Here is a 72089-nt window from a genome sequence, read left to right as displayed (position 1 = left end):
AGGTAGACCTTTTATGAATAATAAAGCCTATAAAATGTACAAATTTATCTTGTCTTGCATTGTGATAATCAATTGCTAATATGGGTATATTTCCAGTTTTTAATTGGAAACTGTCAGTTCTTGATGTTGAGGGTAAGAGGAATAAAAATAAAGAATATGTCATTTTTACTACCCTTTGCTTCCCATTTCTTACTCAGGTCTGTCCTGATCCTTGGTGAATTGGCCAAGTGGGTGAAGATGTCACCACAACGTGTGCTTGACATCATGACATATACTGGTGACGTCATCTTAACTTTACAGGGTGGTGTCAATGAAGTAATTGAATTTACCATAGTATACACCAATGATCTAACCACACCCCGTCAAATCAAATGTACTATCCCTGAATCTGGTAGAATGCAGATGCACCTATCAAATGGACAATGTCACCCTTATTAGTATACACTGATGATCTGACCACAGCACATCAAATTTAATGCACTGAATCTGGTAGAATGCACATGCACCCAATGCTTTTGAAGATGTCTTTCCCTTGTAAATTTATTTAATGAAATATGTATATGTAATTAGGTAATTTGTATAGTTGAAGAAACTAGTTTTAAACGGTACTTATAAAGATATTTTTCTAAGATGATAATTCTATTAAAAGTTATAAATAGAGAAATGGTGGAGAATTGAATGTTATTTTTAGTTCTATATTTCAGATTTATGTATGATGGTATTGTGCAATAGAATATTTACCATGGTGATTAGAACTGTAAATACTGTCAGTACAGTGATGAACCTAAGACTTGGAGAATACTGTATATGGAATCACAATCTTTATATACTATGTATATACTATATCTGGTGTCATTTCAGCCAAATATACCAGATTAACAAAATTTGATATTATTGATATACAGTACTAAATCACTGTACGTTTTGAACAAGCTCAGAATGTAGATTACTTTATTATGGTGAACTAAATTTGTTGAATCAAGCTCAACAATTCCATTACTATGGAACACATTTTTGTCCTACTTATTGTACCTTTAACAACCAAGAAATCTTGTATTTGTATAAAATTTAGAAGTCGCAATAAACTGTACAATGAATGAAACTTTATTTTTGTGCATACATATATTACTTTCCTTTATGTTTGGATGCCCAACGTGATTTTTGCTCATAAATGAAAAGAGCCATTATGTAGTTTCTTAAATATCCGATCTTCTTGGCACCGTGCTGAAACTTCATGGATACGAACTCAACAGTAGAGTTTACCAGATCATCGTGTTCCATTTTAATACAAGGGACCACACGTATAAAAACAATAAAAACAACAGTTTTTCCTGACACATCACAGGAGGCGTAATTTTTATCAAAAGTTGGATCGCACCATCCCAACCAAAGCAAAGGTCCTTGATCTCCGTCACAAGAACCAAGTACATACCATTACCAGTTTATTCAGAATGCTTCCCTGCAAAGAAGTCTTTTCACTTGTCTTCGTATTGACCACTGGTGTATTAGGTAAGCTGACTAGTGATATAAGTCAATAGCATTGTAATTATTCATTTTGTTAGCTTTGCTAATGCATAAAATTTGATTTTTCTATAATTTTTACAAATTGAGGTTCATACGAATTTAAAACTGTCAAAAACCAGCTGTTGATATAAAGATGGCTATATATAAAGGTGTAATGGAGTTTGAGTTTTCAACTTTGTACACGACTAAAATACTACCAACAGTAATGGCCATTGTAAAAATGTTCCCGATCTTTGCCCCTTTGTACACCCACTATCGTGAATAAGTTTGAACTGTTCATTCAGTGAACTGATGTACATATTGCATGACCTTTCTATCTTTGACGACATGGTTAAAGTAATCATGTTGCCAAGCAACAGCAGACAATACTAGTTTACTAGCCACACATTTGCTGTACTGAATGATTAATGCAGGGGACCATTTACCACCGTTCTCAATTCGATGAACGGGTTTGATCATGTATCGACTTTGTGATTAATTGCTAAGGTTGGTAAGAAAATAATTAGCACACTTATGCCTCGGACCAAAAACATGTAGTATTTAACCATCGAAATGTATGGTCGACCCATTATGGTGGGAAGGATTGTAAAGCAATATGTACGTATCAGGTTATTGGTATGATCAAAGGCGAAATTTGAGCCAGGTGAATAGCATTATAATTATTATTATCAGTTTGTTTTTTATCATTGAATGAATTGTAGTATAGTAAAATAGAAGTAGTCGGTGATTATGTCTCACAAGTTGTCAGAGAACATGAACACCAATAAAAATAAAGATAAGTACTATGGATATGAAGCAACATTTGTCCTGAATGTAAAACACACACCAAAAGTATGTCCATTTGAAGTTTTATTTTTTGAAATTTTCGTTTTAAGACCATTGTTCATCGTGTAAGCACGTCTATTATGATTTGTCGTAAAAGCAGTATTTATATTAGTAGTGGCCACGAGTAATTATAAATACAAATTTGCTGGTCTCCCATTTATTGACACAGGGGAAGCAAAAACCTTAAAAGCTGACAATGGATTGATGATCGATCTGCAACCAGACGGACAGTACTCCATCAGTATCAATGGTGAAACATGGTTGAATAGTGCACCGACGTTTTTCTTCATCGACGACGCAAAGTTCTCCAGTCCGGGCAGCCTGGTACTAACAAACATCAGTAGCGTAGGCCAAGGAGAGGACACGTTAGGCACATTCGAGTATAGAACGTTGGAATGGCAGGCTGAGACTAAGTCTGACACTAAACATGTAACAACAGTAATCAGAGTGTACAAAGACATCTCAGCAATTGTTTTCTCGCAGGTTAGTAATTAATAGAACTATTTAATTTCATGTCATAAACTTGTTTGGCGCTTCTGTAATTTGAACATAAAATTCTTACATCCATACACTTTTATGTATGATGTATTCAGTACAAAACAAGTGAGGATATATACAACGACCAAATAATATATAACAAAATGAAAAATACCAAAGAATTAAATCAATCCATTGACAATCACTTTTTTTCCATCTTAAATACAACAGTATTTCCCACAAACTCTACAAGGCACGAGTATGCAGTCCCATGATGGTGTTTGTACGTCATTTCCGGCATTCAAAGTTGAAGGCGAGAAGGGTGACAAAGGCTACCTATCATATGGCGGGGAATTCCTAGACGACACGACAGTTGGAAAGTAAGGGTGTAGTTTTATAGTAAATCTAAATCTAAAATCTGTATAAAGTAGGATTGAGAATGGGAGAGTACATGTACAAATTTTATATGAGTGACACGTTCTTCATTTAAATACTCATAAATAAGCTACAAAATCTTCAAGTTTGCGTCATGGGATGTGCAGATGAATGCAGTCTTGGATATTAAGAAATTAAAAATGCAATATTCTTTGTAATTTTTTTAACACATGAAATAATGGATAAGGATGACTTCGGTTTTTTTTTTACTTGGTAGGTGGAACAACAATGCAAGTGGTATTAATTCCGGTCTTTACAGTGGACCATTGGCAATATTCGACAAGAATCTCCACACTGTGGTAGTTTCAATATTCAGTGAATTCATGGCAGGTTCTGTGGAGTTAAAGGACGGGTCGCTCAGTTATGGTGTACTGGGTAGTATTACTGAAATACCTCAGGATTTCAATATGCAAACCATCATCTACTACGACCAAGGCATTAACAAGGTGAGATTAATACATACATTTCATGATATATATGTGTCAGATGAATGTAATATCACAGAAGGACATCGAAAGAATTTCATTTACTCATGCTTGCCTGCGAACAGATTGGCATTTAGAGTTACTGTCGTTGTCAAGTCGACTTTTCGGGACGAAATCCGTGTAATGGAGTCCATTCCTTTAAGATATTGTACCGACTAAATGTTACAATCAACATCAGAATTAAAAGTGATCTCACTGAAACTGCTGTGCCTGATACCTCACCATCCGAGTGATACTTCGCTAGCCCCGCCCTATACGTACAAGAGGTTCAAGCGAAACTCTCTAGGAACTAGCCAAACACATAATGTAACAGTAATAGCGTATTTGATTTCTGCAGTTTCGTTTTGCAGGCTGTTCATGGAATGGGAGAGACCCTGAGAAAATACTACGGCAAACATACCGACCTCAGAGACGCCGACTTCACTCTTAATTACTTAGGCTACTGGACTGATGGAGGTAATCTTGTAGTTTGAAAGCGTTAATTAGCGTTATATTATTTAATAGTAATACAATAAAAGACTCCATGTATAAAGAGCCTAAATAATTTAGCTATACTTTACAATCAGAGATATTAGAGCATTTGTGGTAAAACACTGTAAATCTAAGAAGGTTTCCTTCATTTGGGTAGTATTTACTTTATATCTGGATTAAACATTGGACAAAACAAGTGGTCACAGTTAAGTGATATTTAGGGTGAAAAGCAAACATAGTTTATGAATACTGAATTATTAAATCGCCATGATATATTGAAAAAAAAAAAATATTTGTAATTTAATCGCCGAGATATGTTGCTAGACATATTTGCATACATTTTTTGAATGTTCGTTCACTTGTCTATGAATCCCTGATGTTATCTTTGCTATATACATTTGACTGTTTCTATGAGCGTGGTCTTGTTGCAAGGTATATTTGCATACATTTTTCAATGTTTATTCCTTTGTCTATTAATCCCTGTTGTTATCTTTATAATATACGTGATCATTTGGCTGTTGCCATGGGCGTGGTCTTGTTGCTAGGCATATTTGCATATACTTTTATGAATGTTTGTTCACTTGTCTACGAATCCCTGTTGTTATCTTTGTGAAATACACCACCATTGGGCTGTTACTGTGGGCGTAATCATGGTTGCTAGGGGTATTTGCATACATGTTTTGAATGTTTACTCATAAATAACTGAAAATAGATTTAAATTACATAAACGTGGTAAGCCATTTTTCACGACAAAACGTGTCCATATTTTTACAACAACATGGTTTTCTTTGCTTAGGTGCATTTTATTACTACAACACAGAACCAGGCAAGAACTATGAAGACACCATGCTGGATGTTAAGAAGTATACAGATGATGTTAGCATTCCATACAGGTTAATTATTTTAATAATACATTGTACACCAATGGAAGATGTTTTCATTTATTTGTGTTCAAAGAGCAAACGGTACTAATTTGATTGAAATACAATATAATCAAATTAAATTCGACTACTGCAGTGGGTGTTTACATCCATTGATATGTTTTTTAATTAAATCATGACCACTGCATGGAAAATGTCTATGGATTTACTAGTATGTATGATTTATCAAATGTCAGACTTTTCATTTTGCCATGGTCTCACTAACGAATCATGGCTTGCTTTGTCAGAGAAACGCATTCTATATCTTGTACCTTTTCGTTCTAAAAGTTGCACTTAGTAATACTTATTTCTAATAGCAAGGGTACGAACGTTAAAAGATTGAAGGTTGAGATGGTGGTGACATTCTTTTGTTGTATATTTATCTGTTATTATTACAATTACAATTACTATAACAATAGAAACATTCGACAACACGTTTAACGGAAGTTACCTAGCATGGGCTATATATACGTCACTTCCGCGTAAGTTCTGATCGATGCCAGCGACATATCGCGTAAAGTGAAAGGGAATGAAATCAACGCATTTTATCTCTTTTAGCATCTCAGTTTTGAATCCTTTTCCTTAATTTCTCTTCTTTTATTGTTCAAGATATTTCCAATTAGATTCTTGGTGGTATTTTAAGGGTGACAATAAGGGGTGTAAAAATTGGACTGCAATGCCCGAAGTCTTCCCTCACGGACTGGAGTAAGTAAAACTTGATAGGATACACATAGATGAAAGACTGGCCGATTGTTGGTAGTCTGATCGTAATGCAATAATTGATACCGTAAACGTGAAGAGGAAGGGAAAGAACACGGATACCGAGTATTTTGTAATATTTCATTTCGGGTGAGATTAACATCGTCGGGCTCTGATATTCAATTGCATTAGTTACCATACAAGTATGCAAAATGAGAAGTTGCAACGTAAACGTTTTTCGCAACATTCATGAATAAATATGTCCGTTACACCGAAATAGACTGCTATTCATCCATTTTTCGCTTCCTAACAGGTACCTTTACAATAAGATTAATCTACCCATGAGCGCACACAACCGATGGTGGTGAGTTGTCTATTTTTTAAAGATAAAAAATAAAGTTTCATAGGCAGCCATCTTGTTATATTCTAGATGTAAACAGTACTAATCACCATGAACACACTTGATTCATGTACACTACAAACATTTAGAAATAAAATGTCTATTTTCCATGACTTAGCTGTGCAATCGACTGATATTGTACGGCCAGCATACTATTTATTTTTGTTGGTGATTTTATACACATCATGAGATGGTTACTCGTAATATAAACTAACGTCTAAAATATAGAAGCGAAACTGACATAAATTCCATTGCACGAAAATCCAAACTCTTTTGTTCTCATAGGAGTTATGAAACAGATTACGCCAAGGTGAATGGTGGAAAGTGGGATTTCATTGTTGAAAAAGACGATAAATTTGCCATACCACAAGACCAGGTAAGCAATTTGATTAGAGCATAACATTTCTAATTGTTCATGAAAAATAACGCTGTTGCAGACGAGACTGAATTTAACTCACTGCGATGTTACTTGAGAGGAAATAACCTGACTTTTACCAGACACTCCCAAGAGTATCCCTGACTTATTTCATGGAGACAACATCAATGACTTGCACATATCATGCATATTTAAATGTCTACTGTCTACTAGTACCTGTTCATTCTAACCTTTTGTTATTCACACTTCATATCAACACACCTTTCTCTGTATTCATTTATTGATTAGGAATTCTGGAACTATCTGATGAAGACATCTAGAGAATGGGGGCTCATTTTGTACGAACAGGTGACTATTAGTTTGTGGTTTAACTTCCATATGACATTGGGTCAACATTTATATGAATTCTTATATATTGTAAATGACATTTAAATCAAATTAAAATAATCCAATGACATATATTCTCAAGTATATGGACTACTGATATATGTAAATACACTTACTTCTAATGACACAGACATCTCTTGAACCTGGCTGGTTGATGATGCATGAATACCAACACATTGGCTATAATGCATCCTCTTGCGATTTGTTTGCATGAAGATACATTATTACAGATGTTTATAACCAATGGCATCTTTAATACAGGATTGGTTGGATAACGAAGTGGAATTTATGCATAGTACGGTAAAGAACATCTCTGTCGCCAGGAACTGGTTGATCCAAATGGGCAAAGGAGCTTCTCTGAATGACATAAATATTCTATACTGCATGCCGATGCCACGGCATATTCTGCAGAGTGTCGAGATACCAGCCGTCGTAACGGTGTGTTTTTAGATCACATGTAATTACTGCTATGTAGACGATAGGCGCATGAATTGAGCAAAACAAGTACTGATCGCTTGGGCGAAAATGATTGATTATTACGGCCTTTCATAACTCAAATTGTTCATAGTATCCGTCTGACTTTTTGTCATTTGTAAGACATCCAGATTATCAAAAGTGTGATTATAAATTGAAAACATCACCAAATTGTGCACACATTTCCTCTTTTTTTTCTTTAACTTTTCCTTTTTTTTAAACGACTGGGCGTACACTTTTTAATATGTTACAATGCGAGACAAAAGAATAGATAGGGTCAGTCCTCCACATACTTTCAAATCGGGTATACATGGATACAAATGATAAAAAAATAAATAAAAAAGATACATCGTCATTGATCATAAATATTCTCATGTTAACGATATCGGACAGAAACAACAGTTAATGTAAATGGCAACTTTATCAAATGATTCGTTGTTGTTTTTCCTGCAAAAAGAGGAAATGTGAGTACATATTCTTAAGGCTTTCAATTAATGATCGTATCTTTAATTTATATGGGTGAAATTAAAGTCAGATGGACGATGAACACTTTTAATTTTTACAGGTAATGATGCACGATGAGCTTAATTTTCACCCAGTTAGGTGTTTGTACGTAGTGATGTTACATTTTTCAGAACAAAAATTTGCCAGATTCCATATATGTAGGGTCGTTGTGTTGTGGGAAACGTATAAAGAGAGCGACTCAAGGTAAAACTAAATACAAGTCAATATATTGAATATTGATATCCTTAATTATCTTTTCAGTAATGTTTCCTTTCAGGTTCGTGCTAGTGGTGACTACAAGGCTGGTAACGATCAATGGAGAATCGGACTTAGTTCAATTCTTGACCATGCCGTCGGCTTGGCACCTTTCAAAGACACTTTCTGGACGATACCAGACCAGCCAGGAAATACTTACAGTGAGTTTCATGACCAAGCTGTTGATATAACGGTAAAAGAGTTCGGTGTAACAGAAAACGAGAAACGTAACTGAACATCACGAATATGATAACATGATTTGTGTCATGCCAAGCAAAGTCATATAACAAGAGGTGATATATTTTCAGAACAGTGTTACCCCTTCTGTTTCAGAATCAAGAGAACCATACACTGAACTGCAGAGTGTTGTGTCAACTCTAAGTACAGGACCAGTAGGCCCAAGTGACAAGATCAAGTATTCCAACGTTTCACTCATCATGAGGTAGATCTACATACAACTGTACCTTAAATTTCTTTTCGGCATCACATTTGGCAAAAGGTGGCAGGAAAAACTGCTGTTTTTTGAAATACTATACATTGATATGAGATTTCTTTTCATTCAGTTGTTTCTACTGCTTGTATTAAGTGCTGTTGTTTTATATCTATAGTATATATATTTTGGTCATTTATTGGAATAACGTAAACTATTGAAACACTAGATCATGCAATACGGACGGAATGCTGTTGAAAGCCTCCAAACCTGCGACCTCCATTGATCTTCAAATACTGCAGGTAAGATAATATTTTGAAGACTTCGTTCACCGATCTAATTCGTACTCTATGAATCAAAATACACATTCCAGGATATGCCGGTTTCATGAAAATTGAACTATTGACGACTAAGCCATTTACGAGGAATTTTTTGCTTTCAAGGACTGTACTGTTTTTTCTCCAGAAATCTCTTGGCAGTGGTGGACCTGATGGTGAAGTATGGTCTACATACAGTGACATTGCTGGTTATAAGTTTGGTACATTATTATGGGCCAATGTAAAAACTCCCTATCCTATTACACCACAACAAGCTGGGTTTGGTAAGGTGAGTTCATTTGATTCAGCCCAACCTTCTAGTCCACTAATGCTGGGTTTACACCACTACAAGCTGGCTTTAGCAATTTTATACTATATCTCAGAACACTGCAAATGTAATACGGCAAAGTAAGCTCATATATGTCTTGCCCTACAACACAATAAGCTTGGTACCCACAATACGTTGCGTTGCTGTGTCTTGCGAAAATGAAGCCAGGGCATAATTTTTCACTGACAAAGTATCGGATGGTGCCGTAAAGAGGGGTGTGATTTCACGACGATGAGTTACATTGACAAAAGTGAACAATTAATTCTAATGCAAAACTCCAGGTATATGTCATAAGATGGAAAATGGTGCGATTTTTATACAGCTTGGTGCCAGTTATGCATTCAGTGACAGAGATCCAGTGAAGACATTGGTGAAATTTGATGAACAGAATCCATTGAACCAACACAAATGTGGTAAAGGAGACTTTGGTCTTTGGCATACAGTACCAGAAATCAAATTCAGTGACAGGTAAGGTCGACTTCAAATCCTCACACGGACAAGAAACGATGGTGATATTTGCCCTAAAAGTACTATTGTAATTTCATTAGCAAGATCAATGAACTTAATAAGGAATACCTCAAGTGATGGTTATCATTATGTCAAGATTCAACATTTCTTGTTCAAGCCGTGCTCTTAAAAGACAGACAGACAGACAGACAGACAGACAGACGAACGAACAAACAGATAAACAGATAAACAAAGAGCTATTGCAAATTTTATTAATCCAGAAATGTTGATGTTACATTTTACCAGGTCTGTCCTGATCCTTGGTGAGTTGGCGAAGTGGGTGAAGATGTCACCACAACGTGTGCTTGACATCGTGACATATACTGGTGACGTCGTCTTAACTTTACAGGGTGGTGTCAATGAAGTAATTGAATTTACCATAGTATACACTGATGATCTAACCACACCCCATCAAATCAAATGTACTATTCCTGAATCTGGTAGAATGCAGATGCACGTATCAAATGGACAATGTCACCCTTATTAGTATACACCAATGATCTGACAATAACTTCCCCTATGAAATTAAATGCATCACCACTGAATCTTGTAGAATGCACATCCAACTTCCAAATGGACGTTGTCACCTCTATAGGGCCAGGTTACAATTTGACACAACGTTCGATGATCTAATTATCATTTCTGATATTACAGAAACACCTGACATGTACTTTAGGCTTATAAAATAAATGTTTAAATTTGTCTATATGCTTTATTTCTTTTGTTGTAAAGCAGAAAGAAAATAAATCTGTGTTTGTCAATTTGATACACTCACCTCTCTGTGCTCGGTGTAATGAATTAATATACCCTTAAGATTTTCTTTTTGTTTTTAGCACGACTGAATTAAGGTTCATCAGTGTGTGGAGAATGTGTATGTTTGTTTGGACCCTATTTGTTATATGCAGATTAGGTCAACAGTATGAATTTGGTCAAAAAGTCCATAACTATTGGGCAGATTGCGATATTCTGTGAGGAGGTTTGGTGTGCAACTGAAGAATTGTTCTTGGCACGATGACCCATTCTTTGTATGTAAATTTGGCTAAGAAATGTCTGAAACTTAAAAAAAAGTACTGGCTATAGATTGACTTTTGGTACTTGATGGGAAGATAAGGTGAAACATAATCAGATCCTTGACATTTAAATAGGCAAAGAATAATGTCATTACTGGTCCAAAACCTAGAACTCAAAAAGTACCTTGCAAATGATATTTTTTAATCGGTTTTTGTTTTTTGCTATCAAGCTCTGACTATGCCTACGGATCAAGTGAGAACGCATTGCCTTCAAACATAAACAGGTGGTTTACACGACGTCGTATGGCCGTTTCTAGACTAAAACATTATTTCAAACACCCGAACATTTTCGATAGTATATGAATCAAGCGAATGATGGCGAACTTTGCACTTTGGTCAGTTCCACGGTTGTCGACCCAGACCTCACCCTCGCCCTCATCGGAACCGGTACCTGTATCGGTGTATCTAGTGTCACTTCGATAAGTAGTGGTAACCAATGTTAGTTATGGTCAAGTTTATGGTGATAGCCTCTTTACTTCTTGTTACAGCAGGTCAGTCCACATGGTATGACGTCTTTTGATCTAAGTTATATATAATGTAAAAATTGTCAGATTGTGCGCACAGTGGTCTAAATGAAAAACAACGATGATAAAGCTTTGTCTTTTCGTTCGTGTCTCATCCTATTTTAGTATCATAGTTGTTTAAAAAGATGCAAAATATTTCTCGACACCTTTTGGCGCCTCATGGTTAAAAAGTTTGTCATCTGTTTCATGACGGTAACATTGTTGCACACACTCGATTTGTACAGGTAGGTTTGAACTCCTCGTACAATCAAAGTGTTGTTTGTGGCCTTAACTGACCCTATGATTACCATTTACACATGTATGCATTGACCCATTGACCCTACAAAGTTCCATTCCATGGTTTGTACTTGGTCAAGTTATATGATTTAAAATTATACACGCATTGCCCCATATAAGAGTCGTCAACAGGAATATGATCTGAACTGCAAGTAACCAATGTTTAGGATATCATACATTCAACACAGTTTTATAAGGAGTGTACAAATAAGGTGGTTCTTTAAAATTACTCAAAAGAGACAAATCGGTGTAAATTACTGAACTACAAAATATATCACAAACTCTTTTTGGTACCAAAATTATTTTATTTATTTTGTCGTCATGACTGTGTTACATGTTACAGAATTAGACTAAAGATTGACTATAGAATCACGTTGCAAGTAAGGGTCATCACTTGTGATAACACGTTGTCTGTATTCATTGGTAATAGTTTGTTCACATCTTCTGATAAGAAATCAGGGACCATGTTAAAATATAACAAATTAGGGTCCATAGAGACCAATACTCAAAACCTCTAATACTGTACTTTACAATTGTATGAGTCTTTTCATTTGCAGTCATTTTGATCTTTTACAAACTCTTTATATCAGTAACGCACCACATTCTACACAACTTACACACACATGCGCACGCACGCGCACGCACACACACACACATCCAATCTATCTACAAGATGTCAAAAATACATTATGTTTTCAAGCTAATATTTACACCATGAAAATAACAAAATGATACGCAATGTTCACGTGACTACTGTTACAGAACTGTACTTCATACATCTCATAGAATTCTCTTTATAAGTAGTTTTGCTTGTAGAAATTAACATTATCAAAGTAGTAAATGTAAGACATTTATCTATGTTTAGGTGCAGTCGACGTAAGCACCTTAAAAGCTGCCAATGGACTGACGATCGATCTGAAATCAGACGGACAGTACTCCATCAGTAACAATGGTGAAACATGGTTGAATAGTGCACCGACGTTTTTCTTCATCGACAACGCCAAGTTCTCAAGTCCAGGCAACCTGATACTAACAAACATCAGTAATCCCATCTACGGAAATGACGTGCTTGGAAGGTTTGAATATTGGATCTTGACTTGGCAAGCTAAGGCTAAGTCTGGTACTAAACAAGTACTGACAGAGATACGGGCGTATCAGAATGTGTCGGCTATCGTTTTCTCACAGGTGAGTATCAACGTAGTTATGATACACAGAAATAAAGGTCTTAAACCAGTCGTCTGTTGTGATTTGGTTCTGTAGAAGTTCAATTCATTCTCAATTCTGATCTATAAAGGCTTGAGGGATTTTATGACGAAGTTGATCAGGTATCATCTCCACGTAGATAAGTTTCTGTAAACAGCCTGGAAGCAATGTCAGACGCAATATCATTCAGATTGATAAAAGCAGATATTTGTGTAGATTTGTTGTTGATAGTTTTAGTCTATTAATGCATACCAAACAGCAACAGCCCCTCTGGTCCATGGAACCAATAACATCCTTACTTCTGAGGTTTGATTCATCAAACATTCATATAATAGTATACTATGGAACGCCATGACTGTCTTATGTTGCCCATTTTCATGACGTGTGACTCAATTAAAATCCTTTTTCGAAGTTAACAGGAGAGAGGTAACTCAGAGATATGTGCAGAACATATCACAGAAGCTCGACCCCTTAAAATATACTTGACAAAGTTTGCCCTGTAAGAAACCGCACATAATCATTTTATTTTTGTTAGTTTTCTCCTTCTTTTCAAACTTAAACCGACGCACATTATAAAAACACTATATTAAATTATTCTCAATTATTTCTCAGTATTACCCGCAAACCCTGGAAGGAACCAGCATTGACTTCACAGAAGGTGTATGTACAGCCTTCCCAGCATTCAAGGTGGAAGGCAAGAAAGGCGACAAAGGTTACATTTCATACGGCGGAACTTTTCTGGATGACACCACTGTTGGAACGTAAGGAAGGTCTAAGCCTACCTTTTCAGAATAAATTTAGACAAGGGCATATTTTATTTCTAAAACGTAGATTTTATGTTTCTTTTCTTTTCATTTACCATCATGAAATGCAAAGCTCCAATCTACAACGCTCAAGTTGTTTTTAGAATGTTAGTGCATAGTCCCTGGATTAGATCAGTCTATGGTCTATCACAGAAAAGAAGAAATTTCTTCCTTGTCTGTGCGTCTATGCTGCTATATATAGAGTCAATGTCTAGTGAATAGAACAATCGAAAATTTAAAATACATGACATGTAAATAATAGATAGACCAGTGTACGAAATGTTATGGTCATGTTGGAATAGTCAATCAACTATATTACAACATCCATAAATATCAATTTGTTGTCTATTTAGATGGAATGTCGGCACCAGTGCGATCAATTTTGGTCTTTATGGTGGACCTTTAGCTATTTTTGACAAATCTTTGAATACTGTAGTCATCTCACCATTCAGTGAGTTCATGGCGGGTTCACTGCAATTTATGACCGGTACGATCAACTATGGTTTGATGGGAAGTATCATGGAGATCCCAAAAGGATTTAACTTCCAAACTATTGTTTATTTTGACAAAGGAATCAACAAGGTACACATACGCATCTTATAGTATCGTGTTTGTCGATGAAAATTTATGTTTTGTCTTGTCACTTAAGTGCCATCGTATGTTTCTGCTTTGAATTTGTTGATGAATCGTATTGATAAGATCTTAGAGGCTTTTTGTTTGTTAACTTTGTTTATCTATGAATTTGATATTTTGTATGTCATGACCTTGTCTTGCATAAATTGTCATTGAGTTTTTCAAAAACTGGTCAATATATCATCGGCTTGGTGGTACTCCCCAGTAGCACAGAAAGGGTCGATAACACGTCAATGTACACTGTTACATGTAATACCGTTGGTGCATTACAATACAGGCAATTCATGGAATGGGTAGGACGTTGACAAGATATCATGGCAAACAAACCGACACCAGGGACACGGCGTTTCCTCTAAATTATCTAGGATACTGGACTGATGGAGGTAAGTATGACCAACCATTCCATTTCATAGCTTAACCGATTTTTTTCCTCAGCTCCCTCCCCTCCGTAAATTCTTCTCATTCCCTAAATAACAACATTAAATATTTGTGTTTCTAGGTGCATTTTATTACTACAACACAGAACCAGGAAAAAACTACGAAGACACCATGCTGGATGTTAAAAAGTATACGGACTCAGTTGGTCTTCCATACAGGTAAAGTCCCGATGACTTTAACACCAACTTAATTGTCTCCTACACACAAAAACATTACTTTGATCAAATAATCAACATACAACATTGGATTTTTTAACATTTGTATTTGGAACATTTGGGATCTCAGTAACAGATTGCCATTATTTCCGTAGTCTCAAATTTCTTGATTTTGTCATCTCTCTAGGTATTTTCAGTTGGACTCGTTCTTTTACTTCAAGGGTGAAAATGGTGGTTGTAAAAACTGGACGGCCATGCCAGATCTCTTCCCTCATGGCCTGCAGTAAGTATGTTGAATCTATGTTGTTAGCTATGTAGACATCATCTTGCTGTGATAAACTGTTGTTACCAGTATTTTCAGCAAAGTTTACTGTTTAGATAGATATATTAGCTTCGGCCTGTGAGATCCTAAACCCCAATATCCAGCATTGCTGTATGTTCTCGATGACCTTGTTACTCTCCTAAAGATGCGCAATGTGAGGATAACTACCCATACATATGCGATAATATAACAATTTTGATTGATATGACACTAAATAGAGCTAATAACATTTACTCTTATCAGATACCTGTACAACAATATTAATGTACCACTTGGAGCCCACAATAGATGGTGGTAAGTTGATATCGGCTACCAACGTTATTGTCTATTTATCTACATTATGCCTTGAATTATACTACTACCAAACTAGAGAGACTATAGACCAGAGTTTCTATTAAGGGCACTGTGTTTTTTACGTCTCACACAGTGTTCTTTGTTACGATTACATAAAACAAAATACCGCATATAAAATGATAGATTTGATCTCACCTTGAACACAAATCGATGTCACTGTCGGATGAAACAAGGCAGATTAAACACAAAACTGCAAAACTGTGTTTATTTGTGTTCACAGTGAGATAAAATGTAACATTTTTATGTGCATGAGCTCTACCACTGTCTGCATTTTGTTTGTGTAGTTTGTAAAAAAAATAGCGTGAGAAGTAATAAACATTGTGCCACCTAATTACTGAAACTGTATACTCCCTCTAGTTCGAAAGTAACACACAATAACATAGCAAACTAATTTCATATTTCGTGACTGGTTTGAGAGGATTTCATCCAGATTCCAAACACTAAATCTGTCGCTTGTATTTTCATTATTTTTACATATCTGGTTAAATACAGGACTGCTACAACTGACTATGCTAAAGTGAATGGCGGAGAATGGGATTTTATCGTTGAAAAGTATAAAGGATACGCTATACCTCAAGATGCAGTAAGTATATTTTGTTAGTAATCTTTTACATTGGAAACAGTACACTTTGAAAAGGTCACCGGTAAAAGTTGTGACTTTCGTTATATGTATTGAATCTCTTTTATTATATTAACTATTTGTTTAAAAGGTTTTCCCTTTCCTTTCAGGGATTTTGGGATTATTTGATGAAGACGTCCAGACTCTGGGGACTTGTGCTGTATGAACAGGTAACAGATATAGAATTAAAATGAAAGAGTTACATATACAGTTGAAGCGTAAGCTTGCTGCGCTGAATTAGTTAAATAATTATTAAAATACACATGAAGCTGTGCCGCATATCTTTGGGGAATATTTCATTGGTCTAACTTGAACATCTTCATAGGCCAAATACATACCTTTGCATGTTGTTCTTTTACTTATCAAGTAAGTTAAGTTATAAGTTTATTGTAAACATGCTAAGGCCTTAGCCCATCGCACAACAAAATATACAAAACAAGATACAGAGAGTGAAAGAGTTACAGAGTGGCTACGAATTCTTGACGTCATTTAAAAGACTTATGTATAAATAGTGCTAGTTTAAATTGAACAGTATTATTCGTACAAGACAGTAAGAAAAAACATTTCTCTCTAGTTGGAAAGTTGCTATATTTATCGGGAATGAGTGCATGTCTAAATATGTCATATAAAGGGCAAAATAAGAGAAAATGACACTCATCTTCAACAATATACACACCACGCCCTTCACAGTATGGGCAAAATCTACTTATCAAGTACTTCCCTAGTAAGTGCCAGTCCCATTTGTTCGGAGAGAAACTTTAAAGTATAAATATCAAGGCTTAATTTTATATATTTCCAACTAGAACAAAGAAAGAATATCAATAGACTATTAATAAGAAAGGCTCGGGGAACTTTTGATTCCAGAGGTATCACCAAAAGTAGAAACATTACTTTTGCTAACAAATCCAATTCACACGTGAATTTGAATCATTTATTACTATAATAGGTTTAGAGTGACATCTACAATAACACCACGCTATAAAAATCCATTGCATCTGCAATACAAATTCATAATCACCAACTATCGCCAGGTATTGAGTTTGTTACCATCGCTTTACTTTCTGTCTGAGTAGAGCACGGTGTGTGATAGTGATCTTTCTTTTTTATTCTCTTCTTTTATGTAGTATCTTTTATTGTTTCCATCTTCACATGTCTGTATCTGTAACCTTTAGCATAAAGTATGTCGTTTTTTTAAATTCCCTCAAGGATTGGTTAAATAACGAATTCGAATATATGAATGCAACCCTGTCGAATGTCACAGTGGGCAGAAATTGGTTGATTCAAATGGGTAACGGCGCATCCATGAATGACATCACCATTCTATATTGCATGCCAATGCCCAGACATATATTACAAAGTGTTGAAGTACCAGCTGTCGTAACGGTACGTTTATCTATTTATTCAGAATACCATATATCGACATATGCATGTCTCAATTTGGATCGAATGAGCTTGAAGGCGTGTGTGGGAGGTTATGATATGTTCTTGTCTGTCTGTCTGTCTGTCTGTCTGTCTGTCTGTCTGTCTGTCTGTCTGTCTGTGAACACGATATCTTAAAACTGTTTCATTAATTTTGTAATGAAACTTGCTACACATCTTACATGTGCTAATGGCATGAACTAAGAACTAATGTGGGTTTAGTAAACAACCATGAATAGTAATTAGTCCAGTCTTTCTTTAAAGGTCCGGGCTAGTGGTGACTACAAGGCTGGTAACGATCAATGGAGAATCGGACTTAGTTCAATTCTGAACCACGCTGTTGGCTTGGCACCGTTTAAAGACACTTTTTGGACGATAACAGACCAACCAGGGAACACTTACCGTGAGTTACATGCGCTGTATTGTATGAAACGGATTACTATTCTTTCAGTGATATTACTTTTCAAGACATATAAAATACATTTGCTCTGAGAGTTGACAAAAGGTAGAAACACAGACGTCCATTCAATTTGAATGAATTATGTTTCAGATAAACGGGAGCCGTATACTGAGCTGCAAGCATTGGTTTCAACTCTAAGTACAGGACCTGTTGGACCAAGTGATAAAATTCAATATTCCAACGTCTCACTCATCATGAGGTAAGTGTTACACTCAGTTTGCGTCACGTAAGTACATAAATAGTCACTATTAAAACTAGTGTAGTATATGTGAATTTGATCCCTTTCTATGATGACAATTCTAATGTGAAGGATATATGTTGAACAATCCATAAAGTAACTTCAGCCAACTTTAATTGTATTTGCAATTACAACCACAGGTCCTGCAACTCGGATGGATTGTTATTAAAACCTTCCCAGCCAGCTACGTCCATCGATCTACAAATACTACAGGTAAGAGACAGTTACAGAGAATGGACATGTCGATTATCTATGATGGATTGATAGCAGGAAGGCCACGTGATGATTAATTATGTTAGTATGGCGCTGGTTGACTGGTTAACATGACGAAGACGACGACAACAACAACAACCACACACCCCCCCACCACCACCACCACCACCACCACGAAGACGACGACGACGATGGTGGTGGTGGTGGTGGTGTGATGGCTCTGATTGTTAAAACAAATTCTAGCTGATATTAGTCTCTATCGTGGAGAAGACTAGTGACATTTACAAGTCTTGTAATTCTATTCTTAGATATCACTTGGCTCTGGTGGTCCTGATGGTGAAGTTTGGTCTACATTTAGTACAATCGCTGGCTATCAGTATGGCACCTTGTTCTGGGCAAACGTGAAGACGCCTTATCCGATAACACCAAAGCAAGCTGGATTTGATCAGGTAGGAATATCAAGATACATGATACACTAATTTCACATGTGTGTATCAGTGTTTTACTACACATTTTCGTAAAATAAAAAATTACTGAAAAAAACAAAACAATTCTATTAAAGCATGCACTTTTTTTATTGGTTCATTATATACATATTATGATAACAGAGTGACAATATATTTCTATCATACCTAGTTTGATTCCGGCTATGCATTCAGTGACAGAGATCCAGTGAAGACATTGGTGAAATTTGATGAACAGAATCCATTGAACCAACATAAATGTGGTAAAGCAGACTTTGGTCTTTGGCATACAGTACCAGAAATAGCTGTTCCAAAAAGGTATTTGCTCTTCTTGAGAACATCTTTTGTTTTTATACAAGGAAACAAAGAACAAACTGATAGCCTCTTTCCTTTTTATGTAGGGATACAAAAACAGCGCAATGATGTTAAGCCATCTGGCCAGATGACCCCTCGTGGAGTCAATTGACAGTAGATTATTGGACATAGGTAAAAAGTTGTAACCTCTGTCACGGTTGAGAGATGTATGACGATCTCGAATTTCGATGGATTTGCGTATTTTCTTGAGCCAGTATTTATCTTCTTCGCTGCAGAGAGGACGTTTGAGTTCTGTCATGTTAGTGTGTGTCCCGTTGGTTTTAGAAGTTCCCCTATTGCTGTAAGTGTAACGTTTTGTCTGAAGTGGCCTTTGAGAACATCAGATGGCTTCACATCATTACGCCGATGGTGTCTGAATGATTCGGACGATAGCAACGTAGTCCCTTCAAACTAGATTCCAAAAAAAACCTTTATCCCTACATATAATGGCTTCAGTATCAATTTCTATTCTATAACAATATAAGCGCTAGTCGGTCTTTTTTGATTGTGTCTTTTGTAAGTTCGAAAGTTTAATTTGTAGATCGTTAAAACAATGACAATTTTTCCATGCCTTTTATCTTGAAACAGCTCCCAACGTGTTCTGATCCTTGGTGAATTGGCCAAGTGGGTGAAGATGTCACCACAACGTGTGCTTGACATCATGACGTATACTGGTGACGTCATCTTAACTTTACAGGGTGGTGTCAATGAAGTAATTGAATTTACCATAGTATACACTGATGATCTAACCACACCCCATCAAATCAAATGTACTATCCCTGAATCTGGTAGAATGCAGATGCACCTATCAAATGGACAATGTCATCCTTACTAATAGACACTGATGATCTGACCACACCCCATCAAATTTAATGTACTGTTCCTAAATCTGTTAGAATGCACATACACCTTAAATGGACAAAGTCGCCATTATTAGTAGACAATAAAAAAGGAATTTTGAGATTCATCGTGCATGGCGATCTTTATTTTGCTGTAAAAAGATCAGTGAAATGCTTGCCAGTTAGAAAAAAATGCTTACTGTCGTCAGTCCATATCAAGAGGTCAAACATTAACTTTCTATAGAGTCCATACAGCTCCATAAATCATAAATTAGTGCTTACATGGGAACGATACTTTGTCAATTCATGTTGTTTCATAAAACATTTAATATTACATGAGATAAAATGTTACTTTCATTCAATGTCACTTATCAGAAAGAAGTTGGCATCATTCCGAATTTGCGGCGGAAGTGACGTATGAGACTTGATAGGCAATTTCCGCTAAATGTGAATTAACATTTCATAATGCATGATACAACAACCATGTACATGTACCATAGATAGCATTATTAGAAGATAGTTTATGTTGCTTCCAGTCAACGTTTATTAAAATTTATGTCGATCAATAATTATCATGATATTAGCCGGGGCGGGGGTCACTTTGGAAAACGTGGGCTTTACTGGACTGGGGATGGGGGTGGTGGTGGTTCACTTTGAGAAAATCCTGGTTCAACTTCAAAACAATGACCCCCCTCCTGTTAAAAGTGGGCCGGCCCCTTACTTAACCCGGCAATTAGCGCTATTTAGGATTTTTTCTACACTGTCGGGTATCTCAAACAGAATTACCAACCCACTCACGGTTCACTCGTGGAATTCAGTAGTTCACAGTATCCAGTAACAATTCAGTAAGTACTTTCATCGATACAATAAAAATATATATATTTCAATCTAAATTCATGTGAATTTACCAACAGTCTCTGATATAGTAACTAATACTAAACTATCAGTTCAGACAGATACACAGACCGAACAAAAACAAAGACATTTGAAAATATTATGTACATTTGTAATTCCCGCTAATTGACATAAGGTAGTCTAGAAAATCATGATAGCTTTTCACTTACAGTGGACAAAAGTTAGCGGATTGCAACACATAAAGGAGTAACAGTGTAATGGGTTAGTAAAATGTCCTCGACAGTTACTGTTGCAGTTTCTGTAATTGTTAGACGGGCAACCGAGAGTAAAATGTAATTGGATGTAGTCCACAGAACCTACATAAAAATAACGACATCTCTCATCTAAAATATCCCATTCTGATAACAGTAACTGTTCTCATTATATCCAAGATGTAAGCTAATTACTGTTTCAGACGACTCCCGTGGTTCTGTGCTGTAAGTTAACAAAAACATGTCCTTTTTAATAGTCTTACCTATGAATAGCAAACAACTATTAGTTCTTCCAGGAATATAGTTATACAACAAGGCTCCATTGCTTTTCATTTTGCTATTTTCAATGGCAAGTTATGGGGTACTATGCTATGTTTTGTGAGACAACAACAACATACACTGCAGACATGACACCATTGACTTCAATCAATAGCAAAACTCAAATTAGAAACGTAATTAGCTGAATGACTATTAGTGATGCCATTAGTGTCATAAAAGGCAGCTTGTACTTCAACTGGCGCCAAGCGCCATCACTTTCAGTATTTGGACATGTTTTCCTAAAATGACATTAATGGTTGATGGTGAAAGTGAAAGACGATGTGATACAGTTGACAACATTTCGTGTACAACTGACATAAAAAGAACATCCATCCAACCACATTGACCTTTTCAAATAGTCTACATGGTATTGTTAACGATCATTCAATGAATGAATGCATGCATCATTTGAGATTACCTTATTTCAGGGTAACCCTAACAGAATAAAAATATCCACATATAATCTGGAGGCAGTTTGTTTCTACTCAACGGAGCATAATAATCGCATGACACTTTATTTTTCCAATGAATAATGGTATGTATTTGTCCATTCTTACTTGTAAAATCTCACCAGGAACTAACATGACATATGACGGGTTAAAGCCAAAGTGTCGGAAGGTGTCTTTCATCTTTTTCCGAACAAACTACAAATCCGAGCTAGATGGATTGGACAGGATATAATGGCGGATATCAATATATTACTTTAATAAAGGATTGCAATCTTGTGATAGATTCCTGACACCATGCAATTGTTATGTGGATTTTCTACTCCATAAAGTGTGTGGTCTTAGAATTATTCCCCCATCTTTCATGGGTAAATTCAATAATAGTGTAGCCAATGATCAGCGTAGCATAACTGATTACATTAAACTACTAGTACAATGGTACAAGGAAGTCCAATTTTATGATGTGTGTCCTGAGCAATCACAACCACGGCCTTTACAAATGGATGCTTAATAAGTGTACATGCACCATACATATAATATATAAGATAGAATGAAAGCCTTCTGGTATTGTCCTACAGATAGTCAAACCATCCCTTTAAGCATAGTAACCAATGACTTCTTAATGACAGGACATCAAACTATCTAAAAAGCTGACAATTTCACAGGGTTTCATCTTATTTACGACAATTAGAAGAATTTGATTCAATTAACTGCATCTTTTGTTTCCATGGTGTACTTTTGACATAATAACTTAATAAAACTCTGGCTGTCTCATATATATGGAGACTATACTTTGAAGCCAATTTTCTAAAAACACAGTCCTATAATTGGCGACGAATGGTTCTTCTAGTTTACAATTATCATCCATACACCACACACACACACACACACACACACACACACACACACACACACACATATATATATATATATATATATATATATATATATATATAATATATATATATATAATATATATGGAATGTAAGTGTTTAAGAAATATGTGATGTGAGATGTGATGTGTGTATATATATATGGAAGAACAGTGCTCAATGCAATATTAGTAAAAGAGCGTTCTAGACTTAATCCAAGTTATAAAGATGTTATAAGTCGTTACTCAGAGCTCGAGTTTCACGCTTCCTCAGCGATCATCAAGCGATTGATACATTGAAAATGAAATTGTCAAGGTCGACATTTACGTGTAGATATCGACCTTGACCATCTCAATTTCAATGTATCAGTTGCCTGATGACGGTTGAGGAAGCGTGAAACTCTGAGTAACGACTTTATATATATATATATATATATATATATATATATATACATATATATATACAATTATATATATACAATTATATTGTCCGGCCAGTTTCTAACGTTTACCAATCCTTCATGTAAAATGTATTTCCCTTTCAAATACCAAATGTAATCTCTATTTGACCGTGACTACGGTTTCACTGTACTGATTTGCCTAGTTTTTTTTTACATTTTAAAGAAGACAACGGATTCGCATTAGGGTTTATCTCACATCACATATTTCTTAAACACTTACATTCTCTCTATACATACATAATATTACAGATTGACAGTATAAAACTAATTTCAATTCCATACCTTTTCAAATTTGTATATATTGCCTGTACTTTTCAAGTGTGCGTTTATGGCCAGTCTGACATTTTAGAGCGATTGACATGACTGTCTGTTCTGACTGTTGTCCATTACATGTAATGGGAATGTTCATACAAGGTGGTCAATTTGACATACCGTCATTCGTACACACACACACACACACACACACACACACACACACACACACACACACACACACACACACACACACACAATACACACACACAATACAGACAGACAGACAGACAGACAGACAGACAGACAGACAGACATTTCGCCATGTCTCTAGCACTGTTGTTAAATTGTGCTATATTCATACTTCCTACAAAAGAACGAATTAAAGTTAGTTTTTTTAAGGATTCACTTCCTTAATCCACATATTTATCATTGAAATGTCCAACATGCAAAACACATTAGGAAGATAGCTATCACTGAGAAGATGTCGACAAGCGTGTTGAGCAGCTTTGCATACAAATGAGTAACTGTTCTTCGTCGTATGTGGAACAAATCACAAATGGCCAAACATTATAACTCTATCGTGAGAAATCTCTATAAGCCCTAGACGTAAAGATAATGTCATGTATTGAATAGTAACGGTGTCATCCAGAGATTTATTCCATGAAACTATCCTTGTTACAACATCTGCACAACCAGTGCAAAGTATGTTACAAACACTCCGAAGATCTGAAAGATAAAATAGTAAATAACAAATTAGAGAGAGAAATGCCGAAGGGGTAAGAAAGTCATCTCAACTTACTAGCACGTCTGTTAGGTATGTGACTGGAATGATTTGCTTCATGATGATTGGATTTCAATTAAAAATAATCGGTACATAAAGTATTATCATAGCTTAATATATTGCTAAACAGATTTTTAATATCTTCTGGAAAATTAAGGACAAGTTTTTTTTTGTGTGAAAAAGGTCTACCTTTATTGTTTAGTAGTACTCTCGTAATGTCCTATATATTACTCTATGAGTGCCAGAGGAAGTGCAGTCTGACATTTCGCACATTCCTAGCTTTGAAGCAGCGACTAAAACTAATGGAATCGTCACTCATCAAAGAATGCTGTCTGAGTCTACATTGGATAGCCATACTAATTCATACACGTCTGCTTCGTATTATTCCCATACCACGGCTTTACATTACATTATAATCAAAGAAAACAGACATAAACAAATAAACAAAAAAAGACTACAGTTAGATATGACAAAACAGGAAGACTTAAATACCGTTACTAGGAACTCCTTGGAGATACAAGTCACGCCCCATAAAGAGAATCCTATGTTGCCGGTGTGTAGTTTGAACAGCAATCGGTTCACCTGAGGACATGTAATCGAAAGAAGAATTTATACTTAAATGAAACGTTGCTGTCATGATCCATCAATGCTAAAATCAAATTACAGACTTGTAAATTATTTGCGTAAACTTTGCCCAGTCTGATGGAAATTCCCATTCAATGAAAAGACAGTTTACTTGGCACATTGTAGTAACTAGAAATTTTTAGAATCTCCTTTGACACTTTTGATGTCTCGGCTACACAATTGTCTAATGTAAGTGTAACTATCTTGAATGTGTATATTTTATCATGCACGCAATATAGTTCTCATTTCTCCGCATACAAATATACGAACTAATGACAGCTGTCAGTATCTGAAAGTAGTTGATGAATGCATTTAATTTATATCATTGGTAAGATTAATAATGTCCTTGCTCACCAGTAATATCACATTGTTTGTCGGATTATCTTCAAGGGTCATGTTATGAAGGTGTTGCAAGGGAGAATGTGCCTGTAAAATAGAAAAGATTAAAGCCAACAACAGATTTGCGTGTAATTTAGTTGCAAGCCTCTTCTCTAATCAAATCTCAGTAGAGGGTTTTTTCAATGGAGTTAGATTCCACAGGGAGAAGAACACACAGGCATTGCATTATCAACATTCTATGTTTTGTAATGTGTTTCCAATTACTGCCACCGTATTTAGATGGCTTGAACCCTCTCACATAATAATTATCTTTTAATATGTCGAGAAGGAAATATATTGGATAGGTTAACAAAGTGTGTTTCATTTTAGAGGATTGATTTTGAAAATGTGAATTATTCGTTCTAAATTTCATTTTGGATTCAATAGTGTGTGGTAAATTAGAAACATCTACAAATGGGTATCACACGTCAGTATAGCCGGAAAGTCAGTGGCTGATAATGTATACGTATAAAGCAAAGCGTACTAAAGTGTTATGGTGTATTTGTACAAAACATGTAAATAGTTTTACATCGTCTAGACGCTTACATAGAATATATAGATAAAATACGCCATGTATATTGCTTGCAATGAACACCCAGCACGCCTTAAAGATTTCGTGTTTAATTACGCCGTCATTTGATCGCCAGTAACGACCACTGAATAGGACGCATGGACGGGGCATTTTAAGAAGTGTGTGTGTGTGTGTGCGTGTGCGTGTGTGTGTGTGTGTGTGTGTGTGTGTGTGTGTGTGTGTGTGTGTGTATGTGCGCGCGCGCGCGCGTGTGTGTGTGTATATGTGTGCGCGCGCGTGTGTCTGTCTGCGTGCTCGTGTTTTTGAGTGTGTGTTTGTGTGTGGAAGGTAGGGTGTAGCTGCATGTGGACAGTTTGAAAAATGTATTATCATAAATGCTGGTGAAGATTTGTTGTTTCTGCTGAATACATAGCCCTCTTTTGAAAATCATATTTGTTTTCTTGAGTCACGGGTTAAATATAGACCTAAGACTGGCTAAGACAGATGAAATATTTAGGATCATCTGTAAATTGAAAAAAAAATTATTTGATATTTGATTACATCCAAAGATTTATTAAAATACTTGATATTATAATGTCGAGTAGCAAACTAATGTGCTGTGCATGACTCGATCTTGTTTATCTTAAGTTCAAATATAAAATTGTTGTTTTTATCTCCAAAATTAGGAACGTTAGTGCAAGACATGTCGCTCTAGAAGAACAGACCATTAATCAATGAACAACAATATATTACGATGCAAATCACAGGCCAACGACTGTAAATTGCTTTAGCCAAAATGATTACTTAGTTCGTCGTGTTCATGATTGGAAGTGAAATACATACGAACCATAAATTACTAGGTAATATGAGAGGGAGAGTGAATATTGTTGCAACTAAATTGGATATAAGTCTTACTACAAAATGAGATATTAAAGCGAGTTTAGGTAAAATATACGAGAAACTGTGCTATATGTCAATGTATATAGAATGTGTTATTAATACCTAACTGTATACAGAAACTGTCGACAGAGTTTCTTTACAAGATAAATTGTGAAAGCGATCACGATTGGTGAAAATTTGTTGAGTTGATAACACTGGAAAAGGGAAGATGGCACTGAAAGATAGGGATGCTTTTACCTTGTCGTGAAGTACAGCGGCAAACCAGGAGATAATGGTTAAATTGATGAAGGTAGAAAGCAACCAAAACAACGCAATTAACAACGTAGTCGATGTTATCTCATTGTAAAGTTTCAGTAACTCGTAAAGTAGAAACATTTCTGTCACTAAATCTGTTGCTATGGCAACCATACAATACGGTGCGTAGACATCATCAGCGTAAGAGACCGCATTACACAACTCTTGATGCTCTTCAGCAAACGTTTGTAGTTGTCCCATGGGAATTTTGTTGCGTTGAACTTGTTGACCAAGTATTTGGCTAAGTTTCTCAAATTGTTTAGAAAGGATGCAGCATACGATGGCAAACTGTGTTGGAAGAAATGTCCATGCTGAACTACAGTAAATTATCAAGATGGTAACAGCAGGAACAAAACGGTCGCCAAACGGTTCAGTGAAATAAATAGATTCGTTTTTTAATTTCTCAGACGGCCCAACACACGAGTAGGTGATGAGGAAAGCGTTTGCGAAAGTGAAGACCAAGCAACTAATAACTCCCAAAATGGTTGTTTTGCGTAACCATTTTTCATCTAATGCCAGCCCTAGTTTCAGACTCCTGTCACCTTGACAATGTTCGTTGAAATAATCGAGGAACCTTGAGAGACCCTTTTCTCGATAACACGCCATGAAACAAACGGTTGAGTTGCAAGCACAGTGAAAATACCATACCAATGTAGCTACCTTGAGTATAAAGACGTCTTTATCTCTGTCGTAGTATGTCCACATAGCTGGAAAAAATCTCACAAAGCAGAACCATAAAACTAAACAGATTATCAGACAGTAAAATCGAGTGTTGAAAATGCCGTTGATAACCCTTCTCAATATTCCATTCCCTCCAACACAACTTCTTGTTGCTGACTGGTGATACAGTCCTAGTATCCCCATTGTGATGAACAGAGTCTTCACGTTTAAGTATAGTGGTGTGTCTGTTGAAGCTTCCGTTGTTTCATGGCCAGTCTTTTCAGAGTTTTCCACTTTAACGACGAGTGTTCGAGTTCTGTCATTTTTGCTGCCGAAAGGACTCAGCTGAGATTGACCCAGTGGTGTAATTCGAGAGATTCCGGGTCTGGGTAAAACGGTACGTTTCATCGTTTTCACTAGAAATCACACGGCCCGTTGAGTTCGGATAAAACTGAACCTCCAATGTACTAAGACGACGGAATTAATTCGATGACTTATAATACAGATTGCAAACATCACACAACATGTAGGCTAAATGCTTTGTCGGTCTTCTCTGGAAAAAAAAGCTGCTCTCTCTCGAGACTTCGGATTCGCTATAATCTTCAATCTAACTTGACTTGAGCAACGATTTATATTATGGTAATACGAATACGAGGTGATTACTTTCTCATCTCGGAAAGTCGACTTGAGTTGTTTTTATCGATTCGTTATCACTTTACATTCTGTCCAGTAGGTTCATATGTTACTCTTAGGATGAAGATAACCATGACGAAATTGTAAACTGTTTGATGACACCTTCCATGATTTTGATATCGTTAACGTTGTATCAGCTTCGCGTTTCTCTTTCATGATCTGAATTTGTGAAGTCTGTGCAGTGAATATACCGCAAATAGAATAATAAGTACTTTGAGCACATTAACATAACTCAATTTGTGCAAAAATGCATTGCAAAGACTTCGCGGCAATTCTAAACCCACCATCATACTAGTAATTGACACTTTAACGCATATTTCCCTGTGTAAGATAAAACTCAAACTACAGGAAGAGCAGTGCAAGCCGTTTGATTTACTCTCAATAAATAGCTGATGTCCCCCCCCCGTCACTGTGTATGGAGAGGACTGAGTGGTAAATATAACTAACTCGTTAGTTCCGATTTTTATGTTCAGATCTATTCATGATCATGCACTCATGTACATATTTTCGATGTTCACATGGACCTAGAATTCGTTAAAAGGGTAAGTCACCTTGCCAAATACAAGAACTAATTTGGGTTTGCAACATTGGACACAATATCGAAAGGATTGATAAATGATAGGTTTATGACAGAATATACCACTGTTATATGGATCAATGTCAGTATGTCATTTTACGGATTCAGCTTTCCTACTGTATTTTATGTATTTATACGATCAAATAAATGATACGATACTGTTTTTAATACTTAATGCAGTCCATCACCCATGACCGTAGACTCATAGAATACATAATTATCTCGTGCTAGATTCTTTCGAAATTCCTGTGGCGTACCTATTTCTTTTCAGCCGAAATATTACATTATTATATAATAAAATAAAAAGAAATGTTCAGTTCAATAATATATAGTAATATAAACAAACTACACATAGTAACCTAGGCTCTGATTGAATGCCTACGTCGTATAAGCTAATGTTGCCGCATTATGGATAATGGCAACTATGTACAAATACAATGTTATAATAATGTCACTTGTGTATAGTACTTGCTTGTCAATTACGGATTACATTATTGAAATGGACAATTTATAAATGGTGCAGCTCAAAATAAGACAGCATTGACTACGGATACATGCCACATTGTGACAGCTATATATGTATGTGTTTCGGTTTCAATATTGTACTTCCCAATTGTAATTGATATAGATGTAGTATTAGAGGTGGAGAAATCACAGGGGGCTTTTAGTAGGTTGACTAATACATACATGTATATGAACAGATAAGGATATGTGAACGGACATATTGGATTTGCTGTAATAAGTACATGTAAGGAATATTAAGGAAACTATCAATGTGCGAATTTAATCTCGCGCCTTGACATGTTTTAAATTTCAGTTTGGATGGTATTTTCAATTTGACAATTATTTCTGCGAAGAATTGATACCAGAACAATGTAAGGTTATTCAGATACAATCATTTACGTACAATTCGTAACACTTAATGACATATTAACATAAACATTTTCAATCAATCAATCAATCAATCAATCAATCAATCAATCAATCAATCAATCAATCAATCAATCAATCAATCAATCAATCAATCAATCAGTCAGTCAGTCAGTCAGTCAGTCAGTCAGTCAGTCAGTCAGTCAGTCAGTCAATCAATCAATCAATCAATCACGTACTGACACGTACACACACAGAGACACTCACATGATCATACATTTACATGTAAAATACAAATTCACCCAAACCTGGGTTGTCAATTTCACCATAGAACTACCTCCATGATATCACTAAATGATATATCACATTCTATAGTGGTATTATTGTATATATTACATATACATCACATACGTCGATTAGACTTGAAGGCCATGTAGCCCAGAGAATGACAGAAAATGTCATTCAACAGAACGACAAGTCAGTCAAGTCAGTATGTATGATAGCCATGTCTCTGGACTAAAGGCTATGGTATTAACTTTTAAATATATGTAGGAGTTATATGTAAGAAATAGAGAAATACATTCAATGTGTGTATTCATTGCTGCAAATATTATCACGTGAAACGCGGAATCGATTGGTTTGATAATCAAGCACTAATTACTACGAGTACTTGAGTGGAGAGTGACCAGGCTACCGTTTATAACAATAAACAGCAAACACATCCATATATAAATCTAATCCCAAACACATTTCCACATTATTAACAAAGTCTTCCACAAACATTGCGGTCAGCATATACAAAGGAATAAATGTGTACATTGTTATGGATCACTGCAAGCTCTTTTAAAAATGATATCACTTAAATGCTCGGGTTTACTACTGACTTTGTTCGCTGATCTGAACACATGATGTGCGTACAGGTACGACTAGACCGTTGACTGCAGATTCCTGTACTCGTATTTAACAGACAAAATGGAGAGCGTAACCCAGGGTCCGAGTATTCCATTTGAAGTACCCTTTGAGAAGACGGAACGAAAAGTTAATCCACGACTTTCTTTTGTGGAACTATACGGTGAGGAAAAAGACGATGTAGACACCGGGATAGAAACTGTTGATAAGACACAGACGAAAGAAGACATAACCCTTTATAGATCGTTCAAGATGTTGTTTAAAGTTATGGCTATCTTTGGATGTTTTCATCCTCCAAACCTTGAGGACAAAGAAGACAAGATGACGAACAGTAAGAGGAGTTGTACCACTATTAGCCTTCGTAAACTATTCAGTCTACGCACTTATTGTATTCTCACAATTATTTTACACTGGTGTGACTGTTTTCGATACCTGACTGCATTTTGGTCGGTTGGAAATATTAAGGATGGTTCTTTAGTGACGAAAATTAACACCGAAGTATGGTACCTCCAATGTGCTGTTAATGGCACGTTTTGTTTCGTTGTTTTTGCCCGTGCAAACAAGTTCTCAAAATTTCTTAATCATTGGTACAAACACTGTGAATCTCCTCAAAGTAAAGCTTTAGGTCTTGCCATTGATGAACAATGGTTAAAACGTCGAGTTTTAGTTCTAGTAATTCTAGGATTCGCAATCATCCTGTATAATTGGATGAGTTTTTTTGTTTATTACATTGGTCCATGGAGCGAAGTTAACGCAACCAGTATTTACCGTACACCATTTCAGACGAATGGTTTTATCTATCCGTTGCTGTGCCTTATTCCAATACATTCAGCTGCTTGGATATATACAATGGTGTTCTTTGTTCTTGTCTGTATGACTTTATCTCGACAGTTTGCTACTTTAAACGATAAACTAAACTCACTGATCGCCGATGATGGTACTTTCAGTGGCGACCTGGAACTATTCAGACGTGAACATCAACATCTGTGCAAAGCTGTTGAGATTGCCGATGACGTATTCTCAGTGTTTGTGTTTTCAACACTTTCAAGCAATCTACCACTGGCTTGGTTCTTTTTATACAACTTGATTCGAAACACCCAGACTTTCACTGCCGCTACTGCAATCATTTCTATGTGGGTTGGTACAGTTATTTTCTATCTGACGATGGTTACTTGGTTTGCTGCTGCTACACACGAGAAAGTAAGTCATATGCATAGCGCTATCTCCCTAGAGTACAATATACGAGATATAATAATTTATTCGATATTAAAAAGGTGTATGACCCGTGAGAAAGTCCGTAATCTTACGATGTGGAACTATTTTCGTATTGGCAACTATATATATCAGTTTGCTCATGTCATGCACGTTGGGATTGAGAATTACCTCAGTATCATCAAACTAAATGAAATCTTAATTTTCTGCATGCAGTGGCCTTGAACGTCATATGCAACATGAATGGTGACACTCACGTGTGTGTTCTTTCTCCGTTTGCAGGCCCATGGAGCCGTTACTATTATACATGATATCAAAATCCCACCGAAACCTAATAACAGACTGGTTATTCAGGTAATGAGTACATTTATAGCGTTCACCCAGTCAGTCACTAATCATCAAATTACAGGGGTTGCATGTTATTTCTCTGTAAGCCTATGCTCTTTGTATTAACTTTCGGGGAGTATGATTTGATTGAAAATGTGATCTTTGATTGGTATGCATGGGGCAATTATTTATAATCTTCAGCTTTAATCTCAAAGCTATCTACATTTGTATTATTCCAGTGTTTGTACAGATAACGATTACCGAGACTTTGACTTGGTGCCAGCAGGCATACATTCTATGACCACCAGGCGGGAGATTGTGACAACGATCTAGGAGTTGTAGTGATGACAAATATTTTACATTTTTGGGGGTAAACTATCGTATTTATCTTTGGCAAAGTAAAGTGTGCAATGTCCAATCTGTAAATACCAAGGGTTATTGCTTGCTGAAACCATGGCTACCAAGAACACTTTACAGGCATCCATGTGTTTTCGTTTATCAGTGCTGTGCAATCGTAAATTTGTTCACATTTTTCTTCTTCTTTCAACAGATCAATATGTTTTTGGCTAAACTAAATGGTCCGGCTATTGGATTCTCAATCTTTGGACTGATTTACATAACAAAGGAATTTGTTCTTACGGTAGGTACATGTTTTATAATTCTGGACAAGTCCATCTGTATTTTCAATGTTTTCCCTTTCACTTCGTAGTGCTCGTAGTGTCGATATACGGCGCCATCTAACACAAACAATATATTTTCTTTCGTTTTAGGTACTTGGCGTGTTCGTGACGTACTTCGCTATTGTTTCAGAAACATTTTGATAACTACAAGACTGCAGATGGAATCCTATCTGCTGTTTATTAGTGAAATATTTGAGATGTAAAAGTCACAGCATTGAACATAATAGCCTCCTGGTGAAATTAAGAAAACTCCTTGAATTGAGACAAACAAGAAACAAATATTCAAGGGAAACTTTTAGGGGTATTTATTATTTACAAGTTTTAATAACCATAATAACCATAACATTTCTTTTGTAACAAATATACAATATTTATATTTACATTTGTAAAATCATTGTAATATTATTTTACATTGAAAGGACTTGAAAATAGTGTTATAAAAACTGGACAGTCTTGTTTGGTATTGATATTAAATGTTTGTTTTCCTGAATTATACAAAAATGAAAACAGCCAATTAATGAAACAATATTCTAAAAATATATACAATATCAAACACCAAATAGAAATGATGTTAAAATAAATATGCTGCTTTCTTATTTCTTTATCTGTTTGCCTCCTTTCCAATAATGAAATTTATCAAATACAGTTTTGTATTTTTTTATGATTAATTTTCGCAGTTCTTCATTTCGCATGATGATCCTTGTCAGGGGTGTTTCATTCACTGCTACTGTACCCATGTCAAACTTAGGAAAAGGCCTATGTGTAAAGAAGAGAGAAAATATACATTAGGATAAGCAGTCACACAAAGAAAAGAAAATGTACACTGTGTTAGGCAGTCACAAAAATAAAGAAAAGAGGAAATACACACTGTGTTAGGTAGTCACAAAATAAAGAAAAGAGAAAATACACACTGTGTTAGGCAGTCACATATTTTAAAATAAATAAGACGAAACTTTTTATCAAGTCAAATGAAAAAGATTAACTTTTAATTTGTTTCTGTGTTATTGGTTTTTTGTGTACATGCATTTGATTTTTGTTTACAGAATTTTTATTACTTCATATTTTAGTTGAATTTTTTAAGACCTATTATTATACGGAACAAGCTCTGCCTTATTCATATTTGAACTGTCATGTAAACTCAGGTAATTTGACCATTTTAGCTTGTGGTCACAAATCTGCTTTAATAAACTATGGAGACTCCCATAAACCTCCATGAATAAACCATCAGTAGTCTACATGACTTGAAAACTGAATAGCTATAACATGATCAAACCATTCAAACAGAGTATACTAGGGTAACATAAATCAGTTTATCATGACATTGTTGAGTGAAATAAATGTGTATATAAAACATTTGGTCTATGACATACTTTCTTCCTTCAATATACACTTGTAATTTCAGAAGGATTTTATGGCAGGTGGTAAGCTGGTAATAAAATCTACCCACATTTCTGAGAATATTTTCTGAAATTTCTGAGAATATTTTACTAGGGACCCCATAAAATTACGGTACAGGGTAGTTTAATCTACAAGTATTATAAGACTTCCTCTTCTTGTTATCAGAGTTTCCAAACCTTAGCCGTACTGGTGTCGTAATTTGTGATGAAACTATAAAGTTATGTTGTACCTCTTGGATTGAATTTCTTGGCTTTTAATAGTAGCTAACAGTATATATTTCTATGAGACCCGGATTCACTTTTAAAAGATGATTATTGTGATGAATTTAATGAAGACCATATACACACTATTTCAGATTCTTCTACCAGTGAAATTGGGATCCTCCACTGGTACTATAAATCCCATTTAAGTGATCAAAATGTATACTTATTCTGCTAGTAATAGCAGTAAATTATAGATATACATGTACAAGATCTTAAGACACTTACTGTGAATCAACAGCTGTCTCTGAATGTTTTCTTGTGAAGTGATGTATTTTGAAATGTACAGGACTCTGCCTGGCAGCAGACAGTCCTAGTAAGACAGTATTGGCTATGTAGATGGTTTCACTCTTTTTCAGTCCAAGTACTGTACACATATTGATGAATGAATAAATCATCATCTCTGAAAGCTTCTCATTGGTACTAACTATTGCCTCTGGAATAAAACAAAATATGGAAAAAAGAAATTACATCTTGTGACTACTATTTCCACTAAATTTAAATATGAAATAGTTACCCCTTAACATTTCTAGATTTTAAGAGAGGTCAATTTTTAGTATGTTCTCTGAAAATTGTCAGCAAGGTCTTTGATATACAAGCATCCTATAAACCTTCTCAAATAAGGTGACATACTACTACAAAAATCAAGCTATAGGCAAAGTAAGATGCACACAAAGTAACACCATTGTTGATGCATGTGGTAGATTGCCCAAGTGGGTGATAGCAGTTCCCTGGTATGTCGATATAATCACCCTGTAATTGAGACATTCTAAACACCATTCTAAACATCAAAGAAGATTGAATATGTATGTAGCCACTTGAGGAAAACTTGCCATCAGAGACACCACCCTTCAGTGAGTGTAGTTAGATCAACGGCTGATGCTAGTTTTGCAACTATAGATTTAGCAGAGACTAAGCTTGTGTTTATCTTAGTTTGCCAATGGTTTACTTTCCATAGTTGTAAGTATCTATGTACATCTGTGTAGTAAGCTGTGATGATTTGGTAGTGTACTGAAGGCCTACAAGTGTACTGTATGGTGATGACTTAAGTCTTACAAGTGTATTTTATGGAATGGTGGCAACTAAAGCCCTATAACTGAATTTGTCATGTATTGCTTTTTCAGAGTGTGTGATACACTTTTAGGTTATTGTTAAGCAACTTGAGGTTATGATATGAAATCTATTTAAAAAATCCAAATTCTGACCTAGCAATCTATCAACAACGTGTAAAAACAAAGATTATAATATAAAAAAAAACTCACCATTTTTATTGAGACTCAGAGGACATGTGGCATCTACACTGGCTGGGTTTTCTAATGTTGAATTGATATCTAACTCAAGGTTCCATTCTTTATCCACATTATCTGAACTCCATGTCATTTCAGGTTTAATGATGTGTGTAGTTTTCAGTATCTGTCGAAGTCTAGGAATGGGCACAGCACTGACAAAACTATATACGACACAGTGACTGGAAATTTTACCCCGGATTTCTTCAGCCACTGTTGGCAGTTGGGACGGTAGTACACACAGGAACAAAACATGTACGGATGCTGCTAAGTGTGCATTATTGTGAAAACACTTTACACCTCTTTCTTGAAGTTCACCTACAGAAATAAAATGGCATTGATCACATTAACTATATAGTATAGATAGGGTAATCACAATATGTAAAGATTGGGCCAATTGGGCTTCAATTTTTATCCATTTTAGTTCTTTATAAAATGAATAGCTATGTATTAGAATACTTCTATTCTGACTCTGTACATCAAAAATAGTACGAGTTGATTGAGAGGACTCTGTTATGGTGAATCCATTTTGAATAGTTTATTTTCCTCGCAATAAACAGTTTGTGTTCAACAGTAAAATATAGTTCCTTTCGAACAGTAAATTCGAAACGAATGCGACATTTCACTTCATCTACTATGGACCTTAATTATGCAATGATTTAATTATTCAGCTATCTGTTACTGTCCTAATGATTCTTGGAACCATGAAGAATATATTCTCCAAAGTTTGTGTAACTAATTCAATTTCCATTTTGTGTTTGATAAAAATCTCACCAAGTGTTTCTGGTCTTCTTGTTGATATCCTCAGTTCATTGGGTTCAACATCAGCATATGTTAGTAAAGTATTGGCTAGATGTGAGCCAAGACGACCACATCCAAGAATTCCAACACATATAGGGTTTCTCTCCTGTGCATCTTGAAGGAATTTGGATGATTTAGTCAATTTAGGATTCCTCAGTTCAATTATCTCTTTTCTGAAAATTAATCAAGACACAAAACAAAAGAAAAAAAAATTAAAACTCTGTTGTTGTTTTTTTAAACCTGTATGACTCGATCACATGTTCATTTCTAAAATGTTTAGTGTGAGTGAAATGTTTATCAGTTCATACAATATGGATTGGCATGAACTACAATGTACATTTCTTTCAGCAATTTATGTTTAAACATCCCACACTTCCTTACTTTGTTATATTATTCGACACTTATTTCACAATTTTAAATTATATCAAAACTATTATTCTACATTTATAATCATTTAATACTAAAACTTTGTTAATAAATAGGTTATTTTACAAATCTATGATCATTTTATGGCACTTATTTCTGTTATTAACTGATAAAGAAAAGAAGGCTGCAGTGAAATCTATCACTGTATCAGGGGGAAAAGACTGCAGTGAAATCTATCACTGTATCAGGGGGAATTTTGTCAGTGATGAACTTAGCCTACTGACAGATAGGAGACGTCGTACAACAGATACAGTTTAGTAATTATCAACATTATCCTGGGTATGATAAGGTGTATCTATGGAAGTATAACGTGGGCTATACTTCCATGGTGTATCTAGAGTTAAAATTTGGAATTGTTTACCTTATATATATACACTTATATCTTCTAGGTATGTGTTTAAAACATATAGGATATTATGCGTAAAAAAATAAATTCTCTATTTTCTGGTAATTTTGAAACATTCTGAGACTTCTATGAACTTTTAGAGGAATGGCTTGGCCATAGTGGCTTGAAGTTACTCAGTTATGGGGGTACTACTGTCAGCGACGTATAAACACGTATATATACGTCCCTGGGTACTGTCTAGTGACGTAGTGTGGTGTTATGGTACCCAATGAGTTAGATTTTATATTCTCTGTTCTTCAAAGATTTATAGAGATCACACCCAAAGTGTCCACGTTGTTTACAACCTGTGGTGTTCAACACACAGGTAACCTTTGACTTCAACTTTTCCATCATCATAACACCATGGGTATACTCACAATGTCTGTCAAACACTGAAACAACAACATGAATGATGACCGCTGTACTCACCTTGCTTCGTTCAAAATGGCAATAAAATACGAAGCTTGAGCACAAAGTGAAACATTGATCGCATGAGAACGTGCTCTTAATACCAAATACGATCTTTCTTCTTCTGTCAGGGCATTTTCAAACTGTAAGGTTGGTAAATCTCTCGTAATGTCTGAAACACTTTGTTTGCCAGCGTCCATCACCGCCATCTTGTTGCCGAGGTTTCCAAAGGACCCTTAGGCAAGTCAATATTAATGTAAACATAGTATAGATTTACGAGTATACTAGTGGGTCTCATTTCCTCCAATTTACACATGTGTGTATGTGTAGGGATTTAGACATAGCGTGATCCCGGGAGTGTGATTTACCATGAAATATGCATTAGTTCAACTCTTATTATCTGTTGCTCTATTTTCTACAGCATTTTTTTTTCTATCCATAATTTATAAAGACACAAAACACTCACAGATATTTTCTTTAAAAAAAAGTCTGGTTTCCAGATGTGATCATTGCGGGGGGGGGGGGGGGTTGTTTGTTGGTTTGTTGTCGTTTACTCATGTATGTATCTACTCATTTGTCGGTTTATTTTGTTTGTTGGTTTACTTGTTTTTGTTTGTGTGTTTACTTGTTTATTTATCCATTTATTTGTTTGTTTGTTTGTTTACTTGTTTGTGTTTTGTTTGTTTACTTGTTTGTTTGTATTTGTAAACAAAACTAACTGAGCCTGAGCTCCCTGTGGTACAAGTTGATATTTTCTTTCCCCGGCACTGCACCACACTTTTAGTATAATGAACACTCAAGTTGTTAAATACTTATAATGTACTGTTTTATCTTCTTTTAGTTGTACATATACACAACATTCAAACTGCACAATCAATAACATTGATATAAATTGATATATAAACTTCATGAAAGCTACTGTTAATAGCCACATCTCAAAAATTACATGAATGACATAATGCAATATAAAAACTAAAATAATATAAATACAAGTTGGTTTACCTAGTTGTGTAACACATTGCATTGATTTTGAATTGAAAAACTAGTCATCTTGACTGAATGTTTTCATATGCAAGAGGAAAGATGTTGGCATTCAAAACTATTTCAATATGGGAATAATTTTCTTGCCACATCTGTCATTGCTGTCCTAGCTAAAAACCCTCTGCTGTCATTAAAATCTTGCAGTCTCGTTAAAGTCTTGCAGTACCTTGTATCATAGAATGCTAGGATTTTTATTTTATCACCACTACCTCTGACTTTATGCACTTAACTTTTATTGTGTATACTGTTTAACACATTCCTTGTAGGTCTCATGTTATTAAGGAATGAAGGCAAGACTGATTTCTAGCTGCTTTTAATAGCTGATGTCAAGTATTAAAGTCATGAAAAGTCACTTCACTACCTGTGCATCGCACGACTTCTCTAAAAATAAGAGAATTAAAATTAGCCATGAACTGCTGTAAACTGACACATGGCATTTTTGGAATGCAAACAATCAAGGTGCTAATTACAGATCATGATATCCGTTTGTCACCAAGAGCTTTAGTGCACATATCTACTACTTCTACCTTCTAATGTCAAGTCATTTCTATATGGTATGAGTAGAAACAATAAATAGACTGATAGATATGACAAAATGTTGTTTTACTTACCCAGAATTCCCTACCCTAGTGTATAGTACGTCTGTTTGTGGCTGATTTGAATAATTTTATTTCTCTTATCTTTACTAGAGAAGTTGTGCAATGTAAAGATAGTGAAAGTGACTTTTCATGACTCACTCGACATCAACTTAAGCAGTTAGGATGAAATCAGCATTGCCTTTGTTCCCCTTTACATTTTCACTAATCTAATAACGATTTTAATCAACTTTCAAATCACTTTTTTAACCACATTTTCAAGTGTTATCACATTTCACACAATCAGTATCTTGACTTGTCAAGGAATGGTCCACTTGAAAGATGCATTTCAAAACATGTCCCCTTGTGGTGAGAACATGCACAATTGCACATATTATAGACAGTATTATACATTTATGGTAAACTATATTTGACTTTCATTCAATACCAGTAATATACAGTGTCCAATCTCAAAAACCCTCTCCTTACAAAGGTCATTGATACTGCATTTAGTATATAATTCCAAGTAACATGTTGACTCGCACAAATATATACTGGTAGGCCTTTCATGACAAGTATGTGGGTATGGGAGTAAACAACAACAACAACAACAACAACAACAACAACAACAACATGAACTTTTGTACTTTTTGAATGTGCGAAATTTATTAGCAAAAAAAACTATAGAACAGTAAAACAAGTTATAAAATCAAATAAACTAAACCAGTATGTACTGATAATCAATATGAAATATGAACAATACTGAAAAGTGTTTTATGAAAATATAATAAAAAAGTAAGAATTCTTACAGCTTACAGTAGTGTTTAGCCATATAATAAAGCAGTTAATAGTTAGGACACTGAAAAAGTTGTTGAGAAAGTAAGTAAAATATAAAAACATTGAAACATTCTGTTGGCATATCAACTCCTAATACTTCACCCCATGCTGTATTCCAATCATACAGCCTTGTGTCTCGTGTAAATTTGAGTTATTTTCTGCAAGGTGATTTTGCTCTCCTAAAAAAGAGAGCCCTCTATGGTAGGTTGGTAAATTTCAACCCTGGGCAGTTCTACGGTACAGTACTTTCAAACACCATCACAGGAGAACTTTTCTTTTAAGTGATATTTGGGAAAGATATTATAGAAATATTGAAATAATAAATAAATTATCAGGTCTTTGGACTTAATGGTACATAGATAAATAATTGTTATGTATTTGTGATGGGTATCTGTATCTGTATAAATACTGGAAACTAGCTCACTACTGAGCAAAATTTTTCCAGGGTAGTATTTCATGTAATACTACACATGTACACACCATTAAGGTAAGTCTGGTTGTCCATATAATATAAAGTATATTTGCCTTCAAATGAGTTGTTTGATGTTATGTTTCATTCTACGATAATGAACATATATACTCCATGTACTTACAAAAATCCTGAAACTGATATTTCAACAACTGTCACTTGACACACTAATACTTTGAACATCAGCAATTCCTGTCTCCTCAAGTGGTTTCCGTTCTGCATTTTCAAGATATTCCAATCAGTCATATAGTGTTTTGCATGTATATACAAGCTGAGGTCATGCGTATAACTTAAGGAATGTACTGTAAGTATGTCAATACACAGTATGATGTTAGATATGCTCAGTTTCTTATGTAATGAAAACCTACAAACAGTCATCAGTTTACCGGGTTATCTTAAATCTTCTGCGACAGTTATCAACAACAGCAGGATATATATGACAGCATGTGTTGTGGTACTTCAACAAATGGTTCATTTCAAATAGAGATCACAATAAATTAACAATTCAACATAAATTACTGTAGACAGCCATTTTTTTAAAAAGGCTACGGTACATTATAATTATCATCATAAAAAAACCTGATTTAACAACTTACATTTCATAAAATGTACTATGTCATATGGCAGCAAATATCAAGCAACAAAAAATATACTCTTCAAAAACACATACAGAAAAGTTACTTTGGTTAATGTCTTGTAAATATTTCAGACGTGTTGTGGACGTGCCCCTGAGTGGGATAAATTGGTGGTCTTGAACTTGATAACTTGATACTGATCATTCTTCACTGAATTTCAAGGTGGTTTGGAAGTCATTTTAGAGTTGTTCTTTCCGATATATGTTTGGTTTGTGATTTAAGGTGAGTATCTCCAGTAAAAATGTTTTTGTTCACAGAGTTGTTTGATGAGGTTTACTTTAAAGTGATCATTAAAGCTTACTGTTCCAGTCTGAGGAAGATCCAATTCTCCATATACTGTAAGATGTAAATGAAATTTGAAAGTTTGATTCATACAATGGAAGAGCTTGTGTATATGTATCCTATCCGAGTCATCTGGTATGTAAGTAAGCCTCTCTCTTCTATCCTCACACTGTGGTTTCTATACCTCGTAATCTTGGAAACAGTATCCGTGGGGATGTACCCTGATTCAGAGCATCTTCAAATTCCACTAACTGTCCCATGAAATTTAGGTTTGGTGAGATGATTGGTCGCTTATGCTTGACATACTGATATGCATCTGTCATCGTCATATTGGTGTGCTTCATAATGTATGCAATACAGAGAGTTGCAGAGCGTGAAACCCCAGCATGACAGTGTACAAGAATATTGGAGCCGTTATGGCGAGCTTCATCTGTAAGAGAAATCATGCAATGTGTCAGTAATGGACTATATTCACACATCAATACATGGCTACATTAATCTCTTAAAAGACATCACATGGAGCTAAATGCTTGGGATTGTACAAAATGCCAGACTAAATTAAGCTCTGTTTTTCCCCTTTTATTAGATTCCCAGTCTTTCCTTAAAAGTCATGTTCTGTACATAATCACTTTAGAAGCTACATGTTGGTTTGTATGACAAGAATCTGCAATGAGATTTCCTGTGTGTAATAAACTACACACACCAATACTCTAGCCATTATTTGTCATGCATATACATGAAGCAGTGACATACAGTTCTCTTGGTGAATTCACCCTGCAAATAATTTAAACTGCCCTCTGCTTACTAGAAATGTCATGTCAATCAAGCATGGTTCAGACACTGTACTCTGTTATTACGAACAGCTTATTGGTACATGCAGAATCAATTTGGAATAAGTTCAACACTCACAATTTGCAGCATGACTGAGTTGTATCAATTAAGTTTGCACAAAATGCATTATGTCACAAATAGAAACTATTGTACCAAATGACAGTCATTTCCATTACGTGTCTTTCATGTGTAATTACAGGCTTAAAACATATACTGTCATTTCAGAAGACTTAGACGAACTTGCTGATATTTAAACGTAAGCAGTTTTGGAAAGCAAGATGAGTATCAGTTCTATTACATGTTTCTAGGAGCGATATCTTACATGGGTTCTCTCGAGGGACATGCTCAACACTATGTCTCAACACATCAATTCTGTATATTATAGACTCAGAGTATCTGCACTGTGAGCTTTTTAGAGTTAAATAAATTCTTCAGTTTTACGTGTGCTTAATAAAAAGTAAATTTTCAACTTGTAAATATACAGGGAAATTGTTGAATTTAAGTGGAGAAACTGTACAAAGATATGGTTGTACACACACATACACACTGTAGTATTTATGTAGTAGTTCAATATTACATTTTGTTGAATTTCTTTTCTCCTTTATTAATATTTTTCACATAAATTAAGTATATGCGAGGGACTGAATACCTGACTATGTTCAAAATGCCCTTTAGAAGTCTTGAGTATAAATTGCACTGGTAAAAGCTATGTGTATGATACAGAAAAAATGATTGAATTATGCAACTATCTAATGATAAAGCTGGTAGAAAATTACTTTTCCTCGCATACTACTCTAACTGGAAATGAATGGCCAGCAGGTTACAAGTCTTCCTCTCTCCAACCTTGTAAGCCAAGGCTGTCAGTTATTACATCGCAAAATTGAATATCATTCTTATGATATATGACACTTCAAAGTCTATAATGAATCTAATCATAAATTTACTACGACAGACATCTGACATTTCTTTCCCTTGCCCAATAAAAATCACTCAATTTTATTCTAAATCTGATAAACATGACAGCTGAAAGTTTGGTAAATTTGTTGCAATACACAGGAGAATTCAATACCATTTTATCCTCTTTTTCCCAGAGTGGAAGAGTCAATTGCTTAGATGGATGCCACTAATTACATACGAGTGTACCCAGCCTGCCAGATTTCTAAGAAGTAATGTAGCTACATGTACTGGACAATGTATTGACATGTTTGATTGAATCTCTTGTGTGATCACAGATGTGGCAATCAACTTGCAACACATCAGGAAGAGTAGCTAAAATTATCGCATTCACATATATGACATTGAAATGTATTGTACCACCTATTACACTTGCAAATTTCCCCAAGGTAACCTATCTGATTGGAGTTCATTTCCCCAAAACCTTTCACTAATAGAAAATGAAAATGACATCTGCAGTTCCTTTCATTATATTTGTTCAAGACTCAGAGCTGCAATCATTTACTGCAAGTACACGATGTCGATCGTTTTAAATTTCGTTTATCTATCCATTCCTTCTTTTCAAAATAATGCATTTGAAAGTTTTCCTTGTCCTCCACATAATTGAAACATGGATTAAATGATAAGACACATGGTAATCTGTGCAAAGTACACATATAAGTGACCTTGTAGCTGTAATTCCTGATTTGGGAGCCATTTCCTCATTGATTTTTCCACCTCTAGTCAGTAAGTTTACGTGATCTGCATATGTTACACACTGATGAACATTACCTTTGACAAGAACTCACTTAAGACAGCTTGTTATTTGAAATGGATGGTAAGACAGGGTATTACCTCTCGTTTTGATGGAAAGGTAAAAGTTGAATTATGTCAGGTGAGGGCAAACAACTATGATTGGGTACTTACCGATAAATTCCGAAGCCTCTTCAAAATACTGTGTCAAATTCTGTTGGCAGTTGTCTGAGGCAGGCAGTCTCTTGTACTTGATACTGGCAGTGTCTTCAAAGTACAATGGAATGTGTGAGGTCACATTGAGGACATACTTAATTTGCAAACGCTCTAGGAGATCCATATCTGATGCATCCTTGTCAGCTCCAAGATAGAGGAAAGGTAAAATTGATGATGGTGGAAGATTGAGTAATTTCAGTTTATCTGGACTGGCTTCTATCGACTCTGACGCATCGTCTGTTCTCAGTGAATTTGCACACAAATTCTGATAATGTTCTACAAATGTTTGTATTCCACCTATAAATAAACAATAAAGAAGAAAGAGAAAATGTAGTGAATAGATGTTTCTTCTTTACTCTTGTTTTCAATTTTGTTTGGTCAGCATTGGACTGTGGTGGGGGGTGGGGGTAATAAATCACTGCAACTAAATCAGTGGAGACATACTTCATTACAGCACAGACCAGGCACTTAATACAATCTGCAAGATTTGATGCCATGGGATTTGTTAGCTGGAACCTCAAATGAATTATGTCAACCTAAAAGTACATCTACTTTGTCCACGTTAATTGCTTGTGCACAGTTAGCTATAATAGTTAAGAAATAACAACACTCTCACCATGAAAAATCTGACATGCCTGCAGCGTTTCTGTACATTTTAAGACTAACTAACCCTAATGAGCAATCTTGCTCCCTGTATGATATCAGCTTATGTGTTTCCTTAACAGTAAATGTTTTACCTTTTCAGTTCCAATAGAACTAGTTTTTGAATTTCAATATTCTCTCATTAAGTTTTCCAACCTTATGGCAACAGAAAGAAATAGCCTTTGGTGAGAAATTTATCACTGCATGAAATAATACATTTTGGGTTTGAAATTAGCTGTATTAAGTATTTCCCTACAAATAAAGTATGGTTTGCAAGGCTCTGATTCTGCAGGCAATATATGAAGCATTAAGTAATTCACTGTGGAAATCTTGGGAAAATTTATAGCCAGGGTTACTGTCTAGGGATTTATTTGTACTCTGTGGGCTACATACATGTAATGTTGTTATCTGGCATACCCATGATTTGACTCATATTGAATTCTGGAATGTCAAGAGGTATTTCAATATACCAGCAAGTGTTGAATGCTTACAATATTTGAAAGCTCATGGCTGTGACGGTAAACCTATCACACATAAACTGGATACATCAAGCCTAAAACAGCATTTAATTGACATGCTTGCTATTCATGCGACTGTCGTCCCTTTGTAATGAGGCAGGATGTATTGTGGAATACTGATACTAGTTTTAAATGAGCCACAGATGGCTCTCCATCTTGGTCATAATTATAACTATGAATTGTTACAATTTTCAAAATTGCCTAGCCAGTTGACTTTTAAATTAGGTAAATGAAATATAAGTCCCTTTCTTTCTGAGTACATATACATGTATATTTCAGTCTGTCCAAGTTTTAATCTTATTTATGACAGGCATGAAATACAAATTAGGGACCCATGAATTTATAATACATTCTGTAGCATTTCCATGATGAAGTTATAATTCAGTTTGTGGCTGGATGAATTTTATCACTGTACATGTATTTGTAAACTTATCAGTTTAGCATAATAGTTAAATTTTCACCAAGTACAAGGATAGGTTGGAAACATACAACCAGGAGGTTAAAATGTCACCAGTCCACTTTATTTTAAAGGTGCTATCCTCAATTTGCATTTTATATAAATAGAACAGGGATTTTTTAGGAGCTCACACTGGCAGAGTTTCGATCACGCTAATGTACATGCATACTCTATACATTAATCTTGTATAGAGTCAGTGACACTTTAAAATGTAAACTGAAACATCACTTTTGGGATTGAAAAGAAATTCATATATTTGAAGAAATAATATAGCAACTTTATGGTTATTTAATACAAGTTTAGAAATATAAACTAATACAGGTTAGAATTATGTTTGTGGAAAGATATAATCCTCCATCTGCTGTTGGATAAAATATCATCATCACAATCATTCATCCATCAATTCATACGAGGTAATTGAGCAATAATCTACACAGGGGTGCAGTTTCATGCATTATCTATTTCATAACACAGGTGACAGGTTCCTTAGCATCACATTTTCTACATAACAGTATCTGTGACTTGTGTTACACTTTGATGATACACCATATTCTTTTAAAAGTAGCTACTGATCTGAGTGAAATCTATACCACTGGCCATAAAAAAAATCAAAGGCAAAGCAATGTCAGCTGCCAACAAGTCTCTATATATGGTCACAGTAACATTCATGGAATGCCCCTGTATTACATTACACTCTGTGCTTTTTTTTACATACACACAAACAAATTGAATGATCTTTTTGCCTTAGTTTTTTTTTAAGTTTTTTTTTTTTTATAAAACATGTAATACTGCTTTGGCCAAGAAAACTGCTCTGTTTATTTAAATAAAAAATAGAGTAAAACCGACAAAATCAACAAACTATCACTGCTGAAGCCATGGATGAATGTGGTGAGCGATTTCAGCTGTGAATGATGACATTTTCATATCTCATTGTTGATCTCATTATGCTCACACATCTCTCATGATGGAAATGGAACACCCATATGGTTCTGAATGCTATAGCTTGCCGCCGGTGTGTTTGCAACTGTAGATTAATCTTGCCAACAAGAATTTTAACATAAAACATATGCATCTGATCTGATCCATCAGTTAACATTGAAGCAATACAAAATTCAATCAGGAAATGTCTATGTTTATGACAACAAGAGACATAGACAAACTAAACTGTACAAAGACAAAAAATAATGCTTGGCAAAAGAAGCACCAACAGCTATTACATATGATATCAAAGTGAAGTAGGCAGTCAATAGAATGTACCACAACAAAACATCTCAGAAAGCCAACATGATTGAACAAGTTTTAACAAGTTTTAAACAGTGAATTCATACTTTACAATCTTTATCACATCACAGGTTGAGAATACACCAGCAGAATATTCACAATCACTGAGTAATATAGTCTGGTACAGTAAATAAAGATTTTTTAAAAAAAGCATGACCTATATTATATAACAGAAAATATAATATCAAACATTTACATGTATATTTTGCTTGAGCCTCATGAAAAGCACATATCTTGTCATGAACTTGTTTATTAGGTCGTTGGCCTTGACTCACGAAAGCTCAAGAACGTCAACATATAATTTACATGTGCGTCATTGACAAATAATAAACAATAACAAAGGACTTCCCACAGCACACTGAATGAATAGACTGGTACGAGATTGTCCTTGTAAACACACTCAGCAGATTGCACGGATATGAGTTATACGTACTATGACATCATCACACTATTTTAGTTTGTTTACTAACTTGTTTGATTGCGAGACCAGTTTACAACAATATCCAATCAAAGGGCCAAAGTTTGACGATAAGTTATGGCTATTTTACTATTTAGAGCGTACAGGACCAGGACTGAGACTGTCCAGTGTGACGGCTAATATAAAATGGTTGAATTAGTGTTATAAATAAATTCACATTTATTTGTACATATACCGTTACATGTCTAGACAAAAACTATAACTTCTACAATATATATGTACGCAGTATAACTTATAAAGTTTATCTACATATCTACTGCCTTACTGTTCGGTTAGCTAGGTTCACAATTACATTATTTTTTTTCGTGAATACCTTTAAAAAATTAATAAACGAAATCGGAAGAAATTGTAACTGGTCACAGACCTACCATTAACAGTTATTATATTATTTCATAATATAAGAGTTAAATTACTAATACTCACCCTTGACGTACGAGACATTTAACCCTTCATCCCGCAAAGAAGTCAGAACTAAATTTAGTGGGTGCATTGGTGGTAACAGATCAAGATCGTTTGTGTTTTCGTCGTAAACAATAATTTCTTTCGAAAAACGTTTCTGAAAAATCGCCTTTCCATCAGGCGAAGTCACTAGGTCAACTAAAGTAGCCCTCCCTTGCTGGAGTCTCTTTTTACTCAGGCGGTCCGAACAGCTTATATTAATGGACTCCGAAACATGACTGTTATTGTACGCAGTAAATGGCCTACAGTCGATCACAACCATACACTTATGTGGCTTCATAAGTTTCGCTGCAAGTTCACGGGGAGTTATTTCTCTAATGTCTCCTTCGTTATTATTACTTCGACATGTTGTACAATTGACTGCGTTCGTAAACTTATTACCTCGGCGTTTAGTAATTGGCATTTTATTTGAGCTTACCCCGGTTCTGAGTTTCGAATAATTTGTAGACGCTGAAGCGGGGAACTTCGGCGGAGGTGTAGCAGACGGGTTTGTTCGATTTATCGTTGTTGCACCAGGCATGGGAGTCCGAGTTGTAGGTGGTGGTAAGCTGCTACTCCGAAGTTTCAGATTGAGAGACCTCCTATCCAATTTTGGCACACAGGAATTCCCACACTTCACCTCTGGCATTACAAAAGGGAGACGTGGACGACGAGCGCGAAGAACTGCTTCGACGATGCCGTGTACTGATATCACACAATCCCGCAGCGAAAGAAAGAGCCGAACGCAAAATATTACGGTAATATTCGATGCATTCAGATTTGTCTTGCCTTCAGTCAACTGTAGGACCGACAAAGTCTTTGAAGAAAGTCCTTTGATAAGCATTAAAGCAGTTTGACACAAAATCTCTCTTCGATCAAAATTAGTGGTGAGTAACCCTGCACGTCTGGCGAACAGTGGATGAAAATAAGAACAGCAGACTGTTCTTTCCTTATTTGGCACAATGTATTCCATTTTTGGCTTATGAATGACGTCATTTTTGTTACTAAATATATCACAGATTTATTTCGGAAGGTGATATCATAAACACGAGGATTTACGAAACTTGACGAAATAGATGTGCAATTCCGATGATTAATTAAACGCAAATTTCAAAATATCTCTGCTTCATTGAGTAATTGTAGGCCATTTGATTGTTTTTCAGCGTAGTAAAAGAATTTTTAGTAACAACATGGAAAACTCGAGAACTTTCCGAAAGCTTCCGAGTGTATTTGTCTCTCGTCTATGGTCAGTGGAGGTAAAATCTAATAAACACACACTCTCAAAGCCGTCCATGCTTGTCAGAAATAATCTGAAAATGTAATATTTAAAAACAATTTTCATGTCTCGAGACCGTAAGAAACGTGATCATTTTGGTAACATAATTAAGTGGACGTCTTCTAAGGGCAAATGATTCGCTGAATATCGCAAGGATGTGGAATCAATGGACAAACCCACAGCAGCAGGCGGCGGTGCCGCAGCAGCCGCCAGCTCAGCAGCAGCAATATTATCATCAACAATATCAACAAATGTACAGTGGTGGATGGCCACAACAACCGCCACCTAGTACACCTGCGCCTATGGTAAATCCTGCTCCAACTGTAAATGCTCCAGGGAGTGAACCACCCGATACACAAGATGTAGGTATTTGTAGAGGAAAGAGTCATGAAATTTATATGCGATGCATTTGTCTCGTGCACAAAACGTTCGACTTTCGTATAAATTGCGCCCTCCCATGATAATTCATTCTTGGAAATATTCACAGGATATCTGGGTATATCCATACAGTACCACCGAGCATGATCCTTGGCAACTGACTCTGAGTACGGAGTCAGGTATGATCGAACAAATGCTACATCTGCTGCTGGACAAAATTCGAATAGGTGGATGTGAGACAAGTCTGCCTTGCAAACTTGTCTCACAATTATGCCTTATCTGCCAAAAATACTGAACATTTCCTAACTTTGGCATTATAAATTACCAAAAAACCTACAAAAGTAACCTACCGATCCCATCAAAATCAGCAAAAGTAGCAATGCACCACAGCATTTTGAAATGTGTAGTACATGGTATGTAAAGCGAGATCACGCCGAAGACATGAGCAGGATTTCAGCATCATACCCCATACTACCCATTTACAAATGCAGACGTATGTTTCTACTTTTGAAGACTCTTTAATTAATGTTGGAGTTAGGAAATGTCTTATTTTTTGGCAGGTAACATGTCAATAGTAGAAAAATCCACTCAACTTTGCAATGATCTGCATGCATCTATTTGAGTTTGTCCAGCAGAAATTTTAGCGTTTGTTTCAAGTTTACACCCTGGAATGAAAAAAGCTAAAAAAAAAAAGAACCCTCAAATGCAAAACTGATGCTACAATTATTGCAGCTACATGTATCAGAAATCTTGAGGCCCTTGAACTTTTGGTGACTGTGTATTCATTTATAATGAGAGATTGCTAAGGGTTTAGCACAAAGTTCAGGAGGGAAAACTGGTCGAGTAAATTGGATAGATTTCCATACATGTGTGTAGTGCAATGATATTGATTTCATGCCCTGGTAAAACATCCTGGGGTAGCTCGCTCACCTTTGTCGAAAACACAGTTCTGACATCTCATTCATTTATTTGCATTATAACATTACATATGTACATACATATTTATGGATGTGCAGAATTGAAATGTCTGTGGAGGACTCAACATCTCAGCACTTGTTCAATCATGAATGGCAGCAAAACAACTGTATTTGGTAATCACTGTAATGGTGATGTTTTAGTGGCAAAGTGTCTTCATTACATGTATTTAGCAAAAGGCCAGTTAGATTTCTGCAAGGGTTTTAATATATGGAAACCTCTCATGATGACATAACATGCATCAGTGGACTAAAACTTGTTGATTACTGTCAGAACATGCAATTTCAAATTCAGTGTACCACATTTTGACAGGCATTCAACATAACATAAGTTCACCAAACTGAACCCTGCGATCCAGTGGTTTTTGGTATTGGATTGTGTAGACAACTTATGGGTTTGATGTGGCCTTGTTTCAGATACGGAAAATTATACTTTACCTGCAAAATAAGAACTGTGTGCATATCCAAGCCAAATTATGTCACTGGAGAGGTTCCGATGATTTGAATTTTATTGCAGTAAGAAAGAATGTTAACCATGAAACCCACCAATGATATTAAGTGAGGTGGAATTGATTCAGAATAAGTATCTGATCATTTTTTTCATTCAACAGGTTGACAAAGAAGCAACCAGACTACAGCAGCTGCAACAACAAGCAGCACAATGGCAACAGCAAAGACAGTGGATGGAATATCAGCAGGGTTTGATGCAAAAGCAATATGAACAAATGTGGGGACAGATGTACCAACAGCAGAACATGTGGGCCCAGTATCAGCAACAACAGTATTTACAGACAGTATCACTGGTATGCAAGAATTTCAACTCTTTGTATGCGACTTTGAACTAGTAAATCTGCAATGTAATCTGTTTAGAAATGTGCATGAAGCTCAGAGTCCAAGAAATTAAGATATCACATATGCAATTTTGTTATTATTATTAATATTATTATTATTATTACAGGATTTACACAATCATATGGTTTTTTTTAATACAAAGTTTCAGTGAAATTTTCTCTTCTAATTTGATTTTAAAAATTCAATTACAGAATGAATTAGAACAGCAGTATGAACAAGTTCGACAACAAATTCAGCAATGGCAGAAACAGTTTGATGATTGGAAGGAACAACATAAAGAGCATCCAAATAAAGAGCAATTTGATCAGTATGAACAACAGTGGCAACAGTGGCAACAACAAATGCAGACTTTACAAGAACAACAGAGACATTACATTGAGGTGAAACGGAATGAGAAACAGGGGCTAAGCAATACTAATGATCAAAAAGGTTCCAAACAGTCTTGGGATGAGCAAAAGTTTGGTTCTGAAGGTCCATCTGGGGCTGTGCCTCCTGCGCCACACCAACTCGCTCAACAGGATCATGGGTTACCAGGTGGACCAAAACAACAAGGAGAAAGATTTGAAAGACCTCCTCAAACACCTCAAAATCAGCCAAGGGGTTTTAATCAGGTTGATAACAGAGGCCAAGGTCAAGGTCCTAGATTTGATGGACCCCGTTTTCCAGGTCCAAGAGGTGATTTTAAAGGGCCTCCACTTGAAGAACAAAGATTCAGAGGACCTGGTCCTGATGGGTTTAGAGGACCACCAGGTCCTGAAGGACAACGATTTAGGGGGCCGGGTCCTGATGGATTTAGAGGACCACCAGGTCCTGAAGGACAGAGGTTTAGAGGACCTGGTCGTGGTGGTGGACAGCGATTTCGTGGGCCTCCACCTGATAACTTATCACATGGTAATCAAGATGAACCCAGATTTAGAGGTCCTGGCCACGACACACGGTTTCCTGGACCAGGTAGGGGTGGTCGTCAGGGTGGCGCAGGTCCTAGGTTTGGTGGCCCAAGATTTGATGCATCATATAATGAAGAGGAGTCAGAGATTGAAGGTGATTTTGAAACTAGTGATCTTCCTGGTTTTAAAGGTTCTGTAGAAAATGTCTCACCTCAAAGTGGAAGATTTAAAGGAATGAGTGAACAGGGACCCATGCATGATGACCATCATCCTGATGATAATGAAGCTGGTGATAGATTTCATGGTCCTGAACACGGTGGGCCATTTAGAGAAAAAAGACTTCCAGGCAGACCTTTTCCTGGTCAAACTAATGAAGAGAGATTTAAAGATGAGTTTAATAAAGATCGATTTCAGGGAGGTGAAGGTGAATTCAGTGGTCGACTACATGAAGACAAAGGCAAAGATGGGCCAAGATTTGGTGGGCCAAGAAATGATGCAGAATACCATGACCAGGAACATCAATTTGGAAATCAAGGACCCAGGTTCAGGGGCCCCAGGTTCAATGCACCACATCATGGAGGTCCAAGATTTGGTGGACCCCCACCTGGTGATGGGGGAAGAGGATTCAGAGGTCCAAGACCAGGAGTACCATATCATGCAGATGATAGACCTGGTGGTCCACCACATAGTTACCAAGGTGTTAGGGGACCAAGGCCTGGTCCACCATCCAGGGGCCCAAGACTGGGTGCACCTTTCCGTGGGGAACCACAGGCTGATGGGCCAAGATTTAGTGGGCCTGGGGAACCACGACCTGATGGGCCAAGATTTAGTGGACCTGGGGAACCACGGCCTGATGGGCCAAGATTTAGTGGACCTGGGGAACCACGACCTGGTGGGCCAAGATTTAGTGGACCTGGGGAACCACGACCTGATGGGCCAAGATTTAGTGGACCTGGGGAACCACGACCTGATGGGCCAAGATTTAGTGGACCTGGGGAACCACGACCTGGTGGGCCAAGATTTAGTGGACCTGTGGAACCACGACCTGGTGGGCCAAGATTTAGTGGACCTGGGGAATCACGACCTGATGGGCCAAGATTTAGTGGACCTGGGGAACCACGACCTGGTGGTCCAAGATTTAGTGGCCCTGTGGAACCACGACCTGGTGGGCCAAGATTTAGTAGACCTGGGGAACCACAATCTGGTGGGCCAAGATTTAGTGGGCCAAGGCCAGGCATGCTTCATCAAGGAGAAGAGAGATTTGATGCAGGTCGTCTTGGACCTGAAGGAAGAGACAAGCAATATCCAATGCAGAGACCTAGAGACCCAACAAAAGAAGAGCAATCATTTGATGGCCCAGAAAAAGTTAATCACTCTAGTGAAGAACAAGCAACTTCTGGTAAACCAATGGCACTCATGGATTTAAAGTTAGCGCCACCTAGGAAGCAAAATCAGGATGGTGAAGAAACTGAGAAGGGAGACAGTGGGAATACCATCAGTAAGGAAGAACCATCAAAACAACAGAATCGGAACATTCAAAATGAAAGACCACCTAAACAATTGCCACATGGACACCAAGAAAATAAGAGTCAGTTGCCTGGAGAGAAACTACCAGAAGGACTGAAAGCCTCCCACATGGGTGGTGTCCAAAGGCCTCCAATCAAGCATCAGGAACAGTTCCAAGGAAGAAGATTACCACCACCACCTCCCCCTCCACCAAGAAGAGATAAGGTTTGGTCACCACAGACAGCAAGGCAAGTAGAGCAATCTCCTCCACCACCACCACCTCCTCCAAGGACAACTCAAAATCAACAGCCAGTCTCTGCAACTGATGTTGGCCAGTCAAATCAACAGCCTTCACTTTCTAACAGACAGCATAACCTCATCCAAAAAGCTGCTGCAGAACTTGACATCCTACGCACTCAACAGGCACAGTTGCAACAACTAGAGCAGATCCAGAAGTTAAGTACTGCTTCATTGAGCTATATTGGTAAGGGACCCAAAAACCCAAGTTTCAGACAAGAGGATTTAAGCCAAGAATTCAGGGAAGAGGAACAGGCACAACAACGTGAGGAAATGAGAGAGGACTTTAGAGGTCCACCAAGAGATGATAGAGTATTCTATTATGATGAGGATAGGTCAAGAGAACTAGAGCAACATCCTAGAAGAGGAGTACAGGTGTTTGATTATCAGGTAAGCCTGTCAATTCCATGAATTTCCTCAAAGGCTTGTTGTTGGAAATTTGTTCAGCTCAGGTTTGGTGTCAAGTGCCTACTCTTCCCCAATGTGATTAAAAGCTGATGTAGTGAACTTTGCATGATTTCTTTATTTACCTCTATTTCCTACTTTTATTGTCATTTGTTGTTTTTTGTCCTGTGTAATAAAAGTAAGAAGTAAATAGAGAAATCGCACCAAGTTCTCTACATCAGATTTTCATCAGATTGATTCTTCCCAAACTTTTAGAATGATATATATAATGTAGATGTAATGTCTGCACTTTGAAACTGCAATGTCAGTTTTCAATGTACCAGAATCCTACATGTATAGTAGCACAGCTAGCAGCCTTTGAGAGTGACCAAATTATCTGAGAATAAATGGCTTATCTGGCATACCATTACCTAATTGGAAGTTATTCAAATGATTCAGATTTCTGTGTTTGTGCTGTTATTTTCTTTTCCTTGTTTGTTTACTTTTGAATTTTTAAGTTTTATACAATGCACTGAAAGTAAATAACAACAATAATAATAATAATAATAAAATGTAATTGCACATTTGAATATGACTTAGATTATATGTCGTTTGAAGTATAATGTATATGCATTTACTCTCAAAACAGGGTGGCCAACCTGTGAGACTTTCAGATGATGGCTATGCAGAACCATTGCCTCATACATCAGATGATTATAGTATGATAGGCTATGGACATGCTGATGAATATGAGTGGTAAGTTAGAAACAAGGGCATGCCCCAGTATTTCAAACTATTGTGTACAGTTACCTTCCTCATGCAAGTTGTTTCATAGTTTTGAGGGGGGGGGGGGGATTGACATAATATGATTTTATTAAAGCTTAAAAACTATCCAATATTGCATAAACAAGGTAGTTTGTGATTAGTATGTTTTGTGTTATGTGCTTTATAACAGGGATATCTCCATGGAAAAAAGGCTAGCCTGGCAAGCCAGTGAAGAGCGTGAGAGATGTCCAGACCCTTACTATGAGATGGAATACGATAAATATGCAAAGAAAATAGAAGAAAAAAGAGGTACTGCAAACTAATTTTAAACTATATAATGATATCATGTGTGATGTCAATTTTAGAAACTTTGAAATGTAGTAGGGTGGTTTTTATTTTTCAGGTAAAAGTGAAAATTAAACAATGGACCGTACTTAATACCGGTACTGTATTGTATACTAGTATACTGTAGTATAAACCTAGACAATTTTGCCACTAGTGTGATTTTTACACAGTCTTCAGCTAGTTCTCAAAGACTAATTTTTACCAATTACCAGACTGGTACATTCTGTTCATGTACAAGGTATTTTAGTCACTACTTATTTTTGCATTTTTTATTTCCAGTGAAATAAGCAAAAAGAAGTCTTCAGTGAAAATTTCCAGGTTTACAGGACTCATGATAATATTGAAACCCTGAATGTTACGTTTTGTTCATGCATGTATTTTTCCCTAAGGCGATTAATCTTGTTAGGTTTTAAGTATTGTTTTCCTTTGTTTTGAAGCGGAGGTATGGGCAAACATGCATCAACCCAAAGAGAGTGCCTTCAAAACATCAGAGACTGTAGAAGAGATTGAATATGGACATGGTCAACATGCACCTTTGGGGAGAGAGATTGAAGTTGACATCTACTTACGAGAAAGAGATCAACGTTTCAATGAAAATAAAAAAGACTTTGAAAAAATTTTACCAGGTAGGTTGATCGGAAAGCTGATACATAGGTGATGACTGTAGATTATCATGTGATGAAGTCTGGAGTAAATGTGGACATTATGAGATTAGGTGCAACCATGTGTAATTTAGTAATATTAGGTGCAACACATCTTATTGTGGGTTGGATGTGAAGTAAGTTTAAGAATGCAATATGTATTAATTTCTACAAAGCATTTGAATGAGTGTTTTTTTGTAAGCTTTCATTAAGTCATACCTTTGTGGAAAATCAAATAGCAAAAAAGACAGCTCTTTCCCTTTGGATAACGTTCAGCTTAAGGAAATTTTATATAATAGCAGAAACTTTTTTTTGACATGTATAAATGTGTTGCTTGCTGGATCGCCATTCAACTTGATCAGTCAAAATTATTCCAAAAGTGTTACATTTTACTGTACAACGGGCTTTGGAATAGGGAGAGAGCCTGTAGACACCAGAAAACATGGATTATGGTCGATGCCATTCTATTCTGGTTTATAGTGTTCTTAAAGTTACTGTCTTGTTGTATTCAAAAGTAAAATTATATGAAAGGTTTTTCAGCCTATGTACACTCCATAAATGTACTCATTCTTCACTAAATTCTTCGTAAGTTTAGATATATGTATCTGTGTATTACTTATACATGCGTTTTACTCAATTGTATTTGTTAGAGTGGTAAATTGGTAAACCTAGCTTAGCTCCCAAGTATTTTACCAGGATTCCCCACTCAAGTTATCATACATTGTATGGAAATATTTCACCAGATTTCCCTCCTCTCTTACTGGGGTTTCCAAACTTTAGCAAAAATAGTACTACTTAGTAATGTGTTGTGTATTTTGTTTTTCTGTAGCCCAGTATCGTGACTATGGGCATGGCAAGAGTACAGAGGGCAAGGAAGACAGAGATAGAGATTTATACTTGGATGACAGGAGGGAAAGAGCTAGGGATGACAGAGAAAGAAATTTGGGCAGTGAACATAGAGAACCAGATACAAGACGAGAACGTGACACAAGCAGGGAAAGGAGCAGAGATAGGGAAAGACAAAGAGATAGAGATTGGGACCGAGAAAAAGACAGAAGTTGGGATAGAGACAGAAGATGGACCAGGGACAGGGATTGGGATAGAGAGAGAGACAGGGAAAGGGATAGAGACTGGGCCAGGGACAGAGATTTGGAAAGGGGTAGAGATGCAGATAGAGAGAGGGATAGGGAGTATGATCGTGACCGTGAAAGAAGCCGAGATCGAGGCCAGCACAGTCCTGACAGAGATAGATACCACCAAGAACGTCGTGATCCGGAGAGATCAGAAAGGGACAGATACAGAAGAGATGACAAGTAAGATTTCTTTTTGATAACATTGTTTGAGATTGAACATTTTGAATAGTGTTAGGTTTAATACTGGGTGAAAATAATCAAAGAACAATACTGGTTGCAAGGTAGAGTGAATAGCAAAGCAGTTGTATGTTTGATTTGGTTACCAACTCATTTGTCGTAAGAGATATTTTCAGATTTACTTTGATAAACTAGTTTATTTGGGAAGACATTGGAATTTTATTTGGGATGACTAGTATCTACCACATAGTGTGGATTTTGATTTGTAAAATTTTGCTTAAATTAAGGTAGCCTTGAAAATTAGCACAACTAAGTACATGTACTTTGTGTAGAATTCATCATTTACATATTGCTTTATTTCAGGTATGACTATGAGCGCAGTCGAGACTCTGGTGATAGTTATAATAACGGTGCTGGCAGTTCTTCCATTTATTCATTGTCTTTGCAACTAGACAGACAGCAGTATGTGCCATCACCACCCGTCCCTCAGAAGAAAGAAGATCTCCGAATTCCTGGTGAGACTGTGTTAATAGAGAATATTCTGAACAATCCAGGCAGGAAACATAGACCCAAACAAATTGTCATCATATTCAGAGGCCCTCCAGGAAGTGGAAAGACGTATGTCTCAAAACTTGTCAAGGTAAGGGAAAAATGAGTAATTTTAATGTTGTAGATGTCACAACAAAGAAGGCTGCGGCAGAATTGTTGCAAGGACTAGTTCAGGCCTAGCAACATGTTGGGGGGGGGGGGGGATAAAATGTATTGTTAATGGGCAGTCATGTAGAATTGGCACAGGTACTACACATTGGGTTAGTAAAATAAAAATCATGAAACTGATGAACATTCAACACTCAATAAAAATTTAGATTTTAGGCTGCAAAATATACAGAAAAAATCATCACATGAATATATATTTCACACTTTTGTAATGTTGATGGTTTAAATGTAATGGTACAAACTTGAAGTGATAAATTTGAGTTACAATGAGTGTGGCAGTTATATGGGGAATACAATGAATGGGGGACAGGTTGATAAATTTATTGTTATGATGACAACATCACGGTCTGTGCTGAGTAAAGCATTGCAGTGATTACATCTGTTGAATTGCTCTGAACAGTAAATTTAAATTACCCCCTTGAAGTCCTAAGTCTGAGTATCCAGAAAGGTTTATGCATTCTTTTTAATGTTTTGTGTACAAATTACCAGGATAGGGAAGCCAAAATGAGTGGCAACAATCCCAGAATGCTTTGTCTGGATGATTATTTCATGACTGAAGTTGAGAAAACTGAGAGAGATCCAGACACTGGCAAAAAGGTCACAGTTCAGGTTAGTAAAAACCTTGGTGTAGTAGTCTTTATGAACTTATGAGAACAATGATAACTTTGCGCTTATGAAATTTTGTTGTAAAGCCAAATCTATGAATCTGTGTATAACATAAACAGACTAGTATTTAACATTATTTTCAACCACTTGAAAAGTATACATTGAATAATTTAAAAAAAACAAAAAACTTTCAGAAATGATTGAGAGCCCATTGAGAAAGATAATTTGACAAGTTTATTGTTATGATGACAACATCACGGTCTGTGCTGAGTATTGCATTGCAGTGATTACATCTGTTGAATTGCTCTGAACAATAAACTGACAGTTGCTTGATGGACACCTCTTATGGAAGCATGTTTTATGCTTTGTAGTCACTATAAGGATTGTGTTGATGGTTTCAGTTATGTAATGTATTGCGCTCCTGAAAAATATTCCCAAATTTGTTGGTATTACTTTTGTACTGTTTATTTCTCCGAGTACATCTAGCTAAATTGGCCTGTGTTTCCTGCATATTTTACCTCTTCGCTGTTCGTTGAATGTATAGCAAAGATTGTATGTTCAACAAGATTGGCTTCGTTAGCTGTCTTTTGCCAAAATATGAAGATTCAGCAAAACCACAAATAGTGTTCAGTGTGATCTATTTTCACCACAATCTAGTAAGTTGTCTTTCATAACGAGGTGACCTATCAAAAAATGATGTTTGTTTCATTGTCATCAGTCTATAACTCTAGGTCAGTGTATCAATAGTGTATATTTGAGTTGAGTTCTCACTTTGTTATCAGGTATTGGAGTATGAATATGAGGTAGAAATGGAGGAAGCTTATCGCACTAGTCTCTTTAAAGCATACAAGAAAACAATCGATGATGGTTTCTTTGATTTTGTTTTGGTGGATGCCATCAATCAAAAAGTGAAACACTTTGAACAGTTCTATAACTATGGGAGACAGAAAAACTTTGAGGTAAGATTACACTGAAAAGTCTATTAATGTATGCATATAATCAACATAATATAAATGAATGATTGAAGATTGGGAATAAATTGTGATGGTTATGGTGCCTAGTATGGAAATTCCATCAGTTCAGTCACATTTGTTGAGAAATGAAAGAACCATATATCAGAGTAGTAATATCGTAACATATTGAGTTTCTCATGTAGGTAATCGATGTGTGGTAACGGTTGCCATAGTGACCCTGTATTAAGTGGAATTTATCATACCTATAATGGGGTTTTTGAGAAATATAATCACAGCATATGTTCATGACATATGGTACAGCCTCTTGTCTGCAATGTAATTCTGATTTCCAACTGCTTTCTGTAAGCCGAGATAGTATAGACATACACATTTGACTTAAAGTGAATTGAAAATATTTAATGATAAACAGTTATAACAGATGAATGAATAACACTTTATTGTATTGTACTGACATCTGGTAATATAGATAAAGTTAGGATAAAGTTATTATTATTATTATTATTATTGCTATTATAGTAATACTGAAGCTATTTTTATTCCAAGGTGTATGTTGCTGAATTGAAAGCAGATGCCCAAACCTGTTCAAAGAAGAATATTCATGACCGCAAAGTTGGTGAAATTCAAAAGGTAATCATAGCAACTATTATATTATCAGGGGTCAAAATAATGAAAACAATTCACTTGCCCACAGGATAACTAGAAAATAAAAAGTGCTTGTACATAAAGTGGGTATTTTTGCAGCCAATACATATTCACTGATCACATTTTTTTTTTTGGGGGGGGGGGATTTGTCAAAAAAATCACTTTGAAAGTTCCTGCAGGTACAGAAGTAGTCATTGTGTGGAGATCTCTGATTGATAACCATGAGAAATTCTACTTGTCTCTTGGGTCAAGCACTTTTTAAAACCGTTTGCCAAAGCCTTTCGATCACATGCCCGGGACAGTTAAAGGGTCATTATTTTGAGCCCTGATTATTCCCCAGTTTTATTATTAAAACTCCCATCTATCTATCATACTAATAACTTATATAACTTTAATCCTCCAAATAAAACAAATGATGGTTATCATGACAACATAATTGATATGGAAATCTTTATGACGTGCATATTTATCAATATGAATGTGGTTTTATGGTTGTTTGACAGATGATTGATAATTGGGATGAAACACCCATCCATCATCCAAAGTTGGATATGAGGTCTTTGATACAAGATGATGCCATCATAGAGGTAAGTGAATACTTGTTAATTTATATCGATAAACAGATGTCAACAGTGACATGGATTGTCAGTAGCTGTACAAGTATCAATGCAAAAACAGATACGAGAAAGTTGGGACAAAGTTGAATAGTGTAAATGTGATGTCCCTCAGAGAGATCTTGAAGATCGATAATGAGAAAAATCTCCAGAGTGATAAAGTAGATTAGTATTCCTGTCACTGTGCTGTGGTTAGAGTTATGTCCTAGGTATATAATGTACTAATGCTAACAAGACATATGCACCCCAATATTGTTAGTGACTGGTACTATCGAAACATATTTTCAGATTATTGAAAATGGACACTGGGAATTCAAATTGCAATATGGAAGGGGTTTAAAGTGTGAAAAGGGTCATTTTATATACGACCAAATATGTTAAAATTCTTACCATGTTTAATGTCACATCATTGAACACTTGTGTGACTTACAATTATGCTGTCTTGTTCAGGTTGAAATGGAAGACTTTGATGAAGAAGCTGAAGCAGCAAAGAAGAAAAAAGAGGAGGAAGCTGCAGCAAAGAAAAATGATTCTGATGATAAAGAAGATGACGATTTGGTAGGCACCGTATGGTCATTTGGATTGCATTGTAACAAGGAGAGAACAAAATGGAAGATCATGTTTTCACCATTTCCCTCCAGGATTTAAACATTTCAAATAGTTGTCAAAATGTGACTGAACAAAAAATGTTTATATGACAGTGAGCAAATTGCAGTCATGTACAAGATCTACATAAGCGTGAGTTTGAAAAAAGAAGGGGAAAAAAGGATAAAAGTAAAAGAAAAACTATGCGAGAAAATTTTCCAATTTGTTCCTCCTTCATCTGACTTTTAACATTACAGCATGCAGGTAAGTTGGGTCAGTATGGTTTCCTGTACTATTGTGGACTGGACTGGATGTTAACCAGATGTGAGTACAAACGTGTTTACATCAGTTTGGGGTATAACTTACCTTTTTTCAACAGCAAATACAGGTAGGTAAGTCACTTCCCCATGGAGAAGAAGTGGAGCAGATGGACTAAAGAGAAGAGGAGAATTGTGAGTAACACCATTTAATGTAGTTTGGTTGTTTTACAAATACTTTATAGTGTAGTTAAAGTCAATATGTTCCCTGACCCCATGGAAGTTTATAACATACGATGGACTGTGGTTACAAGGTATGTTACAAAGATATTGCAAGTGTATTAGGATTATTTTAACATTTATTAATCAGAAATGTAATAAAAATGGGGGGGGGGGGGGGGGGGGGGGCAACTTGAAAGTAGAGATGCAGAGATATGAGGTAAGTTTAAGTGTTGTAGATGGTAGACACTGGTAAACACACGGTGTTGTGGTATGTGTTCAATTTTTTGATGAATGGCCACCCAGGTTTTTAAAAATAATGTTTAACCCTGTTGATAGATTTTGAAGAGGGATTAGTGAAAAAAAGACAACGCAAATAGGGAAAAGGGATGTTTTATGTACATGCGTATGTACTTGTAGATAGAATAATTATTTTGGTCTGACACGGCAAGTACATTTATGTACACATGAGCTCTTATATTGTGTTTTTAAATGCTGTTAAAGATGTGTAATTTTAGAAGAATTTGTCATCACCTTGATGACATACAAGTGGTTGCTGTTGTTGAAATCGTCCCAGATAATTCTTCATCTATTGCTCTTCTTTAATAAAGTTGCAAAGCTCATCGTCTAGTTTCTCCTTAGCTTGACTATCACAAACAAACAGGTGCTGTGTTATCCTGTTGAAGATGCAGTAGTTTTGTGATGTTTCGTTCAAAGGGCACTGAGAGCAATGTATCAGAATGTTAGACAGAAATTTGTTCTTTTCATTGGTTTTGGTGCCCTGTTAAAATTATATCTCATTTGCAAGATTATCTATGAATTCTACCAGGTACCAAGCAAGAGCCGCTGGGAGGATGCATCAGAAGGGAAGCTAGGTAAGTCATCTATACAAGTTTGTTCACCTATTAAACACAGCAAAAGAAAACTTTGAAATTACAAGTTGACGCAACAATTAGAGTAGATACTTATAAACTACATGTATCAACTCACATGCTCAAGACGTGTTGCAGTGTCCAAATACTAAATTCAGTTGTACATGTACAACCCACTGTTACATAGCATCTCAGTTCCGTTTTTCATCTGAAACATTCAGGGTCCATAACTCATTTGACAAGTTCTGGCATTTATTTTGTCCACGTTTAAACATACCGTAATAGGTCCTCAAAAACTTGGGGGGGGGGGGGGGGGGGTGCATTTGAGTGTGAATTATTCTGTTTTTTCTGGAACTTTAATAGTAAGCTCATTGATCAGTTTTGTAATTTGGAAGTCGTAGTATGAACTGCCAAAAATCACGATCACAGACAGATGACAAAATAAATGAAAAAAGGGCGATGCAACCAGTGACAAGTAGCTACAGCTATTCTGTCAGAAATGACAAATAACGACATAAAACTGACAATTTCCTATTGACTGACTTACAGAGAACTACATCAAACATAATAAAAATGACAAAACCCATAAAAAGCAAATTACAAAATGTATACTGAAACATTTAATACCAAACATAATGAAAGTGTGGGCCTTTATGAGATTATCTGAGTGTAACATATAAAACTGCTGGTAGTATTCTGTTCACTGAAACATACTTCATCATCATTATCTGCTGGCAGCACTCAACTATCAATCACACAGTCTGACATTTATATACCAAGTATAAATAATTCAGTGACAATTTGTCAAACTTAAAAACCTGATCATTGATATTGTTTATCAGTTGAATTATTTATAAAGACATTTCAAAGAGATCTGTCTGTTCGTGATAAAGATTAAGCATTGTTCAGGGAGTAGAAAACTCTTGTCAAGTTTGTAGACAGTTTAAAACCTCTTAAAAGCTCAAAATACTAAACCCCTAATCAAAACTTGAGATATACTGGCATGAAACTGTCCTCACTTATATATTGACTGTTATAGCGGATAAATATTTGTGTCATGAAACTAGTTTTCCCAGTCCCTGCTTCAGTTTATCAGTGGAACAATTGTTACTTCATGATTATGAACATCTGCCATGACAAATCATCATATTTTGATAGTTGATAGGCTGGCTCTCAGTGTTACACGTCATGCATGCCAGATCAAATTTACTTTAACATAGACATGTTGAATCTCCTGTTTACATATATAACAGGAGTTTCAAAATAATTTTCTCAATAAGTCTGGTGTCGGAATGGTGTAATGTGAAAGATTGAGTACAGACTTGATTTGAAGTATTGCATATTTAATGAGTATGTGGGATTTGGTACACTTCTGGTATGAAAAAACTGTAAAATGTGTGGTCGAAAGGTATTCCTATCACTGGATGTTGTACCAGTCTCACTCATTATTGTAGTATATAGTGTGTCTATCCAATTATAAGCATTCGCCCACTTCTAATACCCTCTTTCTGACTTGAGCCATGTCTGAGAATGTTATCATTTGTTTATAAGCCTATCCCCAAGGCAACAAAATAAAAATAGAGAACACAGTATTTGACTGTCATTTCACCATTAGAGATATGTCCTTCCAACTACTGTAGTAGTTGTTGTCCATTGTTAATATCTGATATGCAGATATGTTTCATGGTGAAACTTGAACTCAAACCAAACTTGACCAATTGGGAAACTCCTGAAAATGCATGGTTGACCACCACAGCGGTGTTTCGAGACAGTGAGGAAGTGTGATAAAATTGCCATTTGATTTCTCAAATGGCATAGAATGGGAAAGTGGTAATGCGCTACTTACATGTAGCCTCCTGTGCTGTCACTCTTCTACAAGAAATGAACAAGTTAAAAGACAGACATATATACATGTCATCAAGCAGTGCGATGTCATATTTCCGCTACAAAGTGAGAATTGAAATCATCAATAGTTCAAAATTGTAGTAAACAGTATCAGATAGCAGTGTGGTCACAGATCTTGTATCTTGTTTTCACTCACCAACAATTCCCCCAACATTACTTGTTTTTTACCCCTTAACCACACCACTTTAATAAAAGCATAGATAAAAAAATAGTGTAAGTAGTACCACCTTATATAGATTTCAAATCTGTTAAAGCTGTGTATGAAAAATCACCTTATTGAGTTGACTTAACAAAAAGTACTTCTCATTGCATGTACATAGATTTTCAAAATTATGTGATCATGGTAAATGGCTGAGTGAAAACAGTTTGAGAAGGAGTACTGCCCTTTAATACAACATACCGGGTATATCCATTTGAAGATATTTAATTATTTTGAATAAAGGACTTATGAATAACAACAAGCTTCTTGATTCAGTGACATGAAAATGTCTTTATTAGCCCATTGCTTTAGTTGGAAAACTGTTTTAGACTCAGATTCTTGATTTTGAGGATGTCATGAGATGATTCCGAGCTTGAATGTCTGAATTATTCTCAAGGTGACATCTTTTGATGGTAGAACTACTGAAGTGAACCATCACAAGGAATCCATGTAGTGCCATGGTTCATTTGAACCGTGCTCAAATTTCACCCGTACCGCCAAGCTTGCTATCGATGCGTGCATGTTCCGTCTAGCTTTCGCGATGCTATGGCCGTTTACATCAAACTGTTCTTGTTTTTGTCCGTTGCGGCCCGTTCTCGCTGTCGGTTGTTACGTACGCGACAAGTGTGTATGTATTTTGTCGTGACTTCACCAATTTTCAATGCGTTGAAGTTGATCAAGGTCTTTTAAAATAGAACAATATGACCAAGGTATACGTTAAGAAATACCCAACATATAGTGTTTTATTGTGTAAGAGTAAGAAATCTTACCATTTTTGTGCTATTTTTGGTATTTGTTGATTTGATGATATCCAGTAGAACACAATTATATGAATTAGAATCTTTTCTATTGTTGATGTACTTAATTAACTTTTAACTGGCTTTAGTCCAGTAGTGAAGATAGCCAAACAACTTGAATACAGTGTTTTTTTTAAGACTTTTCAGATTCATGTAATCTTTCTATAAATGTTGATTTATTGTTGAGTAACCCAAGCAAAAAGAGTAAAGGATTAATGGTTTGTTATGTACTTCTTGAACTTTTCAGATAAGTTAGATGGAGTCCGTTATTATGGTAAACGGAAAAGAGAAGATACTGTAGCACAGAGGATAGGAGACTATCTCCAACTACCTGATGACTACAATGAGAGGTCAGAATCGGAGTCAGGAAAGAAACGAGTAAGTTAACTTTAAAACCGACCACCCAAAGTGGATTTCATTCCAGCCATTTACAGAAAATAGTGACTTTAGCTGTGTGTGTGTGTGTGTGTGTGTGTGTGTGTGTATGTGTGTGTGTGTGTGTGTGTGTGTGTGTGTGTGTGTGTGTGTGTGTGTGTGTGTCTGTGTGTCTGTGTGTGTGTCTGTGTCTGTGTGCGTGTGTCTGTGTCTGTGTCTGTGTCTGTGTGTACATGCCTACATCCAGGTTAGCATGACTGATACTGTGAAGACGATCATTGGTCTATTTCTGATTATTCATTGTATCTGTTTGTTTTTTGTCCAGGTTAGATGGGCTGATATTGAGGAAAGAAAAGATCAAGAGAAGAAGAGAGCTTTAGGATTTATAGTTGGACAGACTGATTGGGAGAAGATAACAGATGATTCCTATGCTGACAAAGCTCTCAATAGAACAAAACTCTTTTAATAGTCAAACTATTTTTAGAAGGTAAGTAAATTGGTCAAGTGTCTGTTCGATTACTGCCCATCGGGAAAAAAAAGAAGACAAGACAACTCAAGAGAGTCATGATCAAGATATATAGGTTGGGAAAATGTTAGATAATTGAGGTTACTACCAAAATTAAGAGAGAGTATAGAGTTTCAATACGATGGCATGATGTTTTTACTTCTAACAGCATTTTTGTTATGAATGAGGCAAACAAAATACAAACACTGATACAGTGATAACGTGCACACATAAAATGATAACATTTTTCTCCTTGTGAACACAAATCAACATCACTGTCTGATGAGGCAAGGAAGATATAAACACATAACTTTGTGTCAGTGGCAGTATTTTGTTAGCTCCGCTGTCAGCGAAAGCTGAAAGCGTAGCTTTAGGTATAGGTGGGTATTGAGGTATAGAGAGTAGAGTGAATCATAGGTGTCCGTCAAACTTTTATATCTTCACTATCTACTCCGAAAGTGACAGTCGGAATTCTTCGATATTTGGTGTGCATGTTCCCTGGGGGGAGGCTATTCAGATTTGTTCATGCCAAGTTGATCTGTGCCATTTTCAATTTCTAATGATTTTTTTCCCAAAAATGACATTTTCATCAACTCCTCATAAACTTTAAGTCAGATTGCTTTGATATGTGGTGTGTTGATGCACAGAGGGTACCTTACTTAGATTTGTTAATTTCAAGTCAGCACGTCTTCTCTCCTATTTTTTATGATTTTTTTTTTGAAATTTGAAAAAAAAATGAATATGTTAATGAGTATAATGACCGACGCCATATTGGAAATCACTCCGCGAGACTTTAGGTAAAGTGCAACTTTTCAAAAGACACTATTGACGTCAAACAAGCAATGTAATATGTGCTATAGTCTTAATTCTACGCATTGTGCGCCCAAATGACAAATATTTGTTCGAAAAAGGGTTGTAAACTTCAAATCCAATTCTCCATCCACCCCTCCTACAGAATGGTTCATTCCAGTATATGCACCTCCCTCATGATCAAGTTTGAATGCCTGTGAACTGAAGTGTATGGGACGATTTTTGACAGAGTCAGTCGTCAATAAAAACGATAATACTCTTTCTAAAATTACCACATTTTGAAAGGGAAAGTACTTTGTGGGTGGTTCATTTATGGAGTTTTGTTTTTGTACGATCAATATTGGTGGCAAAATTACAGCGTCAAAATTGCCGATGTGGTAGTTCCGTACGGCGACAATCTCAAGTACCCGGATGTACGAGGGACTAACCCGGAAGCAAGTCGTTGCCAGCCGTACGTTACAGTGTTAACATCGTCCGAGAAATCGCTGTGTTCAGAATGTCATTATTCACAGAATTGTTTCTTTCGAGTGAAAACCCGTCTTGAATTGTATAACTCTAACAAATGAAGACATGTCAAGTTATATTTTGAAAGTTGTATCGCTAGTTTCATGAGTTTGAGACGATTTGCTCACGTACTAACGAGGCTTGGACCTTACTCCAGTTCAGCGGGAAGTTTAGCCAGTCCGATAATTCTTTCTGGTTTAGTTTACAACACTTTTGATCACACAGATTTTGTTTTTGTGATGAAAAGAAATTTAAAAAAAGATCACTTCAACCATTTCGTTGTGTTTTCTTTATGAAAGGTAATCGAACATGAACGAGTGTTACCACTGTAACCAGGAGGGTCTATGCTGTAACGTATAGCAAGGGTTCGACATACACGTACACGCTATCCCGCGAGTCGAGTAACTTTCTGTGATAGGTATATTAGTAGGGAGCTCAGAATTCAAACCACCGGCTATATGATGAATTCACGGTCATAGTAAAATTCATTTGATTTTTAATTTGCTATTTTGACCAACTCCGGTTGTCTATTCGCGATAAAATTACGATTAGTTTGGAAACGGGGTAGATTTTCTATGATTTCGTGTCATAAAAGCATGTGTTGTGTAGTTTTCGAAAAGCACACCCGGTGGGAAAGTCGCCCAACAGGCGATCTCGCGCCATTGCTGTACTACGTGGCACTTTATTCTGGCGGGGTGTCTCTTGAAAACGGGAATAGCGAAGGATGAGCCAATCAAGTGAGACCTTTCAAATGTAGCTAATATTATAGCCAATAAAATTAGTTGTACGATGATTTGTGTATAATAAGGGTAAGGCTGGCCTCTACACTGTACTGGCCACGTTCAACGGAAGTAAGTGAAGCTCAATCATAACAATGGTGGCTGTCAAAATCGAAGACGCGATTTGACCGTGTTGTTATTTCAGTGAGTTTATTCAGCAAGAAAACAACGTGTTCTATGTTTTTGTACTTCCTACATGATGTGATGATCGTTTTTTTACCGGTACAACTTACAGCCTACAATGAAAATGCTAACTTAGTTAGTAACACTGACACGGTACGATTCCGTGTTCCGTGTTCATGTTTTGGGGCACATTTCTAAATACGCGAAACCAGTTATTGAATGTGTAGTGGATATTGATATTCAGTTTGAAAAATTAAAATCCTGAACTTTATTTTGCGAACGGTTTTGTCATTTCTTAGTAATTATAGGGCCGACTGTATCACGTTTAACGTTTATGTCAACCCGGAAGTACGTAGACACGAAAATAGACGAAGTGACTTGTACATGTAATTAGTAACAAAATTTTGCTGTAACTGCTGGTAACCTTCAAATTTATTTATTTTTATGTTGTAAATACATTCTAATATGCACTAAGGACAACACTATAAAGACTTGCTCCATGGGAAGGTAATTTTTTGTCTTTTAAAAATGCAATAGTTAGATCAATGTGTACCAGAAATGTTATGAGCTAGAAATAAGACCACATAACATCTTATTACCCCCCCCCCCCCCAATTAAGACAAACTACTCACAGAAAGCAACAAAAAAGAGAAGAAGCTCCAAAACATAAAAAAGAGAATAAAATTACAGTAATGAGTTGATGATGCACAAACAACTACAAAGAAATAGACCGTTCAATTACAACACACGGTTTGAAATAAATATGGGTTTTGGAAAAGTGAATTAGAAGTTGAGCAAAAACTAAGAGAGATGAAGAGCCTAAGTGAACAAGCGAAAGCACTTAAAGATAGGACCACCAGATTTTTTGCAGGACTACTACGTTATCAATTTTACTAGTCCTGTGGGATAGTGACTTTTTTACTCCAGTGTCGAACCCTGTCAATGGCTGAGAATGACTCTCTTTCGGGTACTTGGGGATTGTCGCCGTACGGAAACTAAGATGGCGATTAATACATTTCTTCCCTATATATATATCTACTACAACTAGTACAAGTTGAATGTTGTTGACTTGGTAAATTTGTTAGAAAATTGAAATTAAAATTGCCTCAAAATTATTTTAGATCCCTAGTTTATTTCATTCATCATTAAAATTTTCCAGGGTTAAAGCTGTAAGACACTGGAATTATTTATAGCCAACCTCAAAATCCTCTTTTTTTTCTTTTTCTTGTGTGCATTTCCCAGTCATTTTTTTCTGAGATTTTGTGCAATTTTTCATAACTGTAGATTTTTGTTATAAAATGGTGACTATGGTATAAAAGTACAATACATGGGCCAACTTCTGTGTAAAATGTGTTTTATAGTGAGACATCATATGAAACCACTAACCACTTTATTGCATCGCTAAAACAAAACTGCATAGTAAAGAGCTGAAGAACTGAACCACTTCTACATGTCACCAAAATAAAAAATAAAATAAAATAAAAAAACAGCGGAGCTATTCTGACCGATAGGTCGCTTGTTTGTGTAATACGTTACCATAAAAACCCAACCATTGTGCCACCTTATTGAAACTCTATACTCTCTCTTAATTTTGGTAGTAACTCTTGACAGATGCTTCATAGGACAAAATCCCCTTAGTGTGTTAAGAAGCTATAACTGTCCAAACTAATGTAACAACTACAAAAATAACAAATAGCAGCTAATGAAAATGTGTGAAGCTTCAAAAATATGTGTACAGGTTAACTACTGTCAAGGACTTCCATATATAGGACCAAAGTACCAAAATGAACAATGCCAATGTGTTGTATGACAAGAAAGTATTCTTTTTTTCCAGGTGTTTATCTACAAATAACACATTGAGGAAAGGATGTGATCAACTCAACTCAACAGTGTTTGTGTGTTGTGGATGTGGATGATGTGGACAACATTAGAGAAAAACTGAACTGTTTCCACTTCAACTTTGGATAGAGTCAACTTCTGTTTGCACTTCCACCTAGAGTCAGCTTATTGAAGCATGTGTTCCATGAGCACTGCCTTGTTTCATGTGACTATGGAAAGGAACAAACAAAAATTGATATTTTTATGACTTCACAGTGCAGTAATCCTTGATAGCTTATTCAATATTAAGGAATACACAGTATTCATGTGTTTGGAGTTTCGTATCAATGTGTTTCATCATGTACTTGGTCTGTGCTACTCCAACCACCAGCGCTACAGGAAAGACAATTCCTTTGTGAAGCGATTTAGACGAGAGGACATGTTGAAATTACTGATCTTTTTATCTATACTACTAGCTTCTTTTTGGCAACTATCATTTATCTTCAATGATTTTTAAATGTTTACATTATATAAAGTCGTAAGTTTACTGTGAAACTTAGCAACATTACTGCCAGAGATTGCTGTAAATATGTCCCAAAGTTGTTAACTTTTCCTTGTTGATGAGCCTTCTCGGAAAGCATACAAGACCTTTCAGTGTGGAATATTGAATAGTGCAAGTTTGAAATTGACACAAGTACTTACTATTTGAGCTTCATGTGTTAGGATAATGTTATACCTCAATTGCAAAATAT

At 36.0% G+C, this 72089-nt stretch overlaps 4 protein-coding genes across 4 annotated transcripts in view; 2 read left to right on the top strand and 2 right to left on the bottom strand.

The window, feature by feature from the left end:
• Positions 1 to 459, top strand: part of LOC144445843 (uncharacterized) — a 5701-nt gene extending 5242 nt beyond the window's left edge. Inside the window, exon 11 of the mRNA XM_078135488.1 lies at positions 198 to 459. Coding sequence (XP_077991614.1) covers positions 198 to 438 — 241 coding nt within the window. The 3' untranslated portion in view covers positions 439 to 459. The remainder of the gene's footprint in view (positions 1 to 197) is intronic.
• A 33039-nt stretch (positions 460 to 33498) lies between these two features.
• LOC144453515 (NADP-dependent oxidoreductase domain-containing protein 1-like) lies at positions 33499 to 38261 on the bottom strand. Its single transcript, XM_078144828.1, has 5 exons — positions 38057 to 38261; positions 36790 to 36989; positions 35992 to 36333; positions 34958 to 35165; positions 33499 to 33827 (listed from the first exon to the last, which is right to left on the bottom strand). Exons 1-5 carry the CDS (start codon positions 38242 to 38244, stop codon positions 33665 to 33667), a joined length of 1101 nt encoding a protein of 366 aa, XP_078000954.1. The 5' UTR covers positions 38245 to 38261; the 3' UTR covers positions 33499 to 33664.
• Positions 38262 to 40923: 2662 nt separating this feature from the next.
• LOC144453753 (dual specificity protein phosphatase 10-like) lies at positions 40924 to 49409 on the bottom strand. Its single transcript, XM_078145096.1, has 3 exons — positions 48407 to 49409; positions 44566 to 44904; positions 40924 to 42304 (listed from the first exon to the last, which is right to left on the bottom strand). Exons 1-3 carry the CDS (start codon positions 49392 to 49394, stop codon positions 42039 to 42041), a joined length of 1593 nt encoding a protein of 530 aa, XP_078001222.1. The 5' UTR covers positions 49395 to 49409; the 3' UTR covers positions 40924 to 42038.
• A 257-nt stretch (positions 49410 to 49666) lies between these two features.
• Positions 49667 to 71435, top strand: LOC144453752 (uncharacterized). Its single transcript, XM_078145095.1, has 17 exons — positions 49667 to 50059; positions 51661 to 51852; positions 52093 to 54981; positions 55625 to 55731; positions 55931 to 56049; positions 56523 to 56711; positions 57556 to 58039; positions 58400 to 58676; positions 59243 to 59362; positions 60142 to 60318; positions 60877 to 60960; positions 61479 to 61562; positions 62040 to 62147; positions 63480 to 63525; positions 66671 to 66801; positions 67124 to 67285; positions 71354 to 71435. Exons 1-16 carry the CDS (start codon positions 49853 to 49855, stop codon positions 67262 to 67264), a joined length of 5355 nt encoding a protein of 1784 aa, XP_078001221.1. The 5' UTR covers positions 49667 to 49852; the 3' UTR covers positions 67265 to 67285; positions 71354 to 71435.
• Positions 71436 to 72089: the final 654 nt, after the last annotated feature.

Source organism: Glandiceps talaboti, chromosome 2 (genome assembly GCF_964340395.1).
Source record: "Glandiceps talaboti chromosome 2, keGlaTala1.1, whole genome shotgun sequence".
NCBI classification, from domain to species: Eukaryota; Metazoa; Hemichordata; class Enteropneusta; family Spengelidae; genus Glandiceps; species Glandiceps talaboti.
Note: the sequence above shows the minus strand (reverse complement) of the source record. Positions and strands in the feature narration are given on the sequence as shown.

Coding starts and splice junctions, on each gene's coding strand:
- LOC144453515 (XM_078144828.1), bottom strand. CDS start 38,244: ATGGCGGTGATGGACGCTGGCAAACAAAGTGTTTCAGACATTACGAGA. Junction 36,990..38,056: donor GCCATTTTGAACGAAGCAAG/GTGAGTACAGCG, acceptor ATTAATTTTCAG/AAAAGAGATAATTGAACTGA. Junction 33,828..34,957: donor GAGACAGCTGTTGATTCACA/GTAAGTGTCTTA, acceptor CTTTACACATAG/GCCTTTTCCTAAGTTTGACA.
- LOC144453753 (XM_078145096.1), bottom strand. CDS start 49,394: ATGGAATACATTGTGCCAAATAAGGAAAGAACAGTCTGCTGTTCTTAT. Junction 44,905..48,406: donor AAATGTCTCGTACGTCAAGG/GTGAGTATTAGT, acceptor GTTTATTTATAG/GTGGAATACAAACATTTGTA. Junction 42,305..44,565: donor AGAGGCTTCGGAATTTATCG/GTAAGTACCCAA, acceptor TTTCTCTTACAG/ATGAAGCTCGCCATAACGGC.
- LOC144453752 (XM_078145095.1), top strand. CDS start 49,853: ATGTGGAATCAATGGACAAACCCACAGCAGCAGGCGGCGGTGCCGCAG. Junction 54,982..55,624: donor TACAGGTGTTTGATTATCAG/GTAAGCCTGTCA, acceptor CTCTCAAAACAG/GGTGGCCAACCTGTGAGACT. Junction 59,363..60,141: donor GCAAAAAGGTCACAGTTCAG/GTTAGTAAAAAC, acceptor CTTTGTTATCAG/GTATTGGAGTATGAATATGA.